A 72089-nucleotide genomic window follows, 5' to 3' on the forward strand; every position below is an offset into this window, starting at 1 on the left:
ACAGTCACTTCCTAGTGACGATTTTGCATCAATAGGCAACAAGGATGATTCTGTAACTCCCAATGTCTTTGTGCACATGCATATGATGCAATTTCTACAGTAACTTTTCACTGACATGTAGAACAGTGGTCGCACAACATAAAATAGGGCATTTTCCTGAGTGCGTGCCTCCAAAACAGGCCCCAAAATGGCCTCGAATCAAAAAAACAGGGCAACTTAGGGCTAAAGCCCTTTTCCCGCAGCATATACTGCCCTCTTGCTACACCGCGAAGGGTGTCTCAATCTGAGACAATGCTCTCTTGCACTTTCCGACTGTGCTACCTGCAGAGACTTGCTCCCAAACTCGAAAAATGAAAGCAACATTGGTCTTCTTACCAGAACACCACGAACTTGGTTTGCTTTCTTGAGCTCCTTACCATGAACTAGGCTCTGATACCATGTCAAAATTGTGGGAGAGAAGGAAGGAGTCTCACTTGTAGCTTTCTTGCTTGCACAATGGGGGAATACACACACAGGTGGAGGCTGAAAACAGTTTTCCTCTTCTTAGTTGTGTAAGCCAAAAAGAACTCTGGTACATAGAAATAGAAGAACCCTATATATGGGTCTCAAACCAAACTCAACCAACTAAGGTGGCACACTAACTGAGCCACGAACTAGAGTAGATAAGGATAGTTGTCATCTAGCTATTATTCATGGGCGGTGTACCAACCGCATCTACAACTAACAAGTCGGTGACATAAATGCACAATGGTCACCTTGGCATATCACGAGTGGAGCTCGATATCTCAACACAAGGATCAAGGGGTTGCAAAAATGACCATTACTTGGGACAAGTTGAAGGAAGTTGTATGCGGGCAATACCTCCCATCAACCTATTGTATAACTGAAAATGAATGAATTCTTTAGCTTGAAGCAATCTGGATTAACCTTGGAGGCTTATTATTCCAAATTTGTGTCCCTTCTAAAGTATTCCCCACCCATGGATATCACACAATAGGTGTCAAAATTTTATCACCAGCTAAACCCCTTTGTTGGATACTTGTCTTCAAGTAATATGCCCATCTGACCTACATGACATATTAATTCAAGCATGTAATATCTCCGCACAATAAAAGTTAGTTGGTTGATTCGAAAGTTAATTAGTCAATTAATAAGTTAGTAAGATTACTAACTAAAGACTAACTAAGGTAAAAACTAACTAACATTAATTATTAATAATTTTTATTTAATTTAAAATATTTTATTTAGAAAAATCGAAAGTCATAAATTCGATATTTTTCTCGGATTGAAAAGGACCGTAGTCACCCTTCACGTAAATTACAACGTGAACGAGACTTATGAGTTATATTAATCACTAGGTTAATGTGTATAGTTTGGATGGTCCAAAAATATTAGATTTTGGGCAAAACTAGATATTTTAGATATTATCCTTAAAAAAAAAGATACAGAGATTTTTAGAACTGGATGTCATTTAAAAGAAAAGACAAGTGATATTTTAGTTAGAAAAAAATAAAGAGAGGATTTGCGAAATCGCACGCGCCGCGATCGCAGTACACATGCAGTGGACAACACTTTGAACACAGAAAAGAAGAAGGAGTGAACTAAGAGCTTTCTAATCAAGCGTCTTGGGGTTTTATCCCCCTTTTGAAGCCAATGGAACCATCAGATTTATGATCTGAGCATCAGATCGCTGATCTTTCCAATATCCCCCTCCACAAAGAGCTCCACTTCTCAACCACAAGCCCTCTTCTCTAATTCACTATAAATATGAGGCATGGGAGAGGCATAAAAAAGCATAAGGAGACCCCGAGAGGCTGCGAGAGAGAGGTAGAGAGAAAGATACCCCTCCAAGAGATTGTGAGGAAGAGCTTGAAAGAGAGCTTGAGAGAGAGAGAGAGAGAGAGAGAGAGAGAGAGAGAGAGAGAGAGAGAGAGAGAGAGAGAGAGAAGAGTCACCCCAAGAGGCTGCAAGGAAGAGAATTAGCTCAATTCCCTCTATCTCGATCCTCGACTTAACCATCTTCTCTTATGCTCTCCCATCTTCAATCTATTCTACCTTATTAATCTCTTGAGTCTACCTGCGGACGATGGCCTCCAAGCGAAGAATGTCGTGTGCGGATGACAATCCTACAACCAGCAACAAGGCCTCGGGCAAAGGCATCATTGTCAATCCAACTGCGGTTCCGGTCGTAAGTAATGTATTTTCAAATTGATAGATGCTTGTTTTGATTCTTGTATGAGATACGTTAGGCCCCATACTATGATGGACGGGTATAGGCCATCAAAAATGATAAATTTCATCTCACCTACTCGGAAGATGGAGTTTATGAAGTGCATATATCAAGGGAAGTTAATTGCACCTAGTTACATATGACTTATTTACTAGTAGAGCAATTACAAGGAAGAATTAGTCAAGCGTTATGAATGGCATAGTCGTCAAAAGAACGACATTAAAAGATTGTGCATACAAGTGCTAGATTAAAGTATAGTCAAGGGTTACAAATAGCATAATTACTAAAAGAATATGACATTGAGAATCATGAATAGAAAGTACTAGTTTAAAGTTTAGATACTTCAAAAGTACTTAGCCTAAGAGCCCAAATATTAAGAAAAACTAGATTCTAGCTCACCTAAGAGCCCAAATATTAAGAAAAACTAGATTCTAGCTCAATGCAAGGCCTGTTGGAGTCTAATTACTTGAGATCATCTCACACTTATTTTATTAAGTATTCACACGTTATGCCTATAACATGTTTGATATATGAGGATAATTTTCTAGTTGCCTCATGAATTGACTAAGAGCTAGTACAAGAAATTGATCATAAGGGTTAAAACTAAGATGTCTTGAGATCCATTGGATAACGATGACTTTTGCCAATCCAAATCCAAGCTTGGGTTACCAATCAAGGTAAATGACCTATATAACTTACATCATGGAAAGTGTTTGAACCCTTAACATATGCCCTAGCCAAAGGAAGGAAGTGTTAAGAACATGTTTTGCATAGTATTGCTCTTAGATCCCAAGGGGGAGAGCAAAAATATATGATGGAAATATTATATCGTCTATTCTTGCATTGGTTGGAAAGAATGCAATTGGTTTTGTTGATTGATCAAACAACATCCTAAATGCTTTTACATTCAACTGGTTGTTAGTTGTTGTTTGGATGATTATTCCAAGTGCTTGTGATTTATGGTTAATGCATGGAAAGGGTCTGTGATGACAAGTTGCCATGGGAATAAAGGAATGTTTTCTTGGAGAATGATATTAGGGTTGAATGCCTTGTTTGTGCTTGATTCTTAAAGGATTTAATTAAGGAAGGATATATTGCACGGGTGGATCACCTCCATGATCGCACCGCATATTAACCCGAGAGGGCACTGCTCGATTCATGGGCCGAAGGTCGAGTGGTGAAAAGGCCAACCACAGGAATGATGTTTCTCTCCTAGACAGCTTGCGGGTCAGTTGGAGCTCTGGACACCCCTTGCTAGGTCTAGAATGGAGTTGAAGACCTCCGTGGCCCCCAACATTTGGGCATGTTGGGAGATCCTATTCTAGATAAAGGATTGAGTTTGTGGTGCCATGTGTTTTGGACCAGTTACTTCTACAAGGCAGAAGGGATACTTCTGTTGGACAGAAGCGATACATAATTTCTCTTGTATGGGTGGGAGACAAAGATTAACTTGAAGATAAGTTAAGGAACTTGTTTGAACTTGTTTGTCAATAGATTGCTTTGCTATGTTTTCGTGTTCGTGCTATAAGTTATGCGAACGAACCATGTTCCCTAAAAGGCTTATTTAATGAAGCTGACTTTAAGTGTCACACATAAATGTGATAGGATCTAATTAGAAAACTAAAGCCATTAAGGGAAGCGGGTGGGCGGAACCCCCGACGGGTCCGTCCTACGGTAGGGTGGTCCCAGAGAACTGGGAGGCTTCTCACAAGTTTTTATCGTCATTCGACCTTTAGGTATTGTTAGTTAGTACCCGATTCATGCCGTTTTAGGGGACCGGAATGGAACTATGCCCTATGGGCAGAGAGGTTGAGCAGCGCATCCCTCTCTTTTCCCATTCTCTTTGAACCAAGTGCGGTATGGTCTGCTTCGGATTGGGTATCTCTGCATAAAGTAGGATATCCAAAACCCGATGCTAGAATGCTAACAAGAGACCTTGACAACTAGGAACCCGAATTTCAGGTCAATCCTAGTGGGTTTGGTCGTGAACATTCCATTGCGAGGTGAACTCGGGAAACCCTAGGTGACAAAACTCGGAACATTCCCTGGGAGTGCCGGGCAGCGACGCTTAGATTTGTTTCTCGATAGACCGCTAAAACAGTGCCTGGAAAGCCGATGGGCAGGCCCCTTACAAAGCAAGGGCCATTATATAGGAACTTTAATCAACATCTAAGATTGAAAAGGAAGAAGAAGGCCAAGACAAATACAAAAAAATACTAGACCAGGAAAATGAAGAAGAAGGCCAAGACAAGTCCAGTTGGGAAACTTTGTACCTACAGTTAGCAATAAGGAGTTACCAAGATGTTTCCATGATAACAAGCCTAGGCACTTTAAAAGACAATGTCCAAAGCTAGGACAATCGATCTACCAAGGGCAATTTTGTGGCCAAAATCGAGTAGTTTTGATCGCCAAAGGAAAAGTTGTCACAGTAACCTTCAAGTAGAGGAAGAAAGGGATAGAAGAAGGAAAAGATAGCACTTTAGAAGTAGACATGGAAAGAGCAACAGTACATGTTGCTCTCAACAAGAAGGGTCCCAACCGTCAATTCTCAATAATCTAGATGCCAACAACCTACCAAGGTAAAACCTTTAAAATTTTGATAGATGTGAAAGAACCCACTCATTTATCTTACTAAAGTATGCAAGAGAGAGTAAACATTGAACCTACATCTAAATTATTAGTGGAATTGGCAAATGGGAAAGAGGCAATCTCTACTCGACAAACTAGAAGCGTGGATTTTAACTTAGGAGGCGATCTTTCTAACATGGGGTTCAGAGTCATGAATTTAGGAACTTATGAGTGCTTGTTAGGAATAGATTGGCTAATTCACAATGACACTCATATTCATTACGGGAAAGGTCAAATCATGTTTCTAGATAAAAAAGGAGAGTTAGTAACCACACTCAAGGCAAAGTTGGAAGCCCTAGTATTCAATTAGCAAAAGCTTTTCACATCATGAAAGGGCTGAGAAAAGGACTACCTATCTATCTAATCAAACTTAATAGGATTGATCAAGGAAAGGAAGTTGATGAAGAGCCATCATGGCTAAAGGAATATGCATATGTATACCTTGAAGAGCTAACAAAACTTCCTCCACCAAGAGAAGTTGATCATGAGATCAACTTTTGAGTTGCACCGGTAACAAAGCGACCTTATTGTATGTCCATTCTAGAAGCCATTGAGTTGAAAGAACAACTAAAGAAACTTTAGGATCAAGGGTACATCAGGCTGAGAAATTCATCGTGGAGAGCAGTGGTGCTATTTTAAAAGAAAAAGGACAAAACCCTTTGTCTCTGCACCAACTATTATGGGCTAAACCAAGTGATGATACAAAACAAATATCCAATTCCATTACTTGACCTCTTCAAGTTGCAAAGATATTTTCAAAGATTGATCTACAATCTTAAGCTATTATCAGATAAGGATCAAAGAAGAGGATATTCCAAAAAGTGCATTCAATACAAGGTACAAACATTATGAATTCATTGTAATGTCTCTTGGATTAACCAATGCACCTACAACCTTTAACAGGCTAATGCAAGATATTTTTTAACCTTATCTTGATGGCTTTGTTCTTGTCTTCTTTGATGACATCTTGACCTACTCAAAGAAGGATGAAGATCACGAGTTGTAACTCCAATTTGTCCTTGACACAATGAGGATACATAAGCTTTATGCCAAGAAGAAGAAATGTGCCTTCTGTAAGAGGTAGATTGAGTACCTTGGATTTATAGTCTCAGACAAAGGGATTGCTATAGACCCTGCCAAGGTTAAAGATGTACAAGAATGGGCACGCCCAATGGTAATTAAAGAAGTTCGTGCTTGAATGGATGGTACATGATTTTTATCAAGGATTATGCCTTGATTGTCGCACCCTTAACTAACTTACTCAAGAAGCAAATTGCCATTGTATGGACTCCCATTAAGTAGTCTAGCTTTGAGAAACTTAAACAGAGTTTGGACCACTGCTTCTATCCTAAAACTAACTGACTTGAACCAAAAATTTGAAGTTGTCACATTGATGCAAGCTCTCTTGCATTAGGTTGTGTACTCATGCAAGAAGGCCACTCGATAGCCTATCCTTCTAGGAAGCTGAAGATTCATGAGAAGAACTATGCTACCCATTATATGGAGCTACTTGTTGTAATTCATGCTCTCAAACTATTGAGACACTATTTTCTTGGCAAAAATTTATCTTAGTCACACTGACCATAAAAGCCTCAAATGGATCTTCACTCAACCCGATCTAAACGTGAGGCAACCATGATGGATTGAAGTCTTACAGGAGTATGCCTTCGAGATCAAGTACATGCTAGGTAAGGAGAATGCTATTATAGACATCCTAAGCCACAACATTTCTCAACACCCTTATCTTAGAAGAACCCTCTAAGGCAAGGTCTCTAACAACAATGGTGTCAATACCTAGTAACCTAATCATAGAAATGGCTAAGAAAGAAGTTGATAAGGACCCAAGATACCAACAAATGAAAAAAAAAGTCCTATTCAAAGAGACAGACCCTAACTTCAAGTTCAAGTATTTGAACTTCCCTATAGAAGGATGACTTATCTACTTTAAAATGAGATTGTGCATCCCAAGAAGTCAAGACCTCAAGAAGAAGATACTTTGGGAAGCCCATGATTCTCCTTTCTCATGACATTAGGCTATGCAAAAACTCTCAATGTGTGGTAAGAACAAGGTTTTATTGGGAAAAGATCAAAGAAGATATGCTTAAATATATCACTGAATGCTTGAGTTGCCAATGGATAGCACATCAAAATGTAATGGAGACTCCACCCAATTGACATCCTGCAAATGAAGTGGGACTTTATTAGCATGGATTTTTGTAGTTGGATTCTTGTGTCCAATGAGGATATAATTCAATCTTAGTCATTGTGGATATGCTAACTAAGGTTCCTCACCTTAAGCTAGTTAAAACCAACTACAAGGCTTCAAATATTGCAAGGATCTTTGTGAATGAAATCTTTAGGCTACATGGACTACCTAAAAGGATAATCAACGATCATGATTCTCTCTTCACTTCTCACTTTTGGAAAAGTTTGTTTGAAGAAATTGGCACCCAATTTTGTTTCAACTTTGCCTATCCCTCAAACGGATGGGTAAATTGAACGGGTCAACTAAATCATTAAAGTCATACATAGAGCTTACTACTGTAGGGAGCCTAAGTGATGGATACAATATCTACCTTTGGTGGAGTTTGCCTACAATGCATCCTATCATCAAAGCATCCAGATAACCCCATTCCAAGCTTTGTATGGAAAATAGTGCCTAACCCCCCTAAACTTTTCAAACCTTACCTTAAAGGTAGAAGCTTCCAAGAAGATGTTGGAAGAAATGGATGAGCAAGTTAAGGCTATCATACAAGATATTTAGGATGCCAAGGATTAACAAAAATCATATGCTAGTCTAGGAAGACAAGAATGGGTCTTTAAGGAAGGAGACATGGTTTTCATTCGTGTTCGTCCTAAGAAGAACTCTTTCTCCTTAAGGCAATACAAGAACCTAAGCCCAAAATATTGTGGACCCTTTCAAATTCTCAAATGTCTAGGACTCAATGCTTGATGATCAACAAGTTGTAATACCAAGCCAAGGTGTCCTTGAGCTTCAACCTGATAGTACACTTGATATAAGAGGACACATCCTTAGAAACATGACCATTAGGGAATATCTTGTACAATGGAAAGACTCTCCTGAGGAGGATGCCACTTGGATGGATGAGGATACACTATGTAAATAACATCCCTAGTTTCTTTCATGGTAAAGGACTAGGGCTTAGTAATAATCTTAAAAACATATCCTCACATGTAATAAAACTTACATCTCCTCAGATGTAATAAAAATTACACTTGAATTAAGAGTTATTCGTTATAATCTTGGATTTCAATGTAGTACCATGAAAACATGAAGAGTCCTATCCTACAATCTTGCAATCCAATCTACCCCCTAACTTCAAGATGAGGACATCTCGACTCCCCTAAGGGGGAGAGGATAGAATAACCTGATACCCCATGCATGAAGAGGGGGCTAAAGGGAGGGGGAAGAGCTTAAAGGTATTAAATCCATTAAAGAAAAAATTTTAAACAAAAAGAAAAAGGAAAATCAATCACTGTTCCACTACCATCATCTGATGCTAACCCTCCACGAATGATCACTATCTCGAATAATGAAATCATCAAAATCCTTGCTACTATTGCCCTCTTCTTGAACTCATCACCATTTCCATTCCACACAAGTGTGCCATCGACAACGGCCTCAATTACATCACGAAAGATAAGAAGGAGAGTAAAGATCCAAAATTGATCAGACCAAGAGCCTTGATATGGCTATATAAGCTAACCTTAGCTTAAGGCTAAGGCTAATACTCTGGTGCGAGAGTTGCTACTTGAGAGAGAGAGAGAGAGAGAGAGAGAGAGAGAGAGAGAGAGAGAGAGAGAGAGAGAGAGAGAGAGAGAGAGAGAGAGAGAGAGAGAGAGAGAGAGAGAGAGAGAGAGAGAGAGAGAGAGAGAAGAAGAAGAAGAAGAAGAGGTGGAGAAGAGAAGGGGGCAGAGCAGAGAAGAGGAGGAGAGTTGAAGAGTTGAAGAAGAAGAGGTGAAGAAGAGGAGAAGAGAAGAGACGAAGAGAGGAGGAGAGAAGAAGAGAAGAAGAGAGGAGGAGAGAAGAAGAGAGGAGGAGAATAGAAATGGTGAAGGAGAAGATAAGAGAAGGAGGGGAGGAGAGAGAACAAAGAGGCAGAAGGGAAGAAAAGAGACAAGAAGGAGAGAATAATAAAGAGGAAGAGATTGAAGAAAGATAGGGAGATAGACGGAGGAGCAAGAAGAGGTAGTCTTCATTCATAAAGAGGAGCACCGCTCCAATCCATAAGAGTCTCCTCTACCTTATTATCCTTCATGCTTCAGTACAAAGTCCTAGCAAAGTTGTGATCTTGCAAGGAGCTACCAAACCACCTAGAGCTCAAGACGATCAGAGCTTGAAGGTAGTGCCACGGATGTCTCCTCGTGATGGCCTCAAAGAGGGGATACTTTGGAGCAAGGAGCATGGGAGCTATCAACGCGATTGCAAACGTGGTCATCATGTGGTCACACGTGGCACAAGACAAGGTTCCTTTACAAATTAATGCTCATTCAATACATGGCTAGGAATGTAATGATAGAGTAAGTAAAGATTATTATATTAAGATTGTATAATTCAAAGTTAAATTGAATAGCACCATATTGATTAAATTATCTTAAGTTCTTACAAACAAACAATAGTATCAATATTAAATTCCTTAGTACTTACAAATTGTGTAAATATCTAGGAAAGGATGAAAGTTGCATTAATAATACTTCTTTTTGCATTTATAGATCATCAAAAGATGAAAATTGTAATTAAGAATCATTCTTTTTGCATTTATAAATTATGTAAAGTTGGAAAGATGGAAGTTGAATACATTTTTTTACTTTTATAAATTATATAAATATTGGAAGATATAAGTTGAATTAAGAATAATTTCTTTTTATATTTGTAAATTATATAAACATTGAAAAGATGGAAGTTACACTAAGATAATTTCTTTTTGTATTTGTAAATTATGTAAACATTGAAAAGATAAAAGAAACAAATAATACTTTCTTTTTATGTTTATAAATTATGTGAACATAAAATATGGTGAAAATTGTGTCAAGGATATTTCTCTTTTTTTGCTTATAAAATTCTTAAATATCAAGAAACATTCCCTTAGTACTTATAAACATGAGAAAAATAGCATTATCTTGGTACTTAAGCAAATTAGGATGATTAAAGTAGATGATCAAGATTATCAATTGGAGTACTTCTTAAGGGAGAAGAATCCCACTAGAAATTCCAAAAAATTGATATTTTTTCATAAATTAGGATAATGTCTAGAATCTTAGTGAGGTCAACTACCAATCCTTGATAAGGATTATGAATGAAAGATTGCAAAGAAGGACCAAGGACAACTAAGGAAATGACTTAAGGGAGAAAGGTTAATTGAAATATAAAAAGGAGAAAGCTAGAAAATCAAATTCAAAGTGAAATCAGGAAAAAAACCTAAGAGTTAAAAGATAACTGAGTCAAAAGGGATTGCCTCTAAGTTAAGATCTCGCTCAATTGCCTCTTTATTTGTTAGGAATATTGCTTGAAAGAAGTTGCTTGTGCTTGTAGCGATACATAAAAATTTGACTTGATGCACTTATGAAATTGATTGAATAATAAAAAATCCTAATACATTAGGTTTGCAACAAGATAAAAAAGAAAAATGCCATAAACCTCCCCCAAGGCTAGTTGCAAATTCCTTTCCAAGGGGGAAATAGATTGCTACCTTGGAGAGTTTTTGGATTGACCCCGATGGCAAGGTCACTCCTCCGTAGAACGTCCTTGGGCAAGATGATTTGAGAGTGTTAGGGGGGATTTGGTCGGTAAACTCTTAGGCTCCTAGGAATCACCCAAACTCCTATATAATTGAGGATGGATTTCCTAAGGCCTTGGTACAAGTTAGTAGGGGGAAAATATATTGGAAAAAAATAAAGGCCTTTGTGTTGTTCTTTTGTATGGATAGAAGGTGAATACTTGTAAAAGAAATTTATATTCAATAATTAATTTGTCTTTCAAAAGATCATTTTCATTGTTTGTGTGTTGTGATTTTTGAATTACAAAGCTTCCCAGTTCTCTGGGACTACCCTGTTGGACCCATTGGGAGTTTCGCCCACCTGCTTCCCTTGATAGATTTAGTTTTCTAATTAGGTCCTATCACATTTATGTGTGACGTTCAAAATCAGCTTCCTTAATTAGGCCTTTTAGGGAACAAGGTTTGTACGTATAATTTATGGCATAGACACGAATACATAGCAAGCAGTTCTTTTGACAAACAAGTTCCTTAACTTATCTTCAAGTTAAACTTTGTCTCCTGCCCATGCAGGAGAAATGGTATATATTCCCTTCTGTCCAACAGAAGTACCCGGTCCAAGCCACATGGCACCATAAATTCCATCCATTATCTAGAATAGGATCTTCCAATGCCCTAGACGTTGGGCTCACGGTAGTCTACAACTCCATTCCGCACTAGGCAAGGGGTGTCCAAAGCTCCACTTGACCCCAAGCGACCTACGAGTGAGACACAACTTCTGTGGTTGGCCTTTTCACCACTCGACCTTCGGTTAGTGAATCGAGCAGTGTGATCTTGGAGATGATCCACCCGTGCAAAATATCATTCCTTAATTAATCCAATTAAGAACAATCAAGGCAATCAACCTAGTATCATCTTCTAAGAAAACACTCCTTTATTTCCCCATGGTAACTTGTCATGTCACTGACCCCTGCCATACATTTACCATCAAACACAAGCACTTGGAATAACCATCCAAATCACATCCAACAATCAGTTTAATGCAAAGGCATTTAAGATGTTATTTGATCGATCAACAAAACAATGCTATCCTTTTCCAAACATTGTAGGAATAGTCACGATAACCTTTCCATCACGTATTTGCTCTCCCCCTTGGGATGTAAGCGATTCCATGCAAAATTTACTTAACCTTTAGCTAAGACACATGCCAAGGTCTTATATAACTATGCAAGAATGTAAATTCTATTGAGCACTTATATTGATCGATAACCTAACCCTCTTCTCAGCAAGTACGAAAGCATTAGTCTTTCCTTTGCCTTGGGTTTCCCTAACCCCTTGAGCAATACTTGCCTTTGAGGCCCAAAGTTGTCTATATCTAGCCCAATCCCCAAATTTGGATTGATAAACATAGTGGTTATCGGGCAGATCCCAAGGCATCTTAGTCTTTAATCCTTATGATCATTGTTTGTACTAGTTAAGCACAACATCAAGATTCCCAATCTAATGGCATGAGCTATTAATGAGAGTTTGGCAAAGGTCTAGAGCTTCGAAAATGATTCTCTTCTAGAATAAGTTGCTTGCCATGCAATCTATCAGACATGCGAGTTGTGACATATACATTTGAAGTAATGAAAAATGCACCTACTATTGCGAGGATGGGAAGTTGACAATGCTTGAGTTTTATATATTTATGAATTCATCGTATAGCATCTAAATACAATGATCTTCTCTTGATATGCACATTTGGGGAATTCAGTCTTTTGAATACTTGCGATGCAATTTATCCTTTTTAATGTCCTATTCTCGTATGACATAACATGGGTCTAATGCATCTCATGCTAGAATCAAAGTAAGCATTGGGAAATCCGACCCGAAGAAGAACCAACGAATTCCTTAGATAGATATTATTTCTCGCACTAGGACCAAGATAGAATTGATCTTCCCTCTTTCGTACCTGGTCGGTCTGTGACCCCCGGATGATTTTGGCGGTTCATAAATAAGCGAGGTGTCGATATGAGAGCCCTCACAGACCGACCATAAAACCTGATTCGAGGAGTAGAATGCATTGGTGTCTGCTCCAGTTGGCAGTAAGGGTCGGAGAAGGGCAACCACTCGCTCTTGAGGCAAAAGAGTCGATAGAAAAAGAAAAGGAAAGGCCGGCCAAGAGCCTCTTCTGGTCTGGTTCCCCCGCAGATCGGGAGTCTGAACTAGGAGAATGCCTAGCATGGGATCTCCCTTTGGAGCCTTTTCATTCAAGGGGAGTTGCTCCTCGGAGAGCACAGTACAGTGAAAGTTGTAGGCCGTGTTCGGGGGGAAGTCATCGCCTATTGCATGCCCTTGACGGATCCTTCCATCAGGTAGGCCTGATAGGCGGCGGCTTACCCTGTGGCAGATGCCAGCGGTTCGAGTCCGCTTATCTCCATCCTTTGATCCAAGTCAGTGGAATCGCACACATTAGTTTGGTATGGAGGGTTCTTGGACCCAGTGGGCAGGTTGACTCACAATCTATTTGTGATGGATGTTGATAAGATCTACGTGAATACGTAAAATAGCACCTTAGAATGACACGGCATCCCATTAAATGATGAGGTTCAAATAAAGAAGGGCTTACGGTGGATATCTAGGCACCCAGAGACGAGGAAGGGCGTGGTAAACGATGACATGCTTCGGGGAGTCGAAAATAGGCATAGATCCGGAGATTCCCGAATAGGTTAACCTTATGAACTGTTGCTGAATCCATAGGCAAACAAGAGACAACCTGGCGAATTGAAACATCTTAGTAGCTAGAGGAAGAGAAAGCAAAAGCGATTCCCATAGTAGCGGCGAGTGAAACGGGAGTAGCCTAAATTGTGAAGACGGGGTTGTGGGAGAGCGAGGAAAGACCTTTGTGGGTAGGCGAAGCGGTTGAGTACTGCACCCCAGATGGTGAGAGTCCAGTAGTCGGAAGTACCATTGGCTTACGCTCCAACCCGAGTAGCATGGGGCACGTGAAATCCCTTGTGAATCAGCAAGGACCACCTTGCAAGGCTAAATACTCCTGAGTGACCGATAGTGAAGCAGTACCGTGAGGGAAAGGTGAAAAGAACCCCCATCGGGGAGTGAAATAGAACATGAAACTATGAGCTTCCAAGCAGTGGGAGGAGAATTGGATCTCTGACCACATGCCTATTGAAGAATGAGCCGGTGACTTATAGGCAGTGGCTTGGTTAAGGGAACCCACCAGAGCCGTAGCGAAAGCGAGTCTTGCCAGGGCAACTGTCACTGCTTATGGACCCGAACCTGGGTGATCTATCCATGACCAGGATGAAGCTTGGGTGAAACTAAGTGGAGGTCCGAACCAACTGATGTTGACGGATGAGTTGTGGTTAGGGGTGAAATGCCACTCGAACCCAGAGCTAGCTGGTTCTCCCCGAAATGTGTTGAGGCACAGCAGTTGACTGGACTATCTAGGGGTAAAGCATTGTTCCTGTGCAGAGTGCGAGAGCGGTACCAAATTGAGGCAAACTCTGAATACTAGATATGATTCCTCGAAGGATGAGAAGATAATGGTCAACTAGTGAGACGATGGGGGATAAGCTTCATCATCGAGAGGGGAACAGCCCAGATCACTAGATAAGGCCCCTAAATGACCGCTCAGTGGTAAAGGAGGTAAGAGTGCAGAGACAGCCAGGAGGTTTGCCTAGAAGCAACCACCCTTGAAAGAGTGCGTAATAGCTCACTGATCAACGCTCTTGTGCCGAAGATGAACGGGACTAAGCGGTCTGCCGAAGCTGTGAGATGTCAAAATACATCGGTAGGGGAGCGTTTCGTTCCAGGGGGAAGCACCAGCAGGAGCAGGTGTGGACAAAATGGAAGCGAGAATGCCGGCTTGAGTAACGCAAACATTGGTGAGAATACAATGCCCCGAAAACCTAAGGGTTCCTTCGCAAGGTTCGTCCACGGAGGGTTAGTCAGGGCCTAAGATCAAGCCGAAAGGCATAGTCGATGGACAAAGGGTGAATATTCCCGTACTATCCCTTGTTGGTCCCGAGGGACGGAGGATGCCAAGTTAGCAGAAAGATGGTTATCGGTTTAAGGACGCAAGGTTGACGTATCCATCAAGGATAAAAATAAGGGGTAGAAAAAATGCCCCGAGCCAATGTCCGAGCACTAGGCGCTACGGGTGCCGAAGTAACCCATGCCACACTCCCAAGAAAAGCTCGAATGACTTTCGACAAGTGGGTACCTGTACCCGAAATTGACACAAGTGGGTAGTTAGAGAATACCTAGGGGCACGAGACAACTTTCTCTAAGGAACTCGGCAAAATGGCCCCGTAACTTTGGGAGAAGGGGTGCCTCCTCACAAAGGAGGTCGCAGTGACCAGGCCCAGGCAACTATTTACCAAAAACATAGGTCCCCACAAAGTCATAAGACCATGTATGGGGGCTGACGCCTGCCTAGTGCGGGAAGGTTAAGGAAGTCGGTGACCCAATAATGGGAGAGTTGGCAGCGGCCGTAACTATAACGGTCCTAAGGTAGCGAAATTCCTTGTCGGGTAAGTTCCGACCCGCACGAAAGGCGTAACGATTTGGGCACTGTCTCGGAGAAAGACTCGGTGAAATAGACATGTCTGTGAAGATGCGGACTACCTACACCTGGATAGAAAGACCCTATGAAGCTTCATTGTTCCCTAGGATTGGCTTTGGGCTCCTCTTGCATAGGTTAGGTGGAAGGCGAAGAAGGCTCCTTTCCGGGGGGGCCCAAGCCGTCAGTGAGATACCACTCTGAAAGAGCTAGAATTCTAACCTTGTGTCAGATACGGGTCAAGGGACAGTCCCAGGTAGACAGTTTCTATAGGGTGTAGGCCTCCCAAAGGGTAACGGAGGCATGCAAAGGTTCCCTCAGGCTGGACGGAAATCAGCCTTCGAGTGCAAAGGCAGAAGGGGCTTGACTGCAAGACCTACCGGTCGAGCAGGGACGAAAGTTGGCCTTAGTGATCCGACGGTGCCAAGTGGAAGGGCCGTCACTCAACAGATAAAAGTTACTCTAGGGATAACAGGCTGATCTTCCCCAAGAGTTCACATCGACAGGAAGGTTTGGCACCTCGATGTTGCCTCTTTGCCACCTGGGGTGGTAGTACGTCCCAAGGGTTGGGCTGTTTGCCCATTAAAGTGGTACGTGAGCTGGGTTCAGAACGTTGTGAGACAATTTGGTCCATATCCGGTGCGGGCGTTAGAGCATTGAGAGGACCTTTCCCTAGTACGAGAGGACTGGGAAGGACGCACCTCTGGTGTACTAGTTATCGTGCCCATGGTAAACGCTAGGTAGCTAAGTGCGGAGCGGATAATTGCTAAAAGCATCTAAGTAGGAAGCCCACCTCAGGATGAGTGCTCTCTTCTTCTTACGTACAAGGTCATGGCGAGACGAGCCGTTTCTCATCACGATAGGTGCCAAGTGGAAGTGCAGTAATGTATGCAACTGAGGCATCCTAACAGACAGGAAGATTTGAACCTTGTCACCGCATAACCAGATCGAGTCAATCCGGTTATGCCCTATGGTTTGACCGTCTGACAACATCAGCTTAGAAGCTAATCTAAGGAATAGATCCGGCCCGCTTATCCATCCATACAATGGATGAAAAGGCGGAGCAGGGAATGTTCTCTACTTGCTGGAAGGAGCACCTTTCTTTTTCTTTTCCAGAGCGAGGTACCTCCTAGACCTAATCCTAGCCTTGTATGTAAACCCGTTGATGTGTCTCCTCCTCCTCCCTATGCTCCTTTTTGTTCACGGGTTGATATTCTGGTGTCTCAGGCATGGAGGAACCACACCGATCCATCCCGAACTTGGTGGTGAAACTCTACCGCGGTAACGATACTGCAGGGGGAACCCTGCGAGAAAATAGCTCGATGTCAGGATGAAAGAAAGAAAGAAAGACTTCCGTTCCCCCTGTCTCTTTTGGGACCCATGAAACGGGTACCCCTTCCTCTCCAATTAGAGGAGAGAGTTTCTCCTTATGAGGAAGGGGGATTCCCAGCCTCTGTATCGCTTCATTATGACCCATCCGAAATGAAGAAAAGGAGGGAATTGAACCCATGATTTTCTGAAACAAGAGGGTTCTTGGAATGGCGGATCCAGTGTAGACGGGGCCTATAGCTCAGTGGATGAGAGCACGTGGCTATGAACCATGGTTTCAGGGGTTTGAATCCCTCCTTGCCCACAAGAATCTCCCGTTGCTAAATGTTCGTTCTCTTTTTTTTTTTAGGGGGGGTAGAAAAAGATCCTGACTCCGAGCAAAAATGTGTGAATCCAAGGGTCAGCTCGATCCCTTCTCGTAGATACCTAGAGGATGATGACCATTTTTCCTCTTCCTCTTCCCTCTTCTCTTCTTCTTTCCCCCTTCTCTTCTTCCTTTTGCTTCCTCCGAAACCGCACGGAATAATGCCGTGGGTGTCACAAGGTGCCCGGGGTTTACGGGCATAGGAAGCGCCGGGGATGTCGGGGTCATGGAGAGTCGATAATGTCAGTGTCTCCCAAAATCCGCAGAGTCAACACTCGTAACCCCTTCGTCGGAACCGTTCTCGCCGCACTGCAGCCTACCGCTCCTTTTCTTCAGAATCTGCCGCCTTGATGGAACCCTAATCTGTTCTCATTAGTTGAAGATTTCTACTTCCTACTTCGTACAAATTCCTACTTCCTACAAAGCAAAGATTCTTCATGGGATAGTATAGAAAAAAAAAGATGTGCATCTTGCCCCGAAGGATCTCGAGCCCTTGACTTCCAGAAGAGTGGAGTAGGGTTACAGACCCTACTCCCTTTCCTGTTCAAACCCAAAGAGGTATTAGATAACATTTGCACAACTAGGATTTAGGGTCCTATCGGTGATAAGTAAGGTATTAGATAACATTTGCACAACTAGGATTTAGGGTCCTATCTAGGATTTAGGGTCCTAAGATATTAAATAACATTTGCAAAACTAGGATTTAGGGTCCTATCTAGGATTTAGGGTCCTATCGGTGATAAGTAAAGAGTCTTTTGACTCGCTGAGATGTAAACAATCAAGATCTCCACGCCTCAGGGAAGATTGATTTGAACCTCCATGCCATACAGCAAGCAATGGATTTGGGACCTAGAGCGTTTACCACTTCACCCTCAAGGCAATGGACCTCAGTTCACTCTCTGTGGCCCAAAGGGAGGTGGATGATCCACCCTCATCTAAAAATCTGTTGCTCGATTTGGAATTTCCAGTTTTGGTTAACAGCTATTAGGATTTAGGGGACTCCCCGGGATTTGAGGTCCTGGGGTCCCTCAAGAGAGATCTTGAGGGGATGGAATGGGCCACTTCTTAACCACTTGAAATTTCGAGTTCGAGTAGTGCTTCTTGTCCTAGCCCTGGCTTGCTTAGAAAAGGATTGGGAAATAACATAGTTATTCTAGCGAGATTCGCTCGAGATGTCAATACCTTACCTTCAATTAGATCATTAATGGACTCTACGTTTTGTCCAATTTGGCTTAGATTAGCAAGCATAGGAAGAAGGTTCCGCATGAATCACTCCATCCTGTTCTTTGAGATTGACCATATCGATATTGATATGGTCAATCTCAATAGAGTCCAGAGTGATCATTGCAGGATTTTAGATACAAAAGGAAAAATACAAGCTAGGGGGGAGATAGAACGATACCTCGTGACCCATCACAGGGGCGAAATAGTTGTAACGAGAGGATTAGCTTGAAATGGAAACTGTTCGGAGGGATTCCATTCTTTCGTGCGACAACCCGAAGAGAGTCTGGAATAGGGTATTCTGGGAAATTCCAATAATGGGGTCAATTGATACACCTGACGGGATTGATGCTAGTGCACGAACAATCATAGCTACTTCGATGGAACTCTTTGAAATTGAAGTAGATGAATAAATTAATGGATTTTGTGTATAAATTGTCGATGCATTATCTCCGGAGCCCAGTGAACATTAATTTGATAATCTTCAGGTAATAATAGATAGAAATAACACTTGTTAGGATCCCTATCGGAACTGATGGGTACGAACCAGCCTTCCATCCATGCCAAAATAGGTAGAGTTTACTGAAAAAACCTGCAGAGGTGGGGGGATACCCCCTAGAGATAGTAAATGTGGGACTAGAGAAAATGTTAAAACAGGATCCTTCATGTATAATCTCGCGTAGTCCCTGATATTATCCGTTCCGGTTCAAGAACCAAATGAAATGATACAAGCAAAAGTTCCTAGATTCATGAGTATATGAATAAATGTATAAGTTATCATGCTTGCATAGCCATTCTCGGGATTTGCAACAATTATTCCGATCATAATATATCCCATTTGGCTTATAGAGGAATATGCTAGCATATGTTTCATGCTTGTCTGAGTCATGGCAATCAGATTTCCTGATACCATACTAAGAGTGGCTTATACTCCCAAAACCATATGCCACTCATTAGCGAGATGTGGAAAAAGAATACCAAAGAGTCGTGTAGATAAAGCTAGAGCTGCTACTTTAGAAGTCACGAAAAAGAAAGCAATGACTAGTGTAGGAGAGTCAGAGTTGGAAAGAAGATTCTCGGTCTTCCCGCTCATTCAGAACCGTGCATGAAGTTCTTACTTCACACGGCTCCTGGTTCAGGTGTTGAACAGTTTTTGCTCCCAGAACCTCCCTTGCGTGTGTTTTGAATCTACTCTTCCCTAGAGTAGTCAGTAGTAGTACGAATTGTTAACTTCTCGAGGAATCCCTTATCATATTCGTTCTTGATCCACTTTTTGAATGGGTTGTTGTCCGTGTAGGCAAACTTTCAATACTTGATAGCGAACTCAGAATGATTCTAGGTAGTATTTATGTACATAGTCAAAAATATTTGTGAAATCTTCGTGACTAATCCAAATAAGAATTAAGGAATTAGTAGCATCCATGGCTGAACGGTCAAAGCACCCAACTCATAATTGGCGAATTCACATGTTCAACTCCTGTTGGATGCAAAAAATTACAAACTAATTAATAAACAAAAACTTTGATTCGACGGGGACTATACAGGAAGTATAAAGCAGAATGAATACTGAAAAAAAGAGCTTGATCCATCATATTGAAATAGAATGAAGGAAGGAATCTTATGGATGGAATAAAAGATCAAGTACTTACTGGGAAAATCATTCGTTTGTTACGAAACAACCAATATACGTTTGAAGTCGACGCAGAATTGACCAAACCTAAGAAGGTGAAAGATTGGATTGAATGATTCTTCAGAGTTAGAGTGAAGGGTATGAATAGTTATTGATTACCAAATAATAAGAAAAAAAAGCCATTGGAATCCTTTGATTCTCGTAAAAGAATGATAATTACTCTTCAAGAAAACTATTTTATTCCATTTTTCTTAGACGATTAAATAATGACCTGGAAGCGTCAATCTACTAAATAGAAAAAGGAAGGGAAACCATGGTTATCTGACTATATGAAGCTTATACTCCTGGTACACATAACCGATCTATTTTCATTTTCGAGGAATTAATTAACAGAAAACCCTGTAAGCAATTAACTCGTGGTAGACGTTCAGGAGGTGGTCGTAATAACAGAGGGATCATTACTAGTAGGCATAGGGGAGGTGGTCACAAGCGTTTATACCGAAAATTTGACATTCGACAAGATAAAACAGATGTTATTGGTAGAGTAACAAGTATTGAGTATGATCCGAATCGTAATGCATATATCTGTCTAATCACTTATGCGGATGGGGAAAAGAGATATATCTTACACACCTGGGGAGTAAAGGTTGGAGATATTTTAACATCCGGATCGAAAGCATCTATTTCTAATGGGAATGCCCTACCCTTGAGTGCGACTTGAACAATTGATTTGCGTTTCTGAGCATCAATCCAATAATAAATTGGTAAACTAGCACCGATTCAAAGATTTTCAATCTATATACAAGAATGAAACTCAATGGGGAAACCACATAGTAGGTGTAGCGGGTGATCAAGTTCAATAAAATCTTGATTTTTATTAACCTGTATTGAAAAGATAATATGGAAAAAGATAAACAATCTTGAATCCTGAAAAACTAGATGGGCATCCCTTCCTTATCATGGACGAGATGTATGAAAAAAAAAACAACTCATCACGTTCGATGTGACAGTCAAGGACAACATCGAAGAAATCCGTGTTGAGACGCCAAAAAAAATGGATTTTCACAAAATATTTGTTTGTCAAATATATGTAAAAAACATCTCCTAAGTTATCCATAACATTTAGTAATGTTGGCGCGAGTCCATAAATTCATTAACCTGTTGCTAAACCAAATGAAAAAGAAAGCCAGGTGCCAATTAAAAAAATTGAGGGTACATGCAAACAAAGACGATTCTTATCTGGGGATTTCATTTAGTCCACAACTTTCCAATGTATTTGGAAAAATACAAAGAATCTCATACTTTGTATCCAAAAATTTGTATTCTTCGAAAGGAGCTTGTATAGTTTGGGAAGAGGCTTTCGATTTCTTATAGTTTTTTATTCAAGAAAAGAAACCTACTTCATCCAAAATTCCTTTGGGAACTATTATTCATAATGTGGAAACCATACCCGGCAGAGGCGGACGATTAGTCAGGGCAGCCGGTGCTGTAGCAAAAATAATTGCAAAGGAAGGTTGGTTGGCTACATTAAGATTGCCCTATGGAGAAGTTCGTTTAATATCTCAAAATTGTCTAGCAATTATTGGTCGAGTTGGAAACATTGATACTAATAACGAAAGCTTAGGAAAAGCCTTGTCTAAGCGTTGGCTAGGTAAAAGGCCAACCGTGAGGGGCATGGCCATGAATCCCACAGATCATCCCCATGGAGGGGGGAGGGTAGAACACCCATTGGTAGAAAGAAACCGTTAACACCTTGGGGTTGCGCTGCACTAAGGAAAAAAAGCAGAAAGGTTAAGAAATATAGTAATCCACTTATTCTTCGTCGACGTAAAATTCATTGATTGATAATGGGATATAGGAAGAGGTAAATTTTTATGGTACGCTCGCTAAAAAAATGCCCTTTTGTAGCTAATCATTCAATAAGAACCATTAAGAATCTGAATCTGCGGAGGGAAAAGAGGGTTATAATAACCTGGACCCGCGCTTCTTCAGTGGTACCTACAACGATTGGTCATACTATTGCCGTTCACAATGGGAAGGAACATCTGCCCATTTATGTAACTGACCGAATGGTAGGTCACAAATTGGGAGAATTCGTACCTACTAGAAGCTTTCGAGGTCATTCCAAGAATGATAGAGTATCTCGTCGATAATAGAGGAATTTTTTCTTACGGAAACAAAGTACAAATCAGAAATAGAAGCAAAAGCTTCATTAAGAAATATTCGTATGTCAACTAATAAGGTCCAACGAGTATCAGATCGAATTCGGGGTTGTTCGTATGAACAAGCACTCGTATTACTCAAATTTATGCCTTATAAAGCTTGTTACTCTGTACTACAATTAGTTCTTTCTGCAGCCGCAAATGCAAACTGTAATTCCAATGCTCAACTGAGTAAATCAAGTTTATTTATTGGCGAAGCATGGGTAGATGGTGCCACCCGCTTAAAGAGGTTTCAACCTCGAGCTCAGGGACGTGGTTACCCAATACGAAAACCACGATGTCATGTGACAATTAAATCAATTTTTAAGGTTTCCAAAAAAAAGGAAAATAAAATAATTGATACTAATCAATTAATAGATTGAAAAAGATAAATTTGATGAATTACTAGAAAATGATAGGAGAATCACTATGGGATGAAAGATTAATCCACTCGGTTTTTGACTTGGCGTAAATCAGGAACATTATTCCCATTGATTTGTAAGATCAAAAGATTATTTTAAACTTCTTGAGGAGGACAAAAAAATACGTGGCTGTATCGAAAAGTATATGGAAAAACATATAAAAAGTCATTCGAATCATGGTGGGGTTGGGCACATAAACATCCAAAGAAAAAGGATCTCATTCAAATTGAAATATATACTGGATTCCCATATTTATTCATTGAAGAACAAAGTTTAGGAGTTGATCAATTAAAGATTGATATAGGAAAATTGTTAAGTTCTGATACTCAAAGAATTCGAGTAAACCTGAAAAGTATTGATCAACCCTATGGGGAACCAAAAATACGGGCAGAGTTCATTGCATCACAACCAAAAAATAGAGTGGCTTTTCGAAGGACTATGAAAAAAGCTATTGAACTGATTGGTGGAACTAGTAGCAAGGGTGTCGAAATACAAATTGCGGGATGTCTGAACGGTAGCGAAATGGCTCGTACACAATGGATGAGAGAAGGCAGAGTCCCTCTACAAACCCTCAGGGCATGTATTGATTATTGTTACTACCCGGCTCAAACGATTTACGGAGTTTTAGGTATAAAGGTACGGATATTTCGAGATGCAAGATGATTCCTCCTCCTCCCTTCTTTTTCCTTATGGAATCACTTCAATTTTTTTACAACCTCTGAAATTTCTTGATGTATAGATATATATGGAATGATTCAATTTTTTAGGGAATCCAAAAACCTATTTTGTATTCCATTCCACTTTTTTTTTCAAAAAGAAAAGAATGCTAAAGGGAATTCTCGCTATGCTTAGTGTGCGGCTCGCCAAAGTAGGTTCTTTTTACCCAACTAAGGAATCCAATTTATCATTTTATTGATACTCAATCTATTGTTCGGGGGAGTTTTTTCTTGCTCCGAAGCGGAACATTGCATAGGTTCTTGTTAATGTGTGGGAAAAAAACCAAAAAAAAAAAAGATTAATCTTTCTGTTTAATCGTATGGTTAACAATTCAACCCTTGTAAGGTGATGTATTATAGCATGATAACAAGAACGGAATACTAAAACCATCAATTAATACTGTTTCACATTATTAAAGAAAAGCTGCGAGTTGGTGAACACCGATGAAAATGACTCAATCAATAAAGCATTAATAAGCTTCATTGCAGAGAGAGAACCTAAATGTTAGTAAAAAAAAGACTACGGAAACGATAGGACTTACAAATTGGTTGGTATTATCTATTGCTGACCTGTGGGCGAGATGGCGAAAGAAACTTATGCTCAATTGAATAGAATTTTGAAAAAGAAAAATTTTGTGTTTTCTTGATTCGACTAGGAAAAACGAGATAGAGTCCATTTTCGCCCGTGAATTTTTCTTTTTGCTTTCGAATAACGATGACTTTGCCAATATATTCAATGATAAAACATTCAGGGAAACAAATGATTAAAGAATTTTTCTTTCTTACTACAATACCTGTTTATTAAAGCATAAAAATAATTGGCTATGGTTATTTGGTAAGAAAGCGAAATAAGGACCATAAGTAGCCGTATGGTAGGAAATTTCCACGTCCAGTTTTGCATCAGGGATGAGACTATTTAGTCGTCGTCAACTGTAACCCCAAGAGAACCAAATTTTGTAAACAGCATCGAGGAAGATTGAAAGGAACTTCTAGCCGCAGCAATATTGTCTCCTTCGGAAAATTTGCTCTTCAAGCTCTTGAACCCGCATGGATCACAGCCCGACAGATAGAAGCAGGTAGGAGAGCAATTACTCGTTATGCTCGACGCGGTGGAAAATTGTGGATACGAATATATCCTGATAAACCAGTCACCATGAGACCCGCCGAAACCCGTATGGGGTCCGGTAAGGGATCTCCTGAGTATTGGGTCTCTGTGGTAAAGCTGGGCCGAATAGTTCATGAGATTGGAGGAGTATCTGCAAATATGGCCAAAGCCGCGATGACAATCGCTTCCTATAAGATACCTATATGTACACGAATAGTTATTAGGTTGGAATTATGATGATCGAGATATAGTTGACTTGATCTTTCTCATTATGTAGAGAGTTTGGGGACTGGGAAAGAAAAGGAAAAGGAAAAAAGAAAAATTCTGAAACTCTAAAACAAATTAGAGTTTCAGAATTTTTCTTTTATGTATCGATAGCCTGTAAGACTATTTTGATCAATTAAGAGGTATACCTTAATCCTTCCATTGATTCGTGGGATTAAATGGAAAATAAGTAAGTACTGGTGAGAGAGAAATCGAAGAAGGAAGGGAGACCAAAACAAGAAATTGTAAATAGAGTGGTAGCAATATAGTGAAACTATAATTTATAAATAAATAAATTTATTTATTTATTTACAAGATAATATTAAAATTTGATGTTATCCACCCTTATGGATTCCGCATATATGGACAAGATAAAAGCGGGTGGGTATACTATATCCTATTTTTTAATCAACGAATGATTCAATCCCAAAGTTACTTAAATGTAGCCGACAACAGTGGAGCCCGAAAACTAATGTGTATCCGAACATTAGGAGCTAGTGATCGTAAATATGCAACTATTGGCGATACCATAGTGGCCGTGGTCAAGGAAGTTGTACCCAACATGTCTCTTAAAAAATCGGAAGTTGTTAGAGCAGTGATAGTTCGTACTCGTAGAGAGTTAAAACAAATAAATGGAATGATTCTAAAATTTGATGATAATGTAGCAGTTGTTGTCAATCAAAAGAGTAATCCAAAAGGAACGAGGGCTTTTGGGCCAGTAGCTAGAGAATCAAAAGAATATGGTCTTACTAGAATAGTTTTGCTAGCTCCCGAAGTGTTGTAACCGAAACAAAAAGTAAGAATGATGAAATGTTAAAGAAATGAGAGTTAAGAATTCAATGAACTTATTACTTTTCTAGAATTTCCAAACAAAAGTGTTGGGTGGATTACAAAACAGAGAGACCGAAATTTAGTAAGATGTGTAAAAATAGATAGATGAATCCTCTTTGTTAATACTTTTGTTAATGCTAAAAGGAACTCTTGTCTTTCACTTCTCTTTGTTTTGTTGTATTATTGAAATACATGATATCTTCTCAGATTCATCCATTATAACGATGGAACCAATTAGTTAAATCCGAGTAATTGGCGATTAGTCACGTAATGCAAGGCGAATCTTGATTCATCAACATGAAAAAAATCTCGGGTAGGATTCATCTTGTCAAATAAAAATAACAATTTGGAATCCCTTTTGAGAGTAAATAACTATTGATTGATATGCTATGAATAATGATATAATTTCTGCCGCAATCACTACTTTCCGAAATGGAAATATGAGGAAAAGCCCAGTGATTAGGATACCTGCTACAGGAACGACAAGAGGTATTGGAAGGGTTCTGCCAGAGGAAGGTTTTGTAAAAAGCATAGCGGAACACAAAGAAAATCAACAATATTTTTTAGATATAGGTCTTAAATACAGAGGTAGGAAGAGAAAAGCTTATATAATAGCTATCCAACGCATTAGTAAACTTGGGTTAAGAATCTATTCGGATCACCGAGGGATTCCGAGAATTTTGGGTGGTATGGGAATCACGATTTCATCAACATCCCGTGGAATTATGACAGATCGGGATGCTAGACAGAAAAAAATTGGTGGAGAAATAGTGTGTTGTATTTATTGATGAAAGAAATTTATTTGTTAAAGTGTTTGTGTGAGCGCCCCCCAAAAAAAGCGTATTTATTTTTTCTCATAAAGATTTTAGCAATATGCAACGATTCAATGTAAATACCAAAGTTAAAAATGCCGAAATAAAAGAAGGATTACTTCTAAATGATGAAGAAACAAGATCTGATTGATATAGAAGGGACAGTCACGGAATCACTTCCTAATGCAATGTTTTGAGTATGCTTAGACAATGGATGTCAAGTCTTGACTCACATATCAGGAAGAATCCGACGTAATTACATAAGAATACCGCCGGGAGATTGAGCGAGGGTCGAATTAAGTCCTTATGATCTTACCAAGGGACGAATCACGTATCGCCTCAAGAATAAGCAAATAAATGATACTTAAATGAAATTTTGACTATTCAATGTTTATTGAGTTTTCAATTAATAGATTTTCTTTTCTAATCGTGAGGAAGCAAAGGGAAGGGTTAGGGCATCCATCAAGGAAGAGAGGCTTGCACGGTTCATAACACGAACTTATTAAATCAACCTGGAGTTACAGATATGAAAATTCGTGCCTCTATTCGAAAAATGTGTGAAAAGTGTCAATTGATCCATAGATGGAGACAAATTATGGTGATATGTTTTAACCCGAGACACAAATAGAGGCAGGGGTGACGGTGCACCAGACAAAAATTAGAATAAGCTAGGATAATCAATTCATCATGAATAACCAACTAAATATGACGAAATATCAAAAAAAGAATCGTTCACGGAAGGGGAAGCGCAGCCTACCGAAAGGAATTTTTCATATTCACGCAGGCTTTAATAATACCATCGTTACTATTACGGATGTTCGAGGATAAGTCGCCCTTTGGTGCTCGACGGGTGTTTCTAGATTCAAAGGCACACGAAAGGGTACACCATTTGCTGCTCAGACTACAACCGAAAATGTCATCCAATCATCGATCGACCGGGGTGTTAAACAAGCGGAAGTAATGATAAGTGGACTTGGTCCGGGAAGGGACACGGCTCTACGAGCTATTCGTCGAAGTGGTGTAACCCTCAGTTTCGTCCGTGATGTGACCCCAATGCCCCATAATGGATGCACATCTCCAAAAAAAAGACGTGTCTGAGTTTTGAATATGTTATTAAACAGGGAAGGATTTCAGTATGACTCAAAATGGAATCTCGATTTCTGGTCAAACAGTACAATGTAAATGTGTCGAATCCAAAATAGAAACTGATCGTCTTTATTACAGCCGCTTCGCTGTATCCCCCTTTAAACGTGGACAGGCTGGTATTGTGGGAATTGCAATGCGTAAGGCTTCGTTGGGAGAAGTAGAAGGCACAAGTATAACATATGCCAAATTCAGGGGAGCGGTGCACGAGTATTCTACTATAATGGGTATTTAAGAGACAATTCATGATATTTTAGTTAATCTGAAAGAAACTGTATTTAGAAGTGATTCTCGTCATATTCAAAAGTCATAGTATACATCCATTTGAAAGTCCTAAAGAAATTGGGGAAATATCATTCATTGAAACATGGACCGATGGTAGTATGACCCCAAGTGAAGCACTTTATGAGGCTTCCAAAAATCTCATAGATTTGTTTGATCCCTTTCTGCAAATGAAACAAAATGCTAATTGTTTTGAAAGCAATGATATTATTTTCAGCTGCACAAGAACATCTTCTTCTCATTGGAATGACATGGATAAATCAGCTAGGGAAGCTACATCAAAGAATACATTCATTGATCAATTAGAATTACCTGCTAGAGTCTATCATTATCTCAAAAGATCTAATATAAATATAGTTTTAGATTTATTGGATTACAGTCAAGAGGATTTGCAAAAAAGTAAAAGTTTCAGAAAGAGATCCGTTGACCTAAAAACACCATCCGATTTCAGAGTGGCCTGATCAAACTCAAAAATCTCGCCCAGTTGGGCACGTCTAGCATGTTTCTTAACCGAAACAGGATCGTCGAAGGTAGCACCATCCAGCTCACCACCGTAAAACTTAACAGTGACACCCACTTGTTCAACACTATATTTGGATTCCGCCCACCTGAGTGGAACATCGGCTCTCACAACACCTTCCCCATCTACTAGCACTACCGGGAATGTTTCAAAAAATGTTGGCATATGACGTACAAACAATTCGTGACCTTCCCTATCTTTGAAACTGGCGTGACCTAGCCAACCAACAGCTATTCCGTCACCATTGTCCATTGCACCTGCTCTGAACAAACCACCCTTAGCGGGATTATTACCAATATAATCGCAGAAAGCTAATTTCTCGGGAATCTTGGACTAGGCTTCCGATAAGCTTTAGTTTTTGGATCTACTGGCACGAATTCGCCTATCTATTTCTTGTTGGAAATATCCTTGATCCCATTGGTAGCGAGTGGGACCAAATAATTCAATGGGAGTAGCGGCGGAACTGTACCACATGGTTCCGGAAACTACAAAAGCAGCGAAAAAAACAGCGGCTATGCTACTGGACAAAACGGTTTCAACATTTCCCATTCGTAAAGCTTTGTATAATCGTTGAGGGGGACGAACACTGAGATGGAATAGACCGGCTAATATGCCTAACACGCCCGCTGCAATGTGGTGAGAGGCTATTCCTCCAGGAACGAATGCGTCGAAACCCTCGGCTCCCCAAGACGGGTCTACATGTTGTACCTTTCCCGTTAACCCATAGGGATCTGATACCCAGATACCGGGACCAGATAGACTAGTTATGTGAAATGCTCCAAAAGCAAAACATAGTACTCCCGACAAGAAGAGATGAATACCAAATATTTTGGGTAAATCTAAGGAGGGTTTTCCCGTATGATCGTCGCGGAATAGGTCCATTTCCCAATAAACCCAATGCCAGATAGAAGCTAGAAATAATAAACCGGACAGTACGATGTGAGCTGCCACTACACCTTCATAGCTCCAGATACCCGCATCGGTTATAGTGTCTCCAGTAATGCCCCAACCTCCCCATGACTTTGTGATTCCAATACGTGTCATAAATGGTATAACAAACATACCCTGTCTCCACATCGGATCAAGAACCGGGTCGGATGGATCAAAAACCGCTAATTCATAGACAACCATTGAACCGGCCCAACCAAAAACTAAAGCAGTGTGCATTAAATGCATAGAAATTAAACGACCGGGATCATTTAGTACAACAGTGTGAATACGATACCAAGGCAAACCCATGGAAAACCCATTTTTGTTTGGAGATAAATGAATGCTGTGCAACTTTCTTTAGCGCCACGGATATACTATGTAGGAAGGAAAAAAAACAAAGAATTGACAAGTACTACTTTCTCAATTTGGAATCGAGATCCAGTTAGGCACAGGTATAGACAGAAAATGACCCTGAATGCGCAGGAATTCGGGCGGGTTGCAGCAATAGCCAAACCCCTTATTCTTGTTCTTCCAGCGGGAATAAATCCATGAATATTTTACCATTAACATGCTTTATGTAACAATGCGGAGATTCTTTGCATATCCGCAGCACAAAATTCTCCGGATTCCTAACTGTTTTAGCATTTCCAGCAAAGTCCACATCAATCCTTTTCTTTTGGATCCGATTCTGACAGGCTATGTTACAATGGAGCATACACCCTAATTCTTTCTGGATCTCATGTTTTCGTTCCAGAGATCAATACAAATTTTTTCTTATTAGTCCATGGCAATTGGCGTTCCAAAAGTGCCCTTTCGTCTATCTGGGGAAGAGGACGCAGTTTGGGTAACATGTAGAACAACTAATCGATTAAAGCTGGGCTAACACACTACTTTTTTATTACTTAGCATATGATTAGGATGTCAAAATGTCTTTGTACCATCTAAAATTAATCAGCTTTTGAAGCAAAAAACCTAGCAAGATTTTCACTTCTGAATCATTTTTGAATCCACGGCTAATGGAGACTAACAGATTGTCAAGGCTTCGTTTGTTAATTCTGCAGAATCTATAATAACGAGATAAAGTACTCTAAAATTAATAGATACAAATAGTGGAATCAAGTGGAAAAAGGGGGCCTCGATTCATCCATCCTACACGTGCGGATGTCGTTTGGATCGCCACCCCCGGAGTGGAAAATGAGCCCAAAGATTCTTCTCATGAGCACCTAATTTCAAGAAAGAATGGATTGGTAGAAAGAGGCATGTTTCTCAGTGCGCCAATCACAAAGTGGTTCAAGATCATTGAGAAATAAAGAAAAAAGAGACACACACAAAATTGAACCAAGAATAAAAGAACCAGGGATTTGTAGAAATGGAAAGATTCGGTACAAGAACTATCTTTGTATTGCTCCTTAAGATTGTAAATAAAAAAGGGAGGGGGTTTTACTAATTTTTCTTACATATTCATCTTACTGTTTCTATTTATTTCTATACATTCTGGAATCTAGGGGGCCGTATGTTTTTAACGAGGCTCGTACGGTTCTGCGGGGGGGGGGGGGGGGGGGGGAGAGGACCTATCCTGACCAACCGGCTTTATCGGGAAAGACTACTATTTTTGGGTCAACAGGTAGACGATGAGATTGCAAATCAATTGATTGGTATTATGATGTATCCGAATGGAGAGGACGAAAGCAAGGATACGTACTTATATGTGAATTCACCTGGTGGAGCTGTGTTAGCAGGAATATTAGTCTATGATGCTATGCAGTTCGTGGTACCAGATGTATATACAATTTGTATGGGATTAGCCGCTTCTATGGGTTCTTCTATCCTAACCGGTGGGGAAATCACCAAACATATAGCACTGCCTCACGCTTAGCGCCAATGATTTGTATGGCTTTATACTATGCCTTCACCCAATAAATTTCAGATGATTTGGGTAATCATAGCATGGCATTAGGAACCCGGTGAAATTCTTTCGGGTGAGTTTCAGAAGAAAAGATCAGAATCATGTGATATTGAAGTTATTAAACAATTTGATAAAATCATTCATTTGCTGAACAATTTCATTTTTATAAAAATTGAGAGTTTAGCGTCACAAAACTAAAAATAGGATTCACTCAATTTCTCCTTTCGGGAAGATTTTTTTTCAAAATGCAAGGAAATTCTTTGTGACTGGTGATGTATCGGTACAGCTTCCTACAACTTACCGACTATATAAAAAAGTATCCATACCAAACTTTGGGATTGCTGGAAGGATAAAGCAATGGAACCATCATAGTACTTAAGGAAAGGATGGTCCATAGTATCTATGAGAAACAAATCCTAGACTAAATAGTATAAAAAGTAAGGGTTCTAAATAGGTGCAATTTATAGATACTTTCGTCTTTTTGAAAAATTTTCCCTCATCTAAGAAAAAGCCGTATGCAAAATCATCTGCTCGTACGGTTAATTCCAATTAGAATGAGTCCACTTACTACATTAGGGTCATGATCCACCAGCCTGCTAGTTCTTATTATGACGGACAAGCAGGGGAGTGCGTCACAGAAGCAGAAGAAGTGTTAAAACTTCGTGATTGTATTACTAGAGTTTATGTACAAAGAACCGGCAAACCCTTATGGATGATTCCCGAGGATATGGAGAGAGATGTTTTCATGTCATCGGAAGAAGCAAAGAATTACGGGATTGTAGATTTTGTAGCGTCAGACAATTCTACAGATTCAAACTTATATGGTAAGTTGTTGCTAACCAATAAAACACCATGGGGGGAAATCAATAAATATTTTGGCATGAAAAAGAAAGAGAATTTAAAAAAACAGACCGGGGGGTGGAAGCTCTTCTTCTCTTGCAAATACTAAGGCTTCATCTTAGTGATCTTCTTATTCTATCCTCTTCCAAGGATTAACAGTAAGATTCTGATAGGAATCAAGAGACAGTACTAAAGGATTGGTTCATTTTCTTTTCAAGCCCGTTTGTCAAGTCCGTTCCTATAGATTACTACTCCTCCCACTGCTTGTCCAGCTACATGCATATAATTTTTCCTAATAATAAATCTGATTTTGGGGATATTTCAAAAAATCACCACGGTTAGGAATATTCTGAACCAATCATTTTATTTGTTCGAACTACGCCAACCAACCAACAACTTATTAGAAAAGCAAGACAGCCAATTAAGGGGGGAACAAAATCCCCAGCTCTTCGGGGGTGTCCTCAGCGATGAGGGGTATGTACTAGGGTGTATGTGTGACATGTTTGAATCAAAAATTCATAAGCGGCCTGAAGGAAGGGTAATCCTTCCTATTGGAAAGAATGAGTCGACGATTTTTCATCCGTTTCTTTCGATGAGAAACGCAAATTCATGGTTACAACCGATGCAAATCCGATCTTCTCAATATGAGAAGAAGCCTAATTTATCATCGATGACAAAGTGTAATCTTTAAGCGAAGTAATAGAAACGGGTCTCTTTTTTATCTACCCATCACCCCGCAATGACAATAATCACGAATCAACGATTTTGCCAACTTCTGGGATGAAGCACCGTTACTACACATGTAATCTTTTCCTTTTTGTTTAGGATTTATCCATACTCTGTCTATCATAGGGGATCGGGTAGAGCCGAAGTTTGGTAGAAGTACGATTTACCAACAACAATTTCCTTTTAATTAATCTTGGAGGAATCTCAAGCTCCGGTGCATAGGGAGGATCCGTCTGTCACAAAAATGCCATGGAAACTGTGAAATACAGAAGAGCTTCTGGTATAATCTCAACCCTTTTTGTTTAGGGAGTATTTAGTTCAAAATGTTTTTCTTGAGTAGGAAAGTCAGAGAAGCAAAAGCTGTTGGAGTATCTAGTTCCCACATCAGATATAAAGCTTTCTGTGTGTACCAGACAACTTTTTCTTTTCTACGTCGATATTGACTATGTATTTTATGTGTAATTCAAGTGCGTATCATGTTGAATAAAGAATCTAATGAATGATAAATGAGTAATGCGAAGAAACAGAATCAATGTATAATCAATAGTTTCATTATTAATAGAGTATTAATAAACTGATTTGATTTTAGAAAAACTTGATTTTTGATGGGGGTAGGCATTGAATGACCAGGGTAAAACACGGATCTGTGGCTCGAAAGCGTCACGAAAAGAGTCTCAAAAAAGCATCCGGATTTCTCGGGGCTGGTTCCAAATTGTTCAGAACGGCAAACCAACAAGGAATAAAAACACTATCCTATGCTTATTCAGATAGAAAGAATCGAAAAAGAGAATTTCACCATTTGTGCGTAACCAGAATCAACGCAGCGGCAAAAAAAAAAGGGATCAGTTATAGTACTATGATCCACTTTTTGTACAAAAACCAAGTTTGTTTAAATCGCAAAACACTTGGACAGGTAGCTACTCTAGATGCTGAGTGTTTCTCCTCGCTCGCACAGGCGATTTGTACACAAATTTCTTGATCAACATTTGACCTCTTCGGATGATGTTTTCAATACTTACTTCCCCAGAGAGGTCAAATGGGTAGTAACAAGGTCTGTTTATTCCGCTACAAGGCCGTCAATTTTGATTTGCTCCTACTCAACCCGTTTCTTCTTTTCATTAACAAAATATTCTTTTTAGAGAATGATTTGACTCTTTGAGACCTATAAGTCAATCCCAGTTTCTGAACTATCTAGTTCTCGTTACTAGAAAAGGGTAGTAAAGCTAAAATACGAGCACGTTTAATAGCAACCACTCCTAAACGCTGTTGCTTCGGGTTAACCTATTTATTCGTCTTGATAGAATCTTTCCCGGTTCACTGACAAATCGACGTAGTAAGTTTATATTTTTATAATCAATAATATCTTCACATCAGATAGATGGAAAACGTCTGCGGGAAGATTGCATCAAATTATTCATAGCTCTGTTCCTCTTTTCTTTTCGTATAAGGTGGTTATGAATGCTACATACCATTCATTTTCCAACAACCGATTTGTTGTGAATGAATCATTTTTTTAATTCTTTGTGAACAGTATGCTCGTAACAGCAGGGACGATACTTCCTCAATTCTAGTCGAGTAGGCATATTGCGACAATTCTTGCGCGTAGTATATCGGGAAATACCCGGATATTTTTTATTTGCCCCTCAACGAGCACAAGCGGTGCATTCCAAAATAATAGTTACCCTCGCATCTTTACTCTTAGTCATAGCATCACATGAAATTGATTTAGATTAATTGGGAGTAAGAGGAAAATGAAAAACATTTAAGTAAGTGTTTTTCTAACACTCACAAATTTATGCAAGAATTTATCTGCTATCGGTCAAAGAGTCGTAAATGACTCATTTAATTAGAAAATTGGGTATTTTCCCATTTTGTTGAATTGCTCGCTACTCAATCGACTAGTAGAATGGGACCACCAAAGCATCTGGAAAGAATCGATTGATTTCTATTAATGAACTAGCTAACAACCCAAACCATATTGTAGCAAGGACTGGAGCCGTTGATAAGTAAATCTTAAAGTCCCGCATCGGGCAATCTCCTTCTTTTTTTTTTCTCCATCTCCTATTAAACTTCCTACACTTTATTCCCTCTCTTCTTTCCACTCACTTGAAAATAATTAGATAGAAATCTAGGAAATGAAATTACGATCAACAAAATTATAAAAAAAAATTGAACCCATTTTCATCTAAGGAGGAAACGAAAAATGATAAGCAACAACTTATGTTGTATATAATCTATATTTGTATTCAGTAGCCAAATTTGCCAACCATCGGCTATAATGATTTGATTAGAGTCCTACCGATGTTGAAACACTGACCAAACATGGAGGTTAATAGGGATGTAGCGCAGCTCGGTAGTGCATTTGTTTTGGGTACAAAATGTCGCGGGTTCAAATCCTGCCATCCCTATCTTTTACGTGATTACAACGGATTGTCCATACAGTCAAAAATGGGAAACACAACTATCCAACGCTTTGTCTTGTTTCTTTCTTTTCAATAGCTTTTCATAGTTTTTCCCGTTTTGTTTCTTCTTTGTCCCATAAAATATTTCTAATTCAATCCGGTACCCCCCCCAAAAAAAAACTAAAATATTAGTAATATGTATCAAGAAGCGCCTTTAGTTCAGTCTGGTAGAATGCGGGTCTCCAAAACCCGATGTCGTAGGTTCGAATCCTATAGGGCGCGTCTACAAAAATATATAAATCAAAGTGAATAAAAAAACGGATTTTTGTGAACCTAGGGTTAATATAAAAAAAATTCCGTCTATTTATCTACTTAGATGATCTGTTCCATAAATTCTTATATAGGCTTTGAGAGTGATGACGGAGAGACAACAGATGGGCAGAATTGGGGGAAAACCTAAAAGCATAAAGAAGATTTCATTGTTTTATTAACGAATATCCAGTTGATCACCACGTCGATATTGTAAATACGCAGTTACAAACGATCCAGCCAAAGTTATTGGGATTAATCCTAACACAATTCTGGATAATAATGCTTCAACCATTTGAGTTTATTAAAAGAATATTGAGGTAAAAATACTCACAGTAGTAAATTCCATAGTAATTAATACTAGGTAAGTACATTGAATTACTAGGAGCTAAAAACTCCCCTTTGTTTCTTTCCACTTTTTATTCACATTTTTAATTTACAAAAGTTGGATTCTATTCGATCCAATAAATAATATTTATAAGTTTACTATTAATACGCACAGCAAAAATCCAAAATAGCTTATTGAAATAAAAATGGATTAAAACACTAAATAAAACTATGGGATAGATTAGTATACAATTTCAAGAAGTTATTCATTAACTAAAAAATGTGAAATTAGTAGTATTTGAAAATTAGAAGAATTGTATAGCAATAATGTTTTTTAAATGTTTGAAAAAAACTTATTTTAGGAAAAGTTTGCTTTACCGACGACAGCCGGGACGTACCCAATTTCAACCTTCGGAAGGTCCTCTGTAATCTTCTTACTTGGAATGTCAAATAACGAATTGATTAACATTGGTCATGGGCTATGACAATACAGCAATTCCGGTTCATCCGTTAGAAAAGCATGTCACAAAATTGACAAGCAGCGCCTGGGATGTGTCCCGCGCCTTCCTTAGACCATCGTATCGAAATGAGGACCACCTGCTGGAGCAGAATAAGCATTTAAAACACTTTTTTGATACTTTCCTCCCTGCATCAAGGATGCATAATGCGCTATGATAGTGAATTGTAGAATCGAGTGATGAACAAGACAAAAAAAGGTATGATCTCTACGTTGCATAAATGAAGGGTCTTCTCATAGTAAGTAATCGATATCCTTGGAGTGATCATTCCAGAAAGGAAAGATAGATTCAAATGCCAATTAATTTACCTATCAACTTTGACAGTGGATACTTAGCAAGATTTTCATTTTCGAGGAAAATCTAGAGGAGGAGACTCAAAGAAATTGTTCAACGAGATTATAGATGGGATTTAGATGTCCCGGAAATACGTAAAGGATCTTCATCCTCAAACGTGTTGGGATGTTACTCGAGGAATGAACTGTACCTAAGATTACCCACCTTAGGATACCTACAAAAATTCTATATGAACTATGCATAAAATAAACAAATGAATATTGACACTAGCTTATCTTTGGTGACATAGGTCTGAACTTCTTTCTCTACGAAAGAACCTCAAAATCAATAGAAAATATCGATATGATCAACGATAATTTTTTTGTGAAAAAAAAGGAAAAGGTTAACCACTTTGAAAAAACTTTAAGAAAAGATTGGCGTGATGAACACAACACGGTCATCATTGTGCCTCGTGATTTACACTAGCTGTCGTCTCACTAGAATACTTTGATTTCGTTTAATTCCAATCTTGCCGCTTCGGGGAAGGGCTAGCTATACTAATCCAGTATGTTTCCAATATACCCTTGGTATTATAATGACAACTTAATCAGGGTTAGCAAGATGTTCTTGCCTGGTGAGTTTTATTACACCTCTCATATCAATACTTCCAATTCCTTATTTATACTACAACACAGTACGGAGCAAAGCATGTCTGGAAATACGAGAACGCCCCTTTGCTGACATTATCACCAGTATTCGATACTGGGTTATCCACAGCATCACTATACCTTCACTGTTCATTGATGGCTGCTTATTTGTCAGTACAGGTTTAGCCTATGATGTCTTCGGAAGCCTCACCCAAACGAGTATTTTACAGAAACCCGGCAAGAAGTTTCTTTGATAACTGGTCGTTTTGACTTATTAGAACAAGTTGATGCATTCACCAGATCTTTCTAGGAGCTACCAATGACTCTAGACAGAACCTATCCGATCTTTACCATTAGATGGTTGGCCGTTCACGGATTAGCTATACCCATGGTTTTCTTCTTGGGATCAATATTAGCAATGCAATTCATTCAACGATAGTATGTCCTTACATGAGCTTCGAATCCATGACACAACCAAATCCGAACAAACAAAGCGTAGAATTAAATCGTACAAGCCTTTATTGGGGACTCTTGCTGATCTTTGTACTTGTTGTTTCATTCTCTAATTATTTTTTCAATTAAATATTGAAATGATTTATCAACATTGATTGGGAATTACTGGCATACCAACCACTTATGACTGTTCATGTCTCGAGTCGCGACCAGATAATGAGACTAAGAATATGGCTGGGGGAGGATAGGAGAAACGACCAATTCCACTGGAAGGATTTCCCTGTGGCTAGTAGGTACTGTAGCCGGTATACTCGTAATTGGTTTAATGGGAATATCTTTTTATGGGGCTTATTCCGGATTGGAAATCTCTTTATTCCACCTGAAATACTCCAAATGTAGACGGGGAAACCAGAATGATTGGCAAAATACGTCATTTGGCTGATCTCCATATAATTCAAAAAAAAAAAAAGAAAAAAGAAATCATGCATTTGATCATATAACCTATTAATCTGTGATGGCATCAATTTGTGAATCAAATTACTGATTAAATAGCTTTTCTAAATAATACATCAATTTTTTGCGATTCAATCAAAATTGAAAAAATAACAATTCGATCAATTCTCCAGCAGAGAATCGATTGAGGTTTAGTAAACGGTAATTCTAATTATTCTTAATGAAAATGAAAGAGTGGTACCTGATTAGTATTGGGCTCCTTCTTTCTACAATTCCAAATTGAAAAAAAAAAGAGACAATTCTTCAAGGGGAATGATTCAATGAAATTAGTTACGTGAGTTTCCCTATAATCCTAGTACCAATTAAGTGATGGAACTGCAAGTTTGTACCCGATAGAATCACAAGCAAATCTTAAATAGTTTGCTTAGTGCTACGTCAAACAAAGGACGAAAAAAAAAGAAAGAAGAAAATGATGGGTAAGGTACAAAGTAAGTTCGAAAATTCATCTCTGCCAATTGCACTTTTTCAAACTGTTTTTTCTTTAGTACTAAGAATATCTGCGCCAAGGTAACCAAGGCAAAAAATATTAGAAGACCCTGAATGCGTGATGGATCTTGAAGCACAATCTCTGCTTCCCCTTGACCAAATCCACCAACATTAGGGTTGTTTGTCAATGGCTGATCAACCCTAACAGATTCACCTTTTGAAACAATGAGTTCAGGTCCGGGGGGTAAAACATCAATGACTTTGCGCCCCTCAGACATTCCTTCAATAGTAATCTCGTATCCTCCCTTTCCCTCCTTGCGTGCTATCTTCTTTATCCTTCCAGTTGTCAAAGCATTATAAACCGTGTTATTGCTTTTGCTTCCATCGGGGTATATTTGTCCCCTTCCTCTATTTCCCCCAGCATAGATAGGATATTTCAAAAAATAGGTTCCTTTACTAGTCGTAGGATCCGGCGAAAGAATTGGAAAGACGATTTCACGATATGATTTACCCGGAACCGGACCTATCACAATTATATTTGTTTTCTCGGGATGGTAGATCTGAAACAAGAGTTTTCCCAATTTTTCTTTCAGCTCAGTTGGGATACGTTCAGGAGGGGCTAATTGGAATCCCTCGGGTAAAACAAGGATAGCACCAACATTCAAGCCTCCTTTTTACCATTTGCAAGAACGTATTTTATCTACGTATCATAGGGGATCTTAACAACTGCTTCAAATACAATATTGGGAAGAACAGATTGTGGTACCTCAATATCAATAGGTTTTTTGGCTAAGTGGCAATTGGCACATACGATACGTCCAGTAGCTTCGCAAGGATCCTCATAATTCTGTTGCGCAAAAATTGGATACGCATTTGCTACGAATGGATAATTTACTTCTTTACTAATTATTGCTAATAGAAGTGAGATCAACCATTTATTTATCCAAATGTTAGGAATATCTTTGTGCATAATTTGATGATTAGTACTTTGATTAGTTTGGGAGACAGGTCAAACTCTAAGCAAGGCTGGAGTATTGTCCTGCACTTGAGGACCCAAACTATGTGTATACTTTGGTGTAGATATTATGTGAGTGCCCATGCATACTTAGATATTACATAGGTAGAAGACCATGGACTGGTTTCACCTAATGACGTGTGGATTAATCAAAGTCATTCCGGATGGGAAGAAGTATACGTGGAGACAGGATAGCCTATTATTACAAAAAGGAACCCATTTTTCAATGGGTGGGGGAATGGAAAAAAAAAAAGAGTTAGAACCGAAAAAAAAAGAAAAATGTACTTTCCCGGAAGAATCAGGGTAATCCATGGTTGGGATATAAGTAAAAAACGTAGCAGAATGAAAATCATTCGTTCATTGTGTGATAAGTCGCTACGATTGAAGGCGAAACGTGATTCAAGTGACGGAAGATCCAATATTTAAAAACTATATCTGAAATAACTGGATAGGTTGATACGAAGCAAGAAATCACATATTTGTTACGAGCAAGCCCCAAACGCTCTAGGAAATAACCTGTGAGAATTTCCCAGCCATGGGGGGAATGAAAACCAACACACGAATCAGTTAATGAAGGGATAAAGAACGCTTTCATGGTGTCATTCAAACTATAAAATAACTCTTGAATCCACGAATTTGGAACAGCAAGTCTTCTTTGACCCGTTGCAAATAAAAAGATTAAGGTGATAATACTAGTAATATCGGTTTATAAACGCAAGATTGTTTGAATATTGGCTTCATTATACATCACCACGGATTGAATTGTTTCGTTGCAGGCATCCGTATCGCAATTCCACAATTGAATACGGTTAGAATCTCCCATCGTTTCATTCAACCACAATAATCCCTCGATTTCTTGAAGTCGACTTAGAGCCCTTTCTTCTTGAAAGGAGTTGATAAATATTTGTGGCTAAGACGTACTCCAGAAGTGTCTAATCCAAGGTTCTAGAAATCTCTTTTTTATAAAAATTGTAATTAGAAAGGGAAAGATCATTAAATATCCAATATATTTTATAGAGGATAATGCTTGATACCTAGCCAGTTGAAAATTGTGAAGCACCAATGGACTCGGATGATTCGTTAATTCTGCTTGAAATTTGGATAAAGTACGATTTATGGATCGTGGTATGAAGCTTGTAGATTCATATGTTGTTGTCCCGCTGGAAGAGTCGATTGATTCATCGACCGCAACTTCTTTCTTCAAGGGATCATGAACTCGGGATGTCGGGGAAATCATACGGTAATAATCTTCTATATTATTTGAATTATTTAAGAAAAGTTCAATCCAAGCTAATTTTCGATTCATTTCCTCAAAAAAAAATTCCATTTCTGATCCATATTTTTTGGCTGAACCACAAGGAGAATGTGTCGATCGATATTTCTGAGATAAGGGGCTTGACGGGAGAGGGGAAGTCTCTAAAAGACAAAACGGAGATATCGTGTGATAATATCTATTTCTTTGTTGAGATTTCTTCCTCAAAGATACGCTGCTTTCTTTGAGATCATCGTCTCGAGACCCAACCACCCATGATTGAAATCACTTACTCTCAAAAAAAAGTTCTAAATTGTTCCAGATTTTTGATAAAAAGAAATTTATTCGACACTCTAAAAGACTCCAATATATGATACATAGATACATTTTCTGTATTACTGTGTTTTTCTGAACCTTTGCAGATTGCGCCCATCTACCATAATTCGTCGATGATTCTATTTGTCGATGGAACAAGTCTCCTTTCCGCAGATATTTGATTTGTTTGCTAATCTCATAAGCTCGACCCAAGGAACGATTCGGGGCCTTATAGAACCATTGAAGCAGTTTCCGACAATATAGTTCCATATTTTGCTCACTTGCCGAGAGACAGAAAGAATCTTAGGGATCTATAACTAGCCGAGCTGATTTCTATAACTAAATCCTAAGGGAGTTTTAACCAAGTGGCAAAGCGCTTAAAACATCTATCTATCTATCTACTATAAATAGGTGATGTTATATAATTGGGTAGACATCAAAAACATATATGCGTGTCTCATGAAAAAAGAATTGATTCTAAGGTGGTAATACAAGTATAGGAATACATGTGTCTATGCTTGCCCTTGTATGCATCTAAACCTTCAATTAAAAATCCTGAAAGCTTTCGATTGATACGCGTAGAAAACGGGCAGGTTCAGCAGCTTTTTCTTCCATTTCGTCAAAAGATGAATTTTCACCGATACAAGTAAGCGGAATATTTTGTTGACCCCTCACTTTTGGGTACATGATCTGACAGGGGTAAGGACCTTCCCTAGTTTCTAATCCAACTGCTTGAATATCTCTTAGTAAAAGTCGGATACAAATGCAGCAGTTCCTTCTAGGGAAACCACATCGAAAAATTAATAAAAGTCCTTCTCGTTTGTCAAACAAATTATATCCACTATCCACATCCCATAACATGGTGCAGCACAAGTAAAACCCGAGAAAAAGACCCACGGTACCATAAAAGAACATCACAACACCTTGTGGAATGAAAACAATTTGTTCGGACGAAAGCAAGGAAACCGAATCCTTTCCAATATAACTGGAAATTCCGACCAGTGAGAAGCCCAGCGAGCCAAAAACAGGGATGCAAGACCAATAGAAATTACTGGATGTGCGAGAACCTTTGACAAAATCTATTTGAATCCGTTTGGATTGACGAACCGTTGCTACTCCCCCACTTTATTCCATCATAAAGAATTCCATCTAGTTATTTATTATTTCTGAGTCTTGCTCGTATCCGTGTTTCCAGTTCATTCTATTTTTGGAAACACAAGCCTATTGTGGAATAAGTCCCTCTTTTCTACTTATTCATTCACTTTAATTGAGAAAACTCGAGAGTTAACGAAGAAAGATAGGGAACAGCTGTGGTTCCTGCATCTCTAAAACCATGTTTGTGTACGCATGTGTGTATATGCGCACACATGCGTACACGATAGACACATAAACTCTAAGTGTCCCTATTTGTCACGGAACCGACCAAACCACTACAAATTGATTCTCTGGAAAAGATGAGATAAACAAGAATTTAGAAGATTTCTTCTTGCTCCACATAAATAAATAAAGAAGCCATGGCAATTGCTGGAAACAACAAACCCACTAGGGGCACAAAAATGGAGGGTAAATAAGACGCTATCATAGTGGGATTACCTCAAGTAGTACAAGGAAACACAATTTTTTCGCTATTTTTGACTTGAATTCATAAGGTTATCGGTCTTTCTAATTTCTAATGATAGTCTTTTTTTCTCACAAAAGAAATAGTTTCTTTGAGTTTTCCTACATTTAAAAAATTTGTTTCTTTATGATTCTGAGATTCGAAATGGAGTAAGGACTTTTCATTTCTTTTTTTTTTAATAGGTTAATAGGTATTTTTGCCCCCACAATCAAATCTAAATTTGATCAAATTTAGATTTGATTGTGGGGGCGGGGGACCAACAGGCATGATCCTCGACAATACCATCCCTTCAAACGGTATCGTAGTTGGCGACAAAGAAAAAATAGAGAGTCCTAAGGGAATAAAGTAGTTAATGATTAATAATTTAGTAACAGATAATTGTTCTTCTTGACAAATGTGAACAAACCGGTGAAAGAAGAGGCAAAATGTAAGTCGAAGAATATTAAAGAGATTGATCTTTTCTACACAGAGCTGAATTGTAAAGCTCAGGAATTTCACTTAAAACACCCTTTAAAAGATTACGTGGAACAATTAAATCAAGTAATCCATGATCAGATAAAGATTCAGCCGTTTGAAACCCATCAAGGATTCTTTGACGCAACGTCTGTTCAGTCACCCTTTTCCCGGCAAATGCTATATATGCTTTGGGATCAGCAATAATAGTGTCTCCTAGCATGCCAAAACTTGCAGTCACACCACCTGTGGTGGGATAAGTAAGAACTGAAATATATAACAACTTATTTTGGATCTGATGAATTTGTAGAGTAGAAGATATCTTAGCCATTTGCATTGGACTCAATGTTCCTTCTTGCATGCGTGCCCCTCCAGAGGCACAGACAACCATGAGGGGTAGGGATCTATTCGTAGCATATTCAACTAAACGAGTAAAATTTTCACCTACTACGGAACCCATGCTTCCTCCCATAAATTGAAAGTCCATAACACCGAGCGCAATGGGTGTTCCGTTTAAATATCCCATACCTGTTTGGACAGCGTCGGTTAAACCTGTTTTTTCCTGTGAACCCGTGATACGGTCCTGATGGGAATCCTCATCGGAGAAACCCAAAACATCTTTTGCAGTCATGTTTTCATCCATTGGAATCCAAGTTTCACTATCAATCAAGGGTTCGGTCCTTTCCGTACTTGTCATGGATAAATGATGGCTGCATTCTTTGCAAATACCCCTATTTTGTTTCAAAAATTTAACATGGAGCATATTCCCACAGTTGTCACATCGGGTCCATAATGCTTTCTTAGTACCAATATTGATGCTTCCGTCTCTTTCCCTCTCGCTTAAAACATAACCTTTGGTAGCTTTTTCGAGAGAAGCTCCAATTAATCCACCAATTTTTCGTTTATCTTCAAACCAATTCCTTACAGACGTGGGAATGTCCTCATCATTTTTTATAACCCAATCATTTGAAAAAAAAAATTGATTTGATCAAATTCGATCTTAGGAATGAAATGAAGAAAAAGTCGAGGATTTCTTCACGATAGAAAAATCCGGATCATTGCTTTCTTGAAACGAATACCAAATCAATGTCAGGTCCAATTTGGAAAGTAAAATAATGAGTTGATGATTCTTCCGATTCCATCATATGTTAAAAATATATGAGTATCCATCCAACTATCTAAAGAAAAAGTACTAAAAATAAGAAACAACGGAGATGATTATTATTATTTTAATCATAGACTAATTGCTCTCAAAAGATTAGTCTTGTTTCTTCATAAGAATCGGAAGGAGGGATTTGAACCCTCAGGTTAATGGATTGAAATGACCATGCAATTCTATCCGGTAAACAACCAATCCTAGTGAAAACTCAGGGCACATAAAGAGTATCAGGAAATAGATTGTTTCCCGATACTCTTTATCCTTTTCGTGGAGTTGATCTAACAAGTAATGTCTGTGGATGTTTGATAGAGTTATAAGGTATTAATTGTTTCAAATTCAAATTTGATTTCTTTCCACACTTCACAAGCAGCAGCCAATCCCGGGCTCCATTTAGCAGCTTCGCGAATAATTTCATTACCTTCACGAGCAAGATCATGTCCTTCATTGCGGGCTTGTACACAAGCTTCTAGAGCAACTCGATTAGCAATAGCGCCCGGTGCATTTCCCCAAGGATGCCCCAAAGTTCCTCCACCAAATTGTAGGACAGAATCGTCTCCGAAGATTTCTGTTAGTGCGGGCATGTGCCACACATGTATACCCCCGAAGGCTACAGGTATCACGCCTGGCATGGATACCCAATCCTGGGTAAAGTAGATACCACGGCTCCGATCTTTCTCGATATAATCGTCACGAAGCAAATCGACAAATCCCAAAGTAACTTCCCGTTCTCCTTGGAGTTTTCCGACTACGGTTCCTGCATGGATGTGATTCCCACCAGACATGCGTAGAGCTTTAGCCAATACACGGAAATGCATACCGTGGTTTTTTTGTCTGTCGATAACAGCATGCATTGCATGGTGAATGTATAAAAGCAACCCATTATCTCTACAGTAAAAAGACAAACTAGTATTTGCGGTGAATCCTCCAGTTAGATAGTTGTGCATGATAATGGGTGCTCCTAGTTCCCTAGCGAAGACTGTTCTTTTCATCATTTCCTCGCAAGTTCCCGCAGTGGCATTTAAGTAATGCCCCTTAATTTCGCTAGTTTCAGCCTGATACTTGAAAAGAGCTTCTGCTACGAACAAGAAATGATCCCTCCAACGCATAAACGATTGGGAATTAACGTTTTCATCATCCTTGGTGAAATCCAATCCGCCACGGAGGCATTCATAGACGGCTCTACCATAGTTTTTGGCAGATAGTCCCAGCTTGGGCTTAATTGTACATCCTAATAAGGGTCAACCGTATTTGTTCAATTTGTCCCTTTCGACTTGGATACCATGAGGCGGACCCAGGAAGGTTTTCAAATAAGCAGGGGGGATTCTCAGATCTTCTAATCGTAAGGCCCATAAGGCTTTGAATCCGAATACATTACCTACAATGGAGGTAAGCATATTAGTAATGGAACCTTCTTCAAATAAATCCAAAGGATAAGCTACATATGCTATGTATTGATTTTCCTCCGGCACGTACCTGTAGAAGATTTTGCAGCTACCGCAGCTCCAGCTTCTTCGAGAGGTACCCCGGGTTGTGGGGTCATTTGAAAAGCTGCTAAGATATCAGTGTCTTTTGTTTCATATTCGGGAGTGTAGTAAGTCAATCGATAATCTCTAACACCAGCTTTGAATCCAATACCTGTTTTAGTCTCCGTTTGTGGTGACATGGGTTCCTCCCTACGACTTGAGTGGTGAATCCTGCAAAGCCAAGATCTGCTCGACATGGGTGAAGTAATCCGAATCGGAGCGCGACACGGGTCTAATGAGAGTCAAAAAAACCTGACCTGTTGAAAGAATGTCCCAAGTCTGGGACATAATTATTTTATAATACATTTTGGTCGGAGTGCAACTGAAATTTACTGAATGACTGGAATTCCCAAATTATCTCAATACATTGACTCAGTAATCCTTTCGTAGTTAGACTGATCGATAGAGAAAAAAGCCATTAAACCCAATATATGGTCCGTTTGGACAAACAGGCAAGTGGCAAAAACGAACAAAAAAATATTATACAAACAATTGGAAAGAAGTTCTCTTTTCAAAAATTAGAAAGAGTGAAAAATATATTTGTGCAGTGGAAATTGAGGATTTTTTAGCACTCGTTCATCCATGACATAATTAGTTACCAGATACTTCCATTGATTCAGTAATCGAATAAAGATAATACACCAAAAAAGTTTCGAGAATCAGCTTTTTCTATTTCGGTATTTCCAATTTAATGGAAAAAAGTATGGGGTATATTACCCAGATCATTGGACCAGTATTAGATGTGGCTTCTGCCCAGATAAAATGCCCAATATCTATAATTCCTTAGTAGTTAGAGGACAAAACGCGGCGGGTCAAGAGATTAATGTTACTCGTGAAGTGCAACAATTATTGGGAAATAACGAAGTCAGAGCTGTAGCAATGAGTGCTACGGATGGTTTGATGAGGGGCATGGGTGTCACCGATATGGGGGCTCCCCTTAGTGTTCCCGTTGGTGAGATCACTCTTGGCCGAATATTTAATGTTCTTGGCAAACCCATGGATAACTTAGGACCTGTAGAAGGTGGTACAACATTTCCGATTCATAGGTCCGCTCCTACGTTTACACAGTTGGATACTAAACTGTTGATATTTGAGACAGGAATCAAGGTTGTGGATCTTTTGGCTTCATACCGTCGAGGGGGAAAGATCGGTTCGTTCGGAGGAGCCGGAGTGGGAAAAACCGTTCTTATCATGGAATTAATCAATAATATTGCCAAAGCTCATGGAGGCGTATCCGTATTTGGTGGAGTGGGGGAACATACCCGTGAAGGTAATGATCTTTATATGGAAATGAAGGAATCGAAAGTCATTAACGAGCAAAATGTATCAGAATCAAAAGTAGCTTTAGTTTATGGTCAGATGAACGAACCCCCAGGAGCTCGTATGAGAGTCGGTTTAACCGTTTTAACAATGGTTGAGTATTTTCGAGATGTCAACAAACAAGATATATTATTATTCATTGATAACATTTTTCGCTTTGTCCAAGCGGGATCAGAAGTTTCTGCTTTATTAGGTAGAATGCCCTCCGATGTGGGTTACCAACCAACTCTTGGTACAGAAATGGGATCTTTACAGGAAAGAATTACTTTGACTAAAGAAGGATCAATAACATCCATTCAAGCTGTTTATGTACGTGCGGATGATTCGACCGACCCGGCTCCTGCTACAACATTTGCGCATTCAAATGCTACAACCGTGCTATCCAGAGGTTTAGCTGCTAAAGGTATTGACCCCGTCATAGATCCCTTAGATTCGACTTCCACTATGTTACAACCCTGGATTGTGGGTGAGGAACACTACGAAACGGCGCAGGGGGTTAAGCAGACCCTGCAGTGCTACAAAGAACTTCAAGATATTATAGCAATTCTAGGACTGGATGAATCATCAAAAAAGGACCGTTTAACGGTAGCTCGAGCCCGAAAGATAGAGCGTTTCTCATCACAACCGTTTTTGTAGCAGAAGTCTTTACTGGGGCTCCGGGAAAATACGTTAGTTTGGTAGAAACCATTAAAGGATTTCAAATGATTCTTTCTGGAGAGTCAGATAATCTTTTAGAGCAAGCTTTTTACTTAGTTGGTAACATTGACGAAGCTACTAAGAAAGCCACAACTTTACAGGTGGAGGGTTAATAAAAGTATGGGAATGAATTTACGTGTAATGGCCCCTAATCGAATCGTTTGGAATTCTGAAGTTGGGGAAATCATTTTATCGACGCAGGTTGGTGTATTGCCCAATCACGCACCGCTTCTTACAGCTTTGGATATGGGAGTGTCAAAGATACGTCATGATGAACAGTGGTCTACAATGGCACTAATGGGCGGTTTCGCTATGATAGACGATAACCAAATAACAATACTTGTTAATGAAGTAGAACGAGCTACCAAAATCGATGCCAAAGAAGCTCGAGAGACGTTTCGGACAGCTCAGGCTAATTCAGCTAAGGCCCAAGGGAAAAAAGAGATGATCGAGGCTAGCTTGATATTCAAAAGGGCCAAAGCTTGATTAGAAGCTTTAGATTCTAATTAATTATAGTTTTTCTATCTCCTAAATTGTGAGAAACAAAAAGTAGAACGATTCAAGAAGAAAAAATGATTTAAGTAAATAGAGATTCCTTCGGAAAAGTGCCGTGGTTTCTGTGCTTAACCCAAAAGATTATCTCAAATCATAGAACTTATTAGGTATCAACGTACCATAGTATGGTACCTAATAAGTTTTACCTACTATTGGATTCGAACCAATGACTCTCGCCGTATGAAAGCGATACTCTAACCGCTGAGTCAAGTAGGCCTTTTCTCTCTCTGTGAATTCCATTATACTTGGTGGAATGACTGAAAACAACGGTGAGACCAACAAATAGTGGATCTAAGCTGTAAAAGAGATTTTTTCCTTTTTTATGTGCATGATTTCTTTGTATTGACAAAATAGGTTTAGTATCTATATACTAATTATAGTAGATTCTATAAAGTTAAACTGATCAGGTCAAGGGCTATAGCTCATTGGTAGAGCACCTCGTTTACACGTGCGCCGATGCTTTTTGAAAAGGATTCATCGATGTTCAACCGATTCACTCATAAGGTTTTGCGTGAAAAAATATCAGTCTTCATTAGCTAGAGGTATTGAAAAGAACATTAGCATGACAGAAATTGTAATCTTAAAAAGATTTTTAAGTTGATATGGTAAATGGGTAATCCATTCTATGCTAGAGGTAGTACTCACGAGGATATTAACAAAATCTCTTCTTCGTTTTATGAGCTCCGAGGTGTAAGGAATCTCATACACCTCTTCCAATCGATAGAGAGCTTTTCTGAAAAAAGTAGAAATTTGTCCCTAAATAGCAAGCCTACGTCGACGCTAATAATCCTTTCAAGAGACTTCGGGATTGCTTTGCCCATATTATCAAACATTACTCGGGTAAACATACGAAATCATCTTATTATATTTCTTAATTGAAACAAAGAAGATTGGTGCATCGAAAAAGTCTATTTATTCCGGTTCATAAATAAGCGACGTGTCGATATGAGAGCCCAATGCTTTGAAAGGAGCATGTTGGGTTCGTAAAGCAGATCATTAATAGAATAATGGGATTTACTACATTTTCCTTAATTTATTCTGGTTTGCATAACCGACAATGTCTACGGTTCGAATCCGTATAGCCCTAATTATAAAGAATTTGTTAAAGCAATTTCTCATATATAGAATTCAATAGTTTATCAAGTAGGTGTTCCTAAAAGAGACTTGGAAAATAGCTATGGGATGAAAAATCCATCAATCAGCCGAGTATTCTTTAGAAAATCAAATGGAAGTTTTTAGCTCGATAATTTTTGAAATTGTTCCACTTAGGTAGGGGGTAGGGGCATATTACTTGTGTATTTATACTCAACACATTCTGTAGTTATTTACTCCAGGTTTTGTTTCCTCGTGTCACGAATGACTCAAACTCTCGTAAATTAAGCCGTATCTGATTTATTATTCATTCATTGTTACGGGGGTGGACAACTTAACTTAGAAGGAATTGACACCTAAATACTATTACGCAATAGAATATATCATACTTGGAAACCAGCTCCCTCTCCCTATCTTATAACTGCAGACTAATTCAATGTTTTTTCTATCTGCTTTGCCAGCCAGTGTGATCTTTAATCAAGGAAGAAGAATTTGAACCAAAAGGAGTATGCAAATGTTTTTGCTCCACAAGCACGATAATCTATGGATCTTCTTACTAATCTCCATTTTCGTTCCTTACTTAGCTTTTTTAGTTCCCAAATTTATTGTTCCTATTCGTAAAGGACCAGAAAAGTTGGCAAGCTACGAATCGGGTATAGAACCAAAAGGGGACATCTAGATCCGATTTCAAATTCGCTATTATATGTTTGCCCTAGTTTTTGTTATCTTCGACGTCGAGATGATCTTTCCCTATCCTTGGGCTATCAATTTTTTCCAAGAATTGGGCCCATTTGCTTTTATTAAAGTGATTATCTTTATACTTATATCAATAGTTGGCTTGTCCCATGCATGGCGAAAAGGAGCGTCAGAATGGTCTCAATCCTCCAAATTTTTGAGTGATAACCGTCAAATAAATAGTCATGAAAATCAATTGATAAATTCTATAGAATCTTTCTTTCCTGAGGCATACCCTTCTAATTCAATTTTTTAAGCTAATTTGAATGATTTTTCCAATTGGTCTAGACTCTCTAGTTTGTGGCCACTTCTCTATGGTACCAGTTGTTGCTTCATTGAATTCGCTTCACTAATTGGATCACGATTTGACTTTGACTGATACAGACTAGTACCGAGATCAAGTCCTAGGCAGGCAGATCTTTTAATAACGGCTGGTACGATAACCATGAAAATGGCCCCGTCTTTGGTTAGATTGTATGAGCAGATGCCAGAGCTTAAATATGTGATTGCAATGGGTGCCTGCACGATCAGCGGATGCATGTTCAGTACAGATTCCTACACAACTGTTCGTGGGGTGGACAAACTAATCCCTATGGATATTTATTTGCCGGGTTGTTCATCGAAACCAGAAGCTATTTTTGATGCTGTGATAAAACTTCGGAAAAAAATGGCTGGGGAAACCAATAAGGATCGGATTGATCGATCCAGTCGAAGAAAGTATTTCACGTTGACTCATAAATTTGTTGTACCCAATATCGATATTAGTTCATACGATTATTGAATGTACGACTCATCCCCAAAGTTTTTAACAAATATCTCTTTAGAAACGTTTTTAGAGGTTGTGAAAGACAAAAGTGAGGGATCCGTATCAGGAACCGACATATAAATGATTAGGTGTCAACCAATATGAATTTCGATAATGAAAAAATGTTTGATACCAACACACAAAGTCCATTATCTACTTGGTTAACTAAACATAGGTTAGCTCATAGACCTTTAGGTTCTGATTATCGAGGTGTTGAAATCCTGCAAGTAAGAGCGGAGAAATGGTCATCTGTAATAGCTGTTGCCCTATATGCATATGGTTTTAACTATCTTCGATCTCAATGTGCCTATGACAGAACCCCAGGAGGTTTTTTAGTTAGTGTTTATCACTTAACACGAATGGAAGATAATGCGGATCAACCTGAAGAAGTATGTATAAAAATATTTGTTTCAAGGACAAACCCTAGGATACCTTCAGTCTATTGGATCTGCAAAAGCTGTGATTTTTAAGAGCGAGAGTCCTACGACATGTTGGGAATCATTCATGATGGTCATCCGAATTTCAAACGTATATTAATGCCAGAAAATTGGATTGGTTGGCCTTTGCAGAAAGATTATATCGTGCCTGACTTTTACGAACTACAAGATGCTTATTGAGACGTCGAACTCATTTCAATTTGATTTTGTATGACAAAGTAGATCTGAATAAATGGGTACATATTAACTCGAAAACCTTCTCTTGTTTTGATTGATCCGTTAATGGTTGTTATCATCCCTATTGTAGTGCTATCAATATCTGGAAGATATAAGATGGTTTTTCCTTCCTTTTTTTATCCCAACAGATTCTATATGCCAGGAACCAGATTCGAACTGATGACACGAGGATTTTCAGTCCTCTGCTCTACCAACTGAGCTATCCTGGCCAATTAGTCAATAATGATTTCTTTTCTTTTTTCAATGGATTCAATAATTACTCTTTCTGCTAACTCAAACCCATGAATTAGTGTAGAGGGACTCTGAACTTCCAATTTGTACAAGTGAACCCTTGGATTGTTGAACTCGTCCAAAGGGTTCACTTGCAGACCATCCGTAATAAAAATAGTCGGAGTGAAATGTCAATACATTGGTATAATTCGGTTAAGCTTTGGATTTTCACATAGCAACTATCCGTATCTATGACTTTGGCGTATGAGTTTTTCTCAATAAACACGTAAATATTTGGAATAAAAAAAGGTTTGCTTATTGAGATACACTTTTCTTTTCCCTGTTGGAAGCATATACTCCAACGAACTCTTACAAGCCAGGATTTCTTCAAATTTGCCCCGATATTATGTATTGGGGATAGATGGACTCGAAGCCTCATGGTTCTACAAAAACCAACGGATTTTCCTTCTACTGCAATTTGCATTGCTGTTTCCATGAACAACGCAGAATTGGACTCTACCTCAATTCGTAGCAATTTCCCAACAATCTTCACCTTTTCTAAGAAACTATTCTCTATTTGCAAAGAAAACGGATGAAAAACAAGGAAACGGAACAATCTAATGATCAATAGGAATTGGAGAAATTGAATAACTCTTTTTTTTAATTAGACAATCCTTTCTAAGAAAAAATTTTTGTTAGGTGTTTTCTTCAAGGAGTGATTATCAAGAATAAGATCCTCGTTTTTTTAAAGGAGATAAAACCCTGACCTAATCTATGGATTGTTCGCCTATTGGAATTGCCCCCATTGAGTCTCTGCACCTATCTCACTTATCCTAATAATATCACCCCGGATCTAAGATTTGGCTCAGGATTGCCCACTAAATAATCCGAGGTTTCCCTGAATCTGAGAGCTACCACTCGGTACGTTTCCATACCTAGACTCAATTCGGTTGAGTCCGCAGCGTCTACCATTTCGCCATATCCCCTCCTAAGCCCCAAGATAAGAAACTGAATGTTTGATCAATCTCAATTTTTTTAATCAATTCAGAGTAAAGAAGAAAAAGCAACTCTTTTGAATATATGGTCAATTCTTGTTTGTTGCTTGTTTATTCATCAAAATTATACCTTAATATTTTGATCAAATCAAGAAATTGGGTCCGAAAAGAGCAAAAATGGCTTAGTTTTGCTCGATACTTATAACGAATCCATGTTGACTCCTTACAATTGCACGTTTCTTTTAGAGTATGGGAGTTTTGCACCTCCCAATTTGAGAAAAGCCGTCCGGTATTTGTGAAGGAATTTGATTCAAATTCAAAGTCACTCCAATTATCAATCAAAGGTTACTAGTTCGATTCTAAAAACCCTAACAGATAGCCATGATAAATACAATTCATTTTGTTAGTTCTTTTTTATCTATTTCTTTTTGTCAGAGAATTTTAATCTTTAACAAACTGAAACTTCGTTTGTGTCCATTCTATTATATGCTATGATTGTTGTATATACTAAATCTGATGAGAGAAAGAGAGTTACACAAGTGGTACTTGCAGCATCATCTTTACTCTGATCTTCAAACATTTGATTTTCAGTTGCAATACGTTTACAGAAAAGGAGCCCCTACGTCTCGATATCGAGGACCTCGCTTGAAAATAGTACGTCGTCTAAAGGATTTACCTGGGCTTATGAGCAAGACGTCAAACCCAAATAAAACACGGATTGATGGTGATCCGTCTGTTTCGAGAAAAGCATCTCAATTTTGCATACGATTAGAAGCTAAGCAGAGATTACATTTCAACTACGAATCAATAGAACGCCAATTACTTAGATATATACGAATTGCTAGGAAAGCCGAGGGTTCAACGGGTCAAGTATCATTACAATTCCTTGAAATGCGCTTGGATAATATCATTTTTCAATTGGGTATGGCCCCCACTATCCCTGCAGCCAGACAATTGGTTAATCATAGACACATTCTAGTAAATAATTGTATAGTGGATATACCAAGCTATCGTTGCAAACCCAAAGATATTATTGCTTTGAAAGGTTTACTAACCCCTTCTGGGACACTCAAATCTATTGGTACCGAATCCTCCAAGAGGAATGAAATATCGGATCATTTGACTCTTTTTCCAACAGAAGGCGATGAAACAAAAGGATCAGTGAATGGGATCGTGAATCGAGAATCTATCCAATTGAATATCAATGAGTTGCTAGTTGTCGAGTATTATTCTCGCAAAGCTTTTAAAAAAAATTCTTTAAATTTCAAAAACTTTTTTTGTGTTTTTTCTTTTACTAGATCTACTTTTTTAATTTTCACGATGTGAAAGTGTCACAAGTGGAAATTGAAATGTTAAATCGAATTGGAAAGAGTGTCAACTCAGTAGAACGAACGGATTTCAATAAGAGCTTTACACTTTATTAGAAAATTCATTGATGTTGTTTTAATAGTAAAGGACTCCATTTTCAAAATTGGTCGACGTAGCTCCTCTCGTAGTTTCAGCTTAGACTATATAAAATCCCAAGCTGGATCTTCGAGAATCCATAATTTGTTTAAATACTGTAAAAGAGCGGGAATCCAAAGACTGAAAAGAAAGGAAAGGGAGGGATTCGAACCCTCGGTAGACGGAATTCTACATAGCATTTCCAATGCTACACCTTAAACCACTGGGTCACCTTTCCTGTCATGCAGAAATATGCACATAGTGTAGCGATTCAAATAGCAGTGTAACAACAAAATCCAATACTTCTTGTTTGAGGAGGCAAAACAGGGGCGCGAAATTTCATTACAGATAGGCATTTCCCAATTGTTATTGCTATTGACAAGTGGAACCAAAATAAGCCATTGAAACATGGGAAATATCTCGGTTCCAAAAATAAAAGTTTTGACGCTTATTAATTTTTTTCCATGCGTAATTCTTAAAAAAACTTTGGATATTTTCTTCCCATAGGTAAAGACCTACAAATCTAGTACGAAATTCATGGCTTTGTACCTTCGATGATAAATTTCCGCTTTATGCAACGTCCGGAACACTGTTTTTCTATTGTACCCAGAATAATTCAGAAGGGTCTCTTCATCTTGAAAGTGTAGCAAATGATGTGATAGAAAGAGAAAAATCTAGAAATATACAGATTTATTATTTAGTTTTTTTATCCATTTATTAGGAACAAGAAGATTTCTTCTTGCAAAATGCTCGTTGGTTTAATGATCCAGTAATAAGCGTAACAAAGAACAATATCTATGAAAGAATTAAATTAATTATGCCTAGATCTCAAAGAAACTAGGAATTGACAACACAAAGTCTTCGTTACTATTTGAAATACATATCAAACTTTTGTGAAATGGATCCATTATGATTGGGGCAACAAAAACCCATCCCGTTTGTATCTCGAATACCCCTGAAATCATCAGAGACTGTCGGGGTAGCTAATCCCCGCAACACACGAAGCGTCGAAAATGAAGAAATTGTCATAAGATTTCCTAAAGGCATTGGGTACCGTACCTTGCTATTCCACGGGTAGGGTTCTATTGACAAAAAAATTCTTGACAAGAAGGATGGCTAGAGATCGGTATTCTTGGAGATACTAGCCCCTGTTTCTGAAATAGACTGAAGGTAAACTTGGTTCCAAACATTGTTCCCTGGTTGTATATCAAAAGCAGGAGGAGCCGTATGAGATGAAAATCCCAAGTACGGTTTCGTAACAGAGCTCATAACATTATGTAGGCGACCGTAATGGATGTCAGCCCAATCTAAAGGAGAATATGCTGAAGCATTATAAAGCTATTACAGAGCGATGCGTTTAGAGATTGATCCTTATGATCGAAGTTACATACTTTATAATGTGGGGCTTATTCATACAAGTAATGGCAAACACACAAAAGCCTTGGAATATTACTTCCAAGCATTGGAACGAAATCCGTTTTTGCCACAGGCTCTTAATAATATGGATGTGATCTGTCATTACGTGCAATTATCTCTGCTATAGGATCTGTTAGTTCGTAACTATTTTGGCGAAAAAGGCTTTCCACAAGCATATTTCTAAGCAAGAAATATCTCATGCTATGAGATTTATGTCCTTCAAGGCGATCTGGATTTGGGGTGCACGACAAAAGTCTCAAAATACTATGGATAATCGAGTGAATCGAGAAAAGTAGCACCGTAAAGATTCGTTATTGAAAATCTAGGTTGATACAGTAAAATGTGTGGTCTATCCAAGTCAAGGGATTATATAATTGATTTTTGTAAGAAAATCAGTTGTAGAGAAGTGACAGACCACGATGCAGCATCAAGTCCTATAAGGAGAACAAAAAAAATATTCAAACGGATCCTTAGGGTAGAATAGTTAGTTATTGTATAAAGGAACTAGGAGTATGGAAAAAATTCTATTCTGGTTGTACAGAATTAGAAACCACTATTATCAACTGATGTTTATTTCTCCATGACTGGAAGAAAAGACGAATCTTTCACTATTAGTAATCTATCAATCGGTAGGCTTTCATTAAGAGTAACTAAAATAGGCGGAAAGAATTAGTAAAAATACCTTGAGTCGTATGAGATAGGAAACTCTCGAGTCCAGTTCTTAGGGAGAGTCCCCCACAGTAGAAGGTTATCCATCCCGATCGAGGGGAACAGGCCATTCAACAAAGAGATGCAGGAGCTTCAGAGGCTTGGTTCGATCAGGTTGCTGAGTATTTGAAACGAGCAATAGCACTTTCCCTAGGTAATTACATCGAAGCACAAAATTGGTTAAAAATTACAGGTCGCTACTCCGGGGGGGGGGGGGGGGGGGGTAAATAGAGATTGATAATCAACAAGAAGAGTTGAGGCAAACGAATTGGTAAGAATCAAAAACTTTTTTCGTCCCCTATTTGTATTTGGCCCCCTCCCCTATCCATATTTAAACTCTCAAGCTTCTAAAGCAAATAGTTCATTCAACAAGGTCCATGAAGCACTTATGAGCCATGTAATAATAAGATTAAATGCCTGCCACGGATGAATCTTCTATCATAGCCATTCCAGTTTTAAACTCATAGAGGAAAAGGGCATTTTATGTTATAAAAATCCAATCTCTTAGAAGTTTTGTATCTCCTGTCGGTAGGTTGTTGCTATCCTTCGTCCAAAGAGAGGAGAATCTCGATGACTATTCGTTCACCGGAACCAGAAGTCAAGATTATGGTGGAAAAGGATCCCGTAAAAACTTCTTTTGAGAAATGGGCTCAACCGGGGCATTTCTCAAAAACTTTAGCTAAGGGTCCAAGTACGACCACATGGATCTGGAACTGACACGCTGATGCTCATGACTTCGATAGTTACACCAACAATTTGGAGGATATATCCCGTAAAATATTTAGTACTCATTTTGGTCAACTAGCAATTATTATCATTTGGTTAAGTGGTATGTACTTCCACGGAGCTCGTTTCTCGAATTACGAGCTGTGGCTAGATAATCCGACCCACGTAAAGCCTAATGCTCAAGTGGTTTGGTCGATAGTCGATCAGGAAATACTGAACGGAGATGTTGGAGGGGGATTCCAGGGAGTACAGATAACTTCTGGATTCTTTCAGATATGGCGAGCAGCCGAAATAACTAGCGAGTTACAACTGCATTGCACTGCCATAGGCTCCTTAATTTTTGCAGGCTTAATGCTTTTTGCCGGTTGGTTCCACTACCACAAAGCGGCTCCCAAATTATCCTCGTTTCAAGATGTAGAATCGATGCTAAATCATCATTTAGCAGGCTTGTTAGGGCTAGGTTCCTTAGGTTGGGCGGGACATCATGTCTATGTTTCTTTACCCATCAACCAACTCCTAGATGCAGGAGTTGATCTGAAAGAGATAACTCTTCCTCACAAACTTATTCTTAATCGTGATCTTATGACTCAAATATATCCCAGTTTTGCAAAGGGATTGACTCCCTTTTTTGCACTCAACTGGTCAGAATACTTAGATTTTCTAACTTTTCGGGGAGGATTAAATCCAGTCACAGAGGGATTATGGTTGACTGATATGGCGCATCACCACCTAGCCATTGCTGTTCTTTTCCTGGTAGCTGGTCACATGTATAGAACCAATTGGGGTATCGGACACGCAACGAAAGAAATTCTTGAAGCCCACAAGGGTCCTTTTACTAGTGAAGGTCACAAAGGTCTTTACAAAATTTTGACTACCTCGTGGCACGCCCAATTAGCGATCAATCTCGCCATGCTGGGATCCCTAACGATTATAGTGGCTAATCATATGTATGCCATGTCCCCCTTACCCATACCTAGCTACTGATTATGCCATGCAATTATCCCTGTTTAAGCATCACATGTGAATAGGTGGTTTCTTAATAGTCGGTGCAGCCGCACATGTAGCCATTTGCTTGGTAAGGGACTATGATTCGACTAGTCAATATAATAATTTATTAGATCGTGTCATTCGGCACCGTGACACTATAATCTCACACCTCAACTGGGTATGCATATTCCTGGGTTTTCACAGTTTTGGTCTGTATATCCATAATGATACAATGAGCGCCTTGGGTCGTCCCCATGATATGTTCTCGTATACTACTATTCAGTTACAACCCATATTTGCCCAATGGATACAAAACACTCATGCTTTTGCTCCTGGTTCAACTGCACCTAATGCTACTGAGGGTACCAGCCTAACTTGGGGTGGTGGCGAACTAGTAGCGGTGGGTGGTAAAGTTGCTCTATCACCCATTCCATTGGGTACATCAGATTTTTTGGTGCACCACATCCATGCATTTACTATTCACGTTATTGTATTAATTCTATTGAAGGGAGTTTTGTTTGCCCGGAGTTCCCGCCTAATACCCAATAAAGCAAATATTGGTTTCCGCTTTCCCTAAGATGGACCGGGTAGGGGAGGTACCTGCCAGGTGTCCACATGGGATCATGTTTTCCTGGGATTATTCTGGATGTATAACTCCATTTCTGTTGTGATATTCCACTTTAATTGGAAAATGCAATCCGATGTTTGGGGTAATGTAAGTGAGCATGGAGTATTTAATCATATAACCGGGGGAAACTTCGCCCAGAGTTCGACAACAATTAATGGATGGTTGCACGATTTCCTATGGGCACAAGCTTCCCAAGTTATTCAATCATACGGTTCTTCTCTCTCAGCATATGGTATATTATTTTTAGGAGCCCATTTTTTTTGGGCCTTTAGCTTAATATTTCTATTCAATGGGTCGTGGATACTGGCAAGAACTCATTGAATCAATTGTTTGGGCCCATAACAAATTGAGGGTCGCTCTTGTCACACAGCCTAGGGCCTTGAGTATTGTACAAGGACGCGCTCTAGGGGTGGCTCATTACCTCCTGGGTGGAATTGCTACAACATGGGCATTCTTCCTAGCGAGAATCATTGCAGTGGGATAATGGCTAGGAGGATTCGAGAAACACTATGGCATCAAGATTTCCAAAGTTCAGCCAGGGTCTGTCCCAAGACTCAACTACTCGTCATATTTGGTTCAGTATAGCCATTGCGCATGACTTCGAGAGTCACGATGATATTACCAAGGAAAGACTCTACCAAAAAATATTTGCTTCTCATTTTGGTCAATTAGCTATAATTTTTCTTTGGACCTCAGGAAATTTATTCCATGTGGCTTGGCAGGGTAATTTTGAAGCGTGGGTGCAAGACCCATTACATGTAAGACCAATTGCTCATGCTATTCGGGATCCACACTTCGGTCAACCAACTGTAGAAGCTTATACCCAAGGAGGAGCCACGGGTCCGGTAAATATCGCTTATTCTGGCATATACCAGTGGTGGTATACTATCGGTTTCCGCTTTGTTTCTATCAGCGGGTCGATTGCACTTACAACCTAAATGGAAACCAAACCTTTCCTCGTTCAAAAATGCTGAGTCTCACCTCAATCATCATTTATCAGGGATTTTCGGTGTAAGCTCCTTGGCTTGGGTGGGACACTTAATTCATGTAGCTATTCCCGAATCCAGAGGCAGACATGTAAGATGGACGGATTTACTCACTGCATCTCTGCATCCCCAAGGGTTAGGACCATTCTTTTCAGGTCAGTGGAGTATTTACGCACAGAATCCAGATTCCAACGATCATTTATTTAATGGTTCTCAAGGAGCGGGAACCACTATTCTAACATTTCTGGGAGGATTTCATCCACAGACTCAGAGTCTATGGCTGACCGATATTGCTCATCACCACCTAGCTATTGTTGTTGTGTTTATCATAACTGGACACATGTACAGAACAAACTTTGGGATTGGACATAGCATAAAGGAGATCCTGGAGTCACATCTTCCGCCAGGGGGCAGGTTGGGACATGGACATAAAGGACTTTATGATACAGTCAACAATTCACTACATTTTCAGTTAGGACTTGCTCTCACCGCTTTAGGGATCATCACTTCCTTAGTGGCACAACATATGTATTTCTTACTCGCTTATGCTTTTATAGCACAAGATTTTACCACCCAAGCCGCACTTTATACCCATCATCAATATATTGCTGGGTTTATCATGGTAGGGACTTTTGCACATGGGGCCATATTCTTCATTAGGGATTATGATCCAGAACAAAATAAAGACAATGTATTGTCAAGAATGTTGGAGCATAAAGAAGCAATAATATCTCATTTAAGTTGTGCTAGCTTATTTCTAGGTTTCCACACCCTGGGTCTTTACGTACATAATGATGTCATGCTAGCCTTCGGAACTCCAGAAAAACAGATTCTTATTGAGCCCGTTTTTGCACAATGGATACAATTTGCTCACGGCAAAATCTCATATGGTTTTGACGTACTTCTATCTTTGACAGACAGCCCAGCATTAAAAGCTGGTCAGAGCTTATGGTTACCCGGTTGGTTAGATGCTATTAATAATAATAGTTACTCATTATTTTAAGTATTGGACCCGGAGATTTTTTGGTTCACCATGCTATTGCTTTGGGTTTACACACAACCACGTTGATTCTAGTGAAAGGTGCCTTAGATGCGCGTGGTTCCAAACTCATGCCAGATAAGAAAGAGTTTGGTTATAGTTTTCACTGTGATGGGCCAGGTAGGGGAGGTACCTGTGATATATCAGCCTGGGACGCTTTCTACTTAGTCGTTTTCTGGATGCTAAATACCATTGGGTGGGTCACCTTCTACTGGCACTAGAAGCATATCACTCTGTGGCAGGGAAACGTTGCTCAATTTAATGAATCTTCTACATATTTAATGGGCTGGTTGAGAGATTATTTATGGCTAAATTCGTCACAACTTATTAATGGTTACAACCCCTTCGGCATGAACAGTTGATCCGTTTGGGCATGGATGTTTCTTTTTGGTCATCTCGTTTGGGCTACTGGATTCATGTTTCTCATAACTTGGCGAGGATACTGGCAGGAATTGATTGAAACTCTAGCTTGGGCCCGCGAGCGTACACCCCTAGCTAATTTGATACGATGGAAAGATAAACCAGTAGCTCTTTCAATCGTTCAAGCAAGATTAGTGGGATTGGCACATTTTTCTGTAGGTTACGTATTCACCTACGCCGCATTCCTCATTGCATCTACATCCGGTAAATTTGGTTAGATATTTTAAAAAAAAGATAGAGTGTTTCCATTTATGTATACTCGCTATTCTGCCATTGCGTTGAGCTTATCTTTGTTTTGAAAGAATCCAAGGGTAAGCTCAACCCGTCACGTTCACGACTTGAACTTATTCTTAAGAAAAAAAAAGTAGGATAGAAGGGAAAATTATGAATATAGTTGGTTCAATCCAAAATTTTATTTCATTATTTTTTATTCATTAACCATGGAAAAAAAGATTCTTATTGAAAAAGAGAAAAGGAAAGAGAAATTGGTAAAGAAGTATGATTGTGTTTGTCAGTCCATGAAACGGGAGATGAAAAAGAGTTCATCGATACAAAAGAAGTTGGAGATTCTAGAAATGTTGCTGTCCTTTCCGCGTAGCAGTATTCCCACTCGCTTATGTAATGGATGCTCGCTAACCAGACGACCTAGATCGAATTCTCGATATTTTGGTTTATCCAGGCACGTATTGCGTGAAATGGCACATGCTTGTTTGTTACCTGGTTTTAAAAAAACAAGTTGGTGATTAAAGGGTAATCCTTCTTTACACTTCATACAGAGGAAATCCTTGAGGTAATTCAACAAGCCATTAGTCCCCTTCTCTATTTAGTATTTGACTAAGGAATTACTGATGTTCAATGTAATTATTGAAAAAAATGTATAATAATTACATTGAAAAGGGGGTTAGTCACGCGGGGTAGAGCAGCCTGGTAGCTCGCAAGGCTCATAACCTTGAGGTCACGGGTTCAAATCCTATCTCCGCAAAGGAATATGTTCATTCATCTTTGAAATAGTCCAATATGACCCTAATGCCTTCAATCCAATTCTTTTTCTCCGTTGATTCACCAAATTAAAGACCTGTTTCTTAAGAATTTCAAGAAACAATCAAAAAATCCTTTTAAATTAAACCCTTCTATGTACTTCTTTTAGGTTTCCATCTTGTAAATCAAAAGAAAAACGCGAAAATTCGTCAATACTTTTTATGACGCTTAGTTGCTTCCTTTGTCATATCTTCTTCTTATCGTTGGAGACAAGGTTATATATCTTGGAAGAATTGGTGAAACATTCTTTTTGATATTCAATCAAAGAGTTTTCATTAAATTGTGTTTTACAAGGGAGAAAAAAGAATGGGGGGAGCCTTTCAATGAAAGGTTAAATTCAATTAATTGAAGTAGATAGTCTTGCTACAAGTGTTTTCCACTCTACATTTTCAATAATGCATATCTACAAGCCCTTTTAACTCAGTGGTAGAGTAATGCCATGGTAAGGCATAAGACATTGGTTCAAGTCCGATAAAGGGCTAATTGGACATCTACTGGCAGAATTAGATTCCAAGATTAGGTTCGGTTTATTATTTTGTTCCCCCAACCCATCTTTATATATATATATATTTATATTTATATTTATATTATGAATATGTTATATCTATTTTTTTTTAATTGCTATGCACTACAGGCATGACAATACTGCGTTTTTATAGATATCAATTCAACTTCTTTTTTTTTATAATCAACAGAATATGATTAATATCATAATTTAAAATTAATGACAAGGGTGGACTGGCAGGTAAACTAAACCCCCCCCCCCCCCAAAACTATTTTGAAGTGTTTTTAAAAATTCTTATTATAACTAATAAGAAAAAAATATGATAATAATAAAGGGTTTAGCCTTTTCCGCTATTCCTTACATGACCAATTCGAATGGAAGCATTGATAAAAATGAAGTTATCTACAGTAGATATATCTATTTCTTATTCTATATATTTTTAAATATAACTTTTCGTAACTTAAGCAATTTGGTTATTCTTCTCGTGAGGATCTAATCTGGATCATTGCTACCCGCAGATTTCCATCACTATTCATAAATATTCTAAAGAATCTCTTTGATTCTCTGTGAAGGAAAGGTTTTGCCTCTGGGAGGGATTCCAACATCCGGAAAAATCTTTCCCGATTTCTCGTAGGATTCCGGTGTAATGCCATGTTTCCAAATCAGGGACCAAGTTTTTTTTTTCTTTCATTGGTTTGCCGACAACTTTGCCTGTGATTCCTATCTCTCCTGGTATGTATGGGGTGTTTATCGACCACCCCCTCCCCCCTCACAAACATTAATAGAATTTTTTTTTGATTCAGCACCAAAAGCTTTCGAAATCTATTGAAGATTGGTAAAATAAACTTTGAGAAATGTATAAATCATGGTGGAGTGGGAAAAACAAAGGTGTGGGTTGCAGCATAGGTATCTTTTTACTCATCCCATTCACCCAATTACCTAATTGCAACCCCTCCCCACCCGCCTCAAAAATCACGGAGGAGTCAAGAAATATCTTTTTGTTGGTGCAATCCTCTCCTGTTTTTGCTTTTCCTGGAAAAACTACTAGTTAGAGGTGGTTATTAAACAACCGAAATGGAATTTTTTTTTGAAAGAATACTACTAGTTGCTCGATCTAGAAGAATGTTGCTCTTGTGGAGACTTGGACTATAAGTAGGGATGGAGAGGACTATTATTGAAACAAGTCAAGATTGACAAAATTATGGAAGAAGAGAGAGGTTTAACCACTTTTTGAAAAACAGTTTCACAAAACAGATTGTATGGGGAATGCATCGAAACCTATGCGTCAAACAAGCAGGAGTCTCAAGAGGATTAAGTAAGAAAAAATGAAAGAATCTATGAGTATTCCTTTAATGAATACAAAAAAGACTCTGGTCGAGCGGTCTTCGAAAAATACAAAATTAAAAATAGGAATTTTTAATCCCAATTTACGGTACTCTACCGTATCCTAAAGAGAACAGATACCTAGTTCTAGTTGGAAGAATTTAGTGAGGGAATAATCATGACCATTGCCATTGGGAAATCCTCTAAGGAGCCAAAAGATTTATTTGATAGTATGGGTGATTGGTTAAGAAGGGACCGTTTCATCTTTGTCGGTTGGTCCGTTTTGTTACTATTTCCTACCGCTTATTTTGCCTTGGGCGGTTGGTTCACCGGTACAACATTTGTTACTTCGTGGTACACCCATGGATTGGCTAGTTCCTACTTGGAAGGTTGTAACTTTTTAACCGCTGCTGTTTCAACTCCTGCAAATAGTTTGGCGCATTCTCTGCTCCTACTATGGGGTCCCAAGGCACAAGGTGATTTCACACGTTGGTGCCAATTAGGAGGTCTATGGACCTTCGTTGCTCTTCACGGCTCTTTCCCTTAATTGGTTTTATGCTACGTCAATTTGAACTTGCAAGATCCATACAATTGCGACCCTATAATGCAATTGCATTTTCCGCCCCTATTTCTGTATTTGTTTCCATATTCTTGATCTATCCTTTAGGACAAACCGGTTGGTTCTTTGCACCTAGTTTTGGGGTAGCAGTATCTTTCGATTCATTCTATTCTTCCAGGGCTTTCATAATTGGACATTGAACCCATTTCACATGATGGAAGTCGCGGGAGTTCTTGGCGCCACTCTTCTATGTGCAATTCACAGTGCTACGGTGGAAAACACTTTGTTTGAAGACGGTGATGGTGCAAACACATTTCGTGCTTTCAATCCAACCCAGTCCGAGGAAACCTATTCAATGGTTACCGCAAATCGTTTCTGGTCTCAAATCTTTGGGGTCGCTTTCTCCAACAAACGTTGGTTGCATTTCTTCATGTTATTCGTGCCAGTGACTGGATTATGGATGAGTGCAATTGGAGTAGTTGGTCTTGCCCTTAATTTACGTGCATACGATTTTGTCTCTCAAGAAATTCGTGTAGCAGAAGATCCCAAGTTTGAAATATTTTATACAAAAAACATCCTACTAAATGAAGGGATTCATGCTTGGATGGCTGCTCAGGATCAGCCTCATGAAAATCTTGTATTCCCCGAGAAGGTGTTACCCCATGGAAACGCTCTTTAACGGAACTCTGTCTTTGGGCGGTCGCGATCAGGAAACTACGGGTTTCGCTTGGTGGGCCAGTAACGCCCGACTCACTAACCTATCAGGTAAATTGTTGGGTGCTCACGTGGCTCACGCTAGTTTAATTGTTTTTTGGGCCGGTGCCATGAATCTCTTTGAGGTAGCCAATTTTGTTTTTGAAAAACCCATGTATGAGCAGGGACTGATTCTACTTCCTCATCTAGCTACTCTAGGCTGGGGAGTAGGCCCCGGCAGAGAAGTCATAGATACTTTCACCTATTTCGTTTCGGGGGTACTCCATTTGATTTCTTCCGCTGTTCTAGGATTTGGAGGTATCTACCACGCTCTTATCGAACCTGAGACTCTGGAAGAATCCTTTCCGTTTTTTGGTTACGTGTGGAAAGATAAGAACAAAATGACCACTATCCTCGGTAATCACTTGGTCCTCCTAGGGGTGGGTGCTTTCCTCTTGGTTGTAACATATTAAACATTAAAAAAACGAAAAAAAAATTCCGCCCCATGGCGGCATTTAGTGCTGGCGTGTGTGAGGGAGGATGGAGGAGCCAGCAAGCTCCTCGCTAGAGCTTGCTTGGCTCCCTCGCCATGGAGCCTGACAGGTAAGAGGGGGAGAATTCCCTCCCGTCCCCCTATAAATTAAGGGTAAGAATCGAGGAGGGGGAGGCCATTGTGCGCTACCCGCTGAAGAAGTAAGCTAAGCATCTGCTATCGCTGCCCTTGACCATGAGGGAGGAGGGATTGATGAGGAGGATCTGCCGCTAGACCTGCCGAGGAGCTACTGCTGCAGTCCGCCCTGGCCACCACCACATCAGTCGTCGCTGCCGTGTAGTTCTTTTCCCCCCTTTCCACGTGATAGGAAGTGGAAGCTTCCTAAGGGGGGGGCTAAACAAGCCCCCTTTCACCCCCCTTATAACCTTTTAACCCTTTCACCCCCCTTATAACCTTTTAACCCTTTCACCCCCCTTATAACCCTTTTAACCTTTTCACTTTCCCCCCCTCATAACTCTTTCTTTTTTTCACAACCCCCTAAGCTTCTTTCTTTTCCCCCCCTAGACCCCAAATCCAAACCATCATCATGGGCCCCGGATGTTGTCCCGTGAGGAAGAAGTAGCCCGTGAGGAAGAGTAAAAGAGGGAAAGTAGAGGGAGTGAAAAGAAGGAGTGGAGTAAAAGAGGAAGAGTGGGAAAAAGATAAAGAAAAGAAGGAGTGGAGTGAAGGAGGAAGAGTGGGGAAAAGATAAAAGATAAGGAAGGGAAGTGGAGGATAAGGAAGGGAAGTAGAGAGGAGTGAAGGAGAAAGGAGTAGTGTGAAAGAAGTAGAGGGTAAGGAAAAGATAAAGAAGAGTAAGAGAGGAGTAAAAGAGGAAGAGTAAAGAAGGAATAGAGGGAGGTAGAAGGGTAAAAAGGAAGGAAAAAGTAGAGGAGGTGCAAGGAAAGAGAATAATTTCATTCTATACCTTTTACCCCAAGCCAAAGTTCTCCAAGGGTTCATGTGGTTGCAAAACCACACTCACCCATAAACTTTTTGCCAAGTATAGACCCTATAGGACCTTCTTAGGCTTTGTAAATCTTTTCCTCTCTGAAGAATCTAAGAATCTAAAGGTCCGATCATTCCTTCTCGTGATCAACCGTTTTAATGACACATTGCCTCGAAAGAGAGACGAAGGAATTCCAGAAGAAAGAGTAAAAGCTACCTTCACATTTGAACTACGATGCCGCCTAAGAAAGTCCAAGGAGTAGCTGCGGGAGGTTCATCTCCCGGTATCCATGTGGATATCTCACCCCAAAACCAGGTTTTTCTTCTTGGCTTTAATTCGGTTTTAAGTCAATCATGCAAAGAGAAATTGTTAGGGATACGATATATTTGTCCGAGTTATTTGTAATGAAGGAATTTAGCTTATTTGAATGAATGATAATGTATAGAACATAGTTTCCTTCGAATAGCATCATGCATTATAAATGACGAGCAAGATTATCTATTTACTATAGTAGTATATTTTAGTTATAACCTGAAGGTATAGAAATTGTATCTTGCACCATTAGTCCTATTTCTTTTTTGCAACGAATCATTGTAAATGATTAAATTCATGAAAGGTTCTTTTCATTGCTCAAATTACTAGAAAGTCATCATTGTTAATTGCACATCTTAGCAAGGAAAATGATTGTTAATTGCAAGAGGCTAACGTGACTCGGGATTGGATCTCGAGGCCCGCATACTAGTTTACGGGCGGAAGCTTGGAATAGTGATCCCTATGGATTATTGGATAGCCTTCGGGCAGATTATGGACAAGCCTACGGGCGAAACTCATTGTATTTCAAAGATAAATTGATGAAATGTTAATAAAGAACTTGCTTGATATTGTTTCTCTATGTCACGTGATAAGATTACGTAAAGGAACTAGTGCTTAATGGTTTAATTAAAGAAGCTGATTGTTATATGTCAAATCAATGTGTTAGATAATTACATAACTAAAAACAATCCGAGGAAAGTGCGGAGGATGGGCCATGGGTCCGTCCTACGGTTGGGTGGTCTCGGTTAGCCGGGAACTTTTCTCAAAGATCAACAAGATGATTGTCAAAGAAAACGAATAACGGAAGCCTTATGGCACACAGGTTGAGCTTTGCATCCCTCTCGTTTCCCATTCTCCTTGAACCAAGTGCAGTACGAATCCGCTTCGGACTTGGCGTTTCTGCGTAAAGTAGTTCGCTCAAGTCCGATGCTAGTTGCTGTTAGTTAATGACCAGTCAGGAAAATCCTAATTCCGGTCGATCCTAAGTGGGAACGGCCAGGATACTTCCGCTACGTGGTAGACACAGGTTGACCTAGATCGCAAATCCTGTAACATTCCATGGGAGTGCCGAGCGGAGCTTTCTAGACATCCTTTTCGATGGACTGCTAAGGCGTGTCCTGGATGATTCTAAGAGGACATGTTACAGTTGGTATCAGAGCCGACCAACAACGGAATTGTTTTTATGAGATCTCAATAAAATGAAGTAAAGAAATTGTTGCTATCCAAACATTTTCTTACCTTCAATGCTGTCTTGTAGAATTATGAAGCGTGGAACAAGTTTTTGGTATTTCAGGTCATGTTTATGATTGCAATGCATTCTTCGCTTTATAGACAAAGAATTGGGATGATGAACATCCTGTAGCAGATTTATAATCCATCACCTTTATACATAGAACGAAGATGGACGGGATCTTCAGGAATCTACTATATAGCCGCCCACCGGTTTGCTTATCTACAGACCAACCTAAAGAGGATCAAGTGGTTGGAAGACTTGAAGGTCGTGAAGCTGTTCGTTTTTGTGGAAGCTCACGTAAATTAAACTCTACATATCCGAGGTCGGAGGGTTGAGATGAACTCATATGTATATGAGGAAGTAACCCGTGTAATCCCAGCCGACATGATTAAAGTGTTGGGCCGCCATGAGAAGTATGGATTCCAATGGAAAGGGTATCCTGAACTTCCAATGAATTATCGATTCCTAAAGATCCATGACCCAAAACCGTGCTATTATACAGTTCCAGTAGACAAATGCAATACAACGTTGTTCTCCCCAAACTGAATGTAACGATTGGCTTACCATTACATGAAACGTTGTATTCAAAAAAGCTATGCCTATGTAAATACAAATAAAGACTTCTTTTTATCAATATCTGGCTGTGCATAAGAGTTGTTAAAAAGTTAAGTAGCTACATTGTTTACGAGATGGTTGAACTAAAAATGAAAGATAAGCTAACGTCGATTATCATATAATAACGTTAAGAAAACCTTTATCCAGGCACAACCCCAGGTACAGGTTCCAAATTCGCCTCCTACATCAAGTACTGCTATGATCTAGGAGAAGAAGTTCCTCCTCAAGCAGATAAAGCCACCCGAGTTTGACGGGAGAGGCAAATTTGTCCAGGCTGATGCTGAAATTTGGATTGAATCCATGGAGGATTACTTCGAAGCGGCTGGTACTGCGCCTAGCAATCAGGCTATGCTCACCAAGTTAAAGCTCACCGGCGAAGCTAGACTTTGGTGAAAGCAATGTTGCAGGGATCAAGGGATTTCAAAGGGATCCGTTACCTGGGAGAAGTTGAAGAAAGCCATGCAGGGAAGATACTTACCACCTGCATATCGCACGCAGAAAATGAATGAGTTCTACGAGCTAAAAAGCTAGGACTCACTCTTGACACATACTACTCTAAATTCGTCTCACTTTTAAAGTATGCGCCACAGATGGACATGACGCAGCAGGTGTCCAAATTTTGTGCGGGCTTAAATCCACCAGTAAATACCCATCTCGAATCTATGCATCCATCAGATCTTCAGGATGCACTCATTCAAGCAGCGCCTATAATTCAGGAGGTGCAAGTTAGACCAAGGGGTAACAAAACTTGGTCTTATAGTGACCCGAACAGAGGAGCATTCAAACCTCAAATGAAGAGAGTTCAAGGTCATAATCAGGGACAAAGAAAGAAAGCAAGGACAAATAACGTCAACAACTTTGTTCCTACTCAAAGTAATGGCCAAAACCTCCGTTGTTTCCACTACAATGAACCCGATCACTTCAAGAGGCAATGTCCCAAGCTCAACGGAGGACATCGCCAAACACCTTTCCAAGGAGCAAGCCGCGGTCAAGGAGCCGCCACCCGTGGAAGAGGAAGAACTGCTTGCATTGCCAATAGGCAAATGAACACCATATTGGTGAATATGGGAATTTACCATAAGTTTGGGACACATGGTCAAATCTTTGGATTTGTCATAACTTGAACATTATAACTCCAAATCGAGTGCTCTATAGCTCAATAGATTCCATTTTTCAAGCGCTTTCCAAAGATAGGTCACATCATATGGTTTTGAGAAACTTATGGACATGTTATCCGGGTGCCACCTTTTTAGTATTCAAAAAATGGGAATTGGGAGATTCCCAAACTCACTAATATTGTGTTAATGTGTGAAAGAGTGGAAGAGGAAGATCCGACCATGGAAGCAGAACTCGAAAGAGCGACAGTCCATGCCGCTTTACACAAGAAAGGGCCAAATCGCCAGTTCTTGGTGATTCAGACACCGTCAGACTATCAAGGTAAAGGTTTCAAAACCTTGATTGATTGTGGCAGTACACATTCCTTTATCTCACCAACATGTGCAAAAAGATTAGGAATAGCCACAGTAGAAGCACCTACCCTGCTTGTGGAATTGGCAAATGGTCGTGAGGTAACTTGTACCAGGCAAACTGCTAAGGTGGAATTCTTTCTAGGAGGGAAGAAGACTTTAGTCAAATTCAGAATCATGAATTTAGGTATCCATGAGTGTTTACTCGGGAGGGATTGGCTTAAACGACGCCCACATTCGCTGTGGAAAGGGTCAAGTTTCCTTTCAAAACTCTGAAAGGGAATTTGTCACAACTCAAGGTGAGGCAAGAGTGCCAAGAATCCAATTGGCCAAAGTATCTCGAATCATAAAAGGAGTCAGAAAAGGGTTACCCGTTTACCTGATCAAACCCAACAAGTTAGATCAAAATCAAGAGTCTCATGAAGGACCTTCTTGGCTAAAGGAATACACTGACGTATTCCCTGAAGAATTGACTAAACTTCCGCCTCAAAGAGAAGTAGATCATGAGATTAGGTTAGTACCTGGAGCTACACCAATTGCAAAGAGACCTTATAGAATGTCCATACCAGAAGCAATTGAGTTGAAGGAACAACTCAAGCAACTGTTAGATCAGGGTTACATCCAGCCTAGCAATTCACCGTGGGGAGCTCTAGTACTATTCTAGAAAAAGAAAGATGGGACACTTTGACTATGTATTGATTACCGAGGGTTGAATCAATCAACAGTCAAGAACAAGTATCCTATTCCTAGAATAGATGAGCTTCTTGATTAGCTTCAGGGTGCAAAGATTTTCTCCAAGATTGATCTCAGGTCAGGTTACTATCAAATAAGGATCAAGGAATATGATATTCCAAAGACGGCCTTTAATACAAGATATGGGCACTTTGAGTTCCTGGTTATGTCATTCGGGCTTACAAATGCACCTGTCACCTTCAATAGATTAATGCAGGATATCTTTAGGCCATATCTTGATGATTTCGTGCTTGTCTTCTTCGATGACACTTTAGTCTATTCTAAACAGGAAGAAGATCATGAACCTCAACTTCGAATTGTCCTTGAGACAATGATGTCACATAAGCTGTATGCAAAAATGAAGAAGTGTGCATTCTTCAAGTGTCAGATTGAATATCTGGGATTCATAGTATCATCAGAAGGAATATCAGTAGACCCAGCCAAGGTCAGAGATGTGCTTGAATGGCCAACACCAATATCTGTCAAAGAAATACGTAGCTTTCTTGGATTGACAGATGGTATAGGGTCTTCATCAAAAACTATGCTTTGATTGCAGCACCTCTTACAAACTTACTAAAGAAGCAGACTTCCATTACATGGTCAACTTCCGAACAAAATAGCTTCAACAAATTGAAGCAAAGTTTGGTATCAGCACCTATTCTAAAACTTCTTGACCTCAATAAGGAGTTCGAGGTAGTAATTGATGCTAGCATTCTTGCCTTGGGGTGTGTACTTATGCAGGAAGGTCATCCAGTAGCATACTCTTCAAGGAAATTGAAGAGTCATGAAAAGAATTATGCCACGCATGATCTGGAATTACTAGCTGTCATCCATGCTCTAAAGGTTTGGAGACACTACCTGTTGGGTAACAAGTTTACTCTAGTAACCGATCATAAGAGTCTCAAATGGATTTTTACCCAGAATGAGCTCAACATGAGGCAATGTCAGTGGATTGAAGTATTGGAGGAATATGATTTTGAAATCAAGTACCGACCAGGGAAGGAGAATGTAGTTGCCGATGCACTCAGTCGCAAGGCATTCCTAAATTCCCTAATCTTGCAGAATCCATCAACGGCCAGATCTCTGGCTACAAA

General features: G+C 39.3%; 3 non-coding genes and 1 pseudogene across 3 annotated transcripts; 3 read left to right on the forward strand and 1 right to left on the reverse strand.

Moving 5' to 3' along the window:
- Positions 1 to 13327: 13327 nt before the first annotated feature.
- On the forward strand, positions 13328 to 16082 carry LOC148009576 (25S ribosomal RNA; annotated as a pseudogene).
- Positions 16083 to 35009: 18927 nt separating this feature from the next.
- On the forward strand, positions 35010 to 35083 carry TRNAW-CCA (transfer RNA tryptophan (anticodon CCA)). Its single transcript has one exon. It is a non-coding gene; the product is annotated as a tRNA-Trp (tRNA).
- A 19195-nt stretch (positions 35084 to 54278) lies between these two features.
- On the reverse strand, positions 54279 to 54365 carry TRNAS-GGA (transfer RNA serine (anticodon GGA)). Its single transcript has one exon. It is a non-coding gene; the product is annotated as a tRNA-Ser (tRNA).
- An 8119-nt stretch (positions 54366 to 62484) lies between these two features.
- TRNAT-GGU (transfer RNA threonine (anticodon GGU)) lies at positions 62485 to 62556 on the forward strand. Its single transcript has one exon. It is a non-coding gene; the product is annotated as a tRNA-Thr (tRNA).
- The last annotated feature ends 9533 nt before the right edge of the window (positions 62557 to 72089 follow it).

The sequence above is a fragment of the Lygodium microphyllum genome, chromosome 30 (assembly GCF_053477565.2).
Source record: "Lygodium microphyllum isolate KBCC chromosome 30, Lygodium_microphyllum_v1.1.10, whole genome shotgun sequence".
NCBI lineage: Eukaryota > Viridiplantae > Streptophyta > Polypodiopsida > Schizaeales > Lygodiaceae > Lygodium > Lygodium microphyllum.